Here is a 71,032-nt window from a genome sequence, read left to right as displayed (position 1 = left end):
ATGCCCTGAATCAGAGTGCATGAAAATGTACATTAGTCCCACTGATTCCCACCATGATCAGTGTAATGACAATATTTTCTATTACCAGTGTTTTTCTATTGTGCAGCAGTTAAATCTACTTTTACCAAGTTGGATATGCAGGGAAAAGAAATTAAAAGGCCATTATAAGAAGAACTAGTTAAGAAAATCAGTTAGCCTAATGCTGAGGTTCTCAATTCTAAAAGCAGCACTACATTCATCTAAAATGTGGATGCTTTCCACATTTTCTCACCACACTGTATTATTCCATCACTACCCACTGGTAACTTGTTTTGCACCTTCTTTGTAGCAGCTTGCACAGAGTATGGTCTCCAACACCAAATGGTAATGTTCTGGATTCATCTCTCTGTGTCATTAGGTGTATAATATGAATTTTTTCAGAAGTAAATCCTAGTGATGAAAAGGAGAGGAATCCTCTGCAGGTAACCATTAATTTCTCTAAGTACCCTTCTAATCTACAGGATTTGAGTTCCAGTTCTGCGCCCCTCAGCCTGTGCCTTCACCACACTATTGTCGTGGGGCTGTGCTGTCCCTTGCAGGCACATGCTGCAGCCCAGAATTCAGGCAGAGTGAATCACAGGAAGTGATATGTACACTATTAACTAGTACACATTAACTAGTATATCTTTATGTACACTATTAACTAGTCCTGGCCAGTACTGGGACTATTTATTGTTATTAGCATGCCCTACCTTTAGGATTTCTTGCCTTTGCTATGAAATGCATATACACACAGACTAGGTCCATAATCTGAGATTTGAGACCATAAAGCTGTGCTGATTTCCTCCTTCCTCTTGATTTTTGCAAGGTAAAATAATTGGTCTTGTCTCAACAGGGCCAGGATTTCAGGTGAAGACTGAGAGATCCAATACATGGTTTAGAGTAAGACCCAAAGGGATAACATCCTGGGAACTATCTGGATGCTTTTCTTTGCCCTTTCCTCTGACCAAGCACATCTCCGTGTCTCTGTTATCTCTCTGTTAAGACTGGATTATTCTTCTAAACCCCTTTAATACAGGGCTTTGGAAAAGGCTGGAGAAAACTCTTGAAATACTGATGGAAAAACCATGGTACTTCTCACTTTCTAGAAATGTCCTTATATAGCTAAATTTAGACAGTCTCCAAGTGGATTTATTTATTCTAGCAGATTGCATGTTCTGTGGCTTTCTCTAACTCTGCTCTCGAGGTTTAGATTCCCAGGGGCTGAATTCTGAAAAATCAGTTTTGAAGAACATGTTGTGACATATCTCAGCCAAAAAGAACAAGTCTCCCTGTCCTGGTTTGATGGCCTGTCTGTTGTCAGATCACCTAAAAGGAGCTGAGCCCATCAGCACTGTTTGGTTGCAGACTGGCAGCAAGATGAGACTCATAATGGGCTTTGTGCAATGTGCACACCACACATGCACAGGTGCATGTGTTGCTGGTGATATGTAGCCCTTTTTAGCACATTTCCCTCAGTATTTCTGTTGTTTAATGTATCTATTAATTTTCAGAGAAAAAGTGACAGCTGGAGAAATATTGTTCTTTGTGAGGAAATTGAAGCATGGCCTTATGTCACCTTTTCCCAGTCTCTTTGTAGCTTTGCTGGTAGAGCAGAGAGACAGTTTGGAACCCCTTGTTCCTGGCTGTTTGTACTCCTGCTGTCATCAGCAATGCTGTTAATCTGAGGAATACTGCAGCTGCCAGAGTGCTTTGGTGAGCAGGGCAATTCCCCAGAGGCTTAGCTGACAGGGGTGTGTGTGTAGTCCTCATGAAGGAGTGCCACAGATGTGCCATACTCAAAGTTTGTTACTTACCTGCCTCATGTTGGGGCTTGATGAACATCCCACCTCCTTGCCTCGGCTGCTTATGGTGGGGTGTCTGACAGCAGCCTGACTTTCTCCTGGTTCTGCCCCAGCACAAAAGCCCTGTGTGAATTTCTGCCCTCTGTAGAGAATTTTGATTCTCTTTGAATCAAATTGCCAAGTCGAGGATTGCCAAGTTCCCAGAAAAGGGCATTCTTCCCATGCTGACAGAGCAGGGCTTCAGCCCAGTACAGATCCCTTTGGGAGATGCTATCTTTCTTCTGGCAGCTGGCCAATGCCACTTCTGCTTGTGTCCCTGTCCCCATTTCCTCCCTGTGACTCTGGCTGTCAATACAACCTGCTCACCTGATGTGCAACTTGCTCACCTGCTCTCTGTAATGACCTGGGTGGTGTGTAGCTCTTTGGTTTTTTTTCACAAGATGCTGCTTTTCTTCTGGAGTGGGAAAACTCACTCATCAGCACCTGGATGAAGACAGCAGCAAGCTGATCCACTCTTGTGCCTCTCACTTGCAGAGTGACTGCTGGCTCTGGCAGCTTCCAGTTACCAAATGGATTTCTTAGTGACTCCAAGTCTTTGCAAATTGGCCAATCCTGCTCTGGGGCTGGGCAGGGACAAGCATAGGCTGGGCTGCTCCACAAACACCAGGGCTCTGCACAGGGTGGTGCAGCTCTGTCCTTCTGGCAGGACCAGCTCCTTCTCTCACTGTCAAATGAATGAACCTTGAGCAGCTCTGGCATCAGCACTCAGCCATTGCTGAGCAGAAAGGTCAGTGATGAGCTTAGTGCCACCCAGACACAGCCCACACCCAGTGGGCACCACTGCAGCCTCCCTGGGACCAGCTCTGGAGTATTGATCAGATCCAGGGGGATAATGTGTGGAGATGGGCTTTCTGGGGCTGCTTTCTCTCCCAGTGAGTGCATTGTTTCTCAATTTATCCCAATTGAAATAATAAATATGGATGATTGATCGAACCAAAAATATCATGAGTATTCTTTTAATCATAGAAATCAGCCTCAGTAGCAACATTTTGTAAACATATGTTTAAAATAGGCTTCAGTCACCATGTTTGTGTATCACCATGGCCTGGATTGCACTTGGCCTCCTTCCAGGAACCCACTTGATATCCATGAGAGATTCCAACAGGGATGGTATCCAGACTGTGCCGTGGCCACTGACACTGCTCATTTGACAAAAGGTATTTTTTTTCTTCCCTGTTCAAATGAGGGAGATATATTTCATATATAACCATATTCATATTATGGTTAGCAGGAGCTGAAGAACTGTTCCCCTGTTCAGCTGTTACATGTGAGTCTGAAGTATTCTTGCAAGAAGATGAAATTCAGCACCACTAAGCATTTGATTTTTAGGTGGTGTGACTCGACCTAAATACCACCTTATAAACCATAAATAACCTGCTTAATAACATTACAACTTTTGTGGTATCATGTTCCCATGGCTTGGCTTCAGAGTCATGCTATTTTTGTGGTCATGGTATTTTTGTGGTCATCTGACAGGATGAATAAATTCTTTGTCAAGATCAGGTTTGTAGGTGAGTCTTGTGTTTTCTGATGGTTCCCAAATGTTCCCAATAAACAGTAAAGGACAGAGAGAAATGAAACACAAAGTGGACAGAGGTGCCACCTACCATCTATCCCATCTTTCATGGCATGGTAGGAGCCAAATCCTACTGATATACAGATTTCTTCCTGCAGGATTCTCATGGACCTCCCAGGAAGTGACTGCACTTTACAAAGTCCATGAAGGACCAGGACCTCTGCATAACAACTTAATCTCACTTTTGGGGAGTGCATCTAGTAGTGGGAAGCAATTCAAGATGACTGATTAGGAGCACTTGTGTCTCAGCTCTCAGTTTGCTCCCCTCTACTGCATCTGAAGGTCATCTCAGAACACTGAAGAATTCCAAAAATGGAAACTGGGAATGATTTGTGCTTTGTATTGACTTTTAAAATATGGGAGTTTCACATTTTCAGGTGCAACTGCAGGTTTCCCTGCTACTTTGAAGAGGCTTGAAATAGACTCCTGTGGGAAAAAAACCACACTGTTTTCTTTCCCACCCACACCTGAACAGGGGAAATTCTGCTTAACCTGCTGAGTCCAAAGCATGAGCTAGATTGAGAGGTGAGAAAATTATGGAAAATGCCTGTGCTGATGAAAGTCTGGCAAAAGGAAACAGCCCTGTTCTACTCACAGAATGTGAAAGGTAAGAAAACAAGGCAGGTGAAGTGATTTCATGTTAAAGTTTTGTCAGGGAAATGAGTGGGACTTCATACCTCTCCTACTGAGGCATTTAAACTTCTAATCTCAGGGAACTTAATCTCTGTAAAACGTGGTGATAAGGACAGAAAGAAGGAAAACTCTCTCCGAAGTAAAATGCTGCTCTTTCAATAGAAAATTAATACAGTGGGATTCAATACTGATTCAACAAGGAAATCAATCCATTGTGAGACTTCACACCAATGAGTGAAATGGGTTTTTAAGAAAAGCTATTTGGTTTGGATTTTGGCTTGGTTTTTGTAGGTTGGATGTTTTTTGTTGTTTTGGGTTCTTTTAATGTCTGCATGGGTACTTTGTGTCCTTTAAATAGGCCACACCTTCAAATAGACTTGACCTGACGGTGAAAACAAGCCAGTGACTTTTCTTAGCTCAAGGTCTAAATGTTGCCAAGAGATGAACTATTTATAAGCTTAACACCTGACTAGGTGCTAAATAGCTCTGACTGATAGAGCTTTTGGTGCAAAATTATCACTCCAGATTAAGACTGGACTGGACACCCAAAGACCTGAAATGCTAGAATGGATTCAGGTAGGATTTAAGATGCATTTAAAAGGTGTATTTAATGTATCTTCTCAAAGGTTGTGTAATTCAGCAAGATTATGGAGTTTGATAATGACAGACAGGTCTTTTACCTGTATGTAAACAGCACAACAGGGAATTTATTTGAAAGAAAATCACCTAAGTGTTTAAATACAGCATTAAACCACAAATGGATTTATCTACACCCAACGAGCTTTCTGCAAGCTGGATCTGTGTTTAATAGACTCCACTGGATAATGGCCCCCTCATTCTAGCATAAATACTCCCCTGACCCCAGTATATTTGTTGTAAAAACAAGAGAAAAAAAAATTTCAAAGCTTGTTGGACTGATTTGCTTGCTTGGAGAAGCTGACAGAGCATAGTTGACCTTAGATGTGGTGGGGAGGGGGCCAGGGAGCAGGACTGTTTTCATTTTATAGTGTAATAAAAGTTCAAACATATCACAACCCTCTTGCATGGGATTACAGAGGTCACATCCAATTTACTGAAAAACACTGAGCAATAAAACAGTCTGGAGCCTCTTCTACTGTAGCTCTAATCCCCTAATAAAGAAGTGGAAATAATCAGACTGTGTCATTCACAAAAGGGCAGAAATAGAATTTCAGGGCTTTCTCCCATCCACGCTGCTCCCATGCAAGCATGTGCTGCAGAGCCATTTTAGGGCAAGATTCACAATCACCTGCAGCAAGGGAAACCAACCATAGTCAAAACCCAAGTCTGGGGCCTGAAGATATGGCTGTGTGATCTGAGAAAAGTGCTGAGCAAGGCCATATATAGGTTGCAATTTGTCCAGGAAGTTTTCTTCAGGTTGGCCTCACCTGAGTGTTGCATGGTTGTGTGGAGCCAAGAGAGAAACAGAACTAACAGCCAACAATGGAAATGGGAAACAAGGGGGTCAGGAGGCTCAGGATGCTTATAGTCACTTTGAGTCCAGTCTGTGCTTGCAGGGATAATGTGGTGCAGCCATCCAGGCACCACTGCCCACTTCTGCAGACATGCTGCCTGTGGAAAATGTTGGAGTTGCAGGTCTAAGAGCTCCCTGTGCAAGAGGCACGCTTTAGAGCCCACCTTCAAAAGCAAGCCCAGCAAGGCAGAAATGAACCACACACTTTGTGAATCCTTTTAGCAACTTCATGTCATCTTGGTCCAAACCAATTTCTGAGTGGACACCATCAATTAATTGTGGTGATGCTGCTGAGCTGCACTATGCAGTCCTTTCTTCCCAAGCACAGTTGTATTGGTAAGCTGAAGAATTCTGCCGCTTGTGCTGGTGTGAGCTGCAGGAGTTTGTGCTCCTAGTTCCCAGCCACGAGGCAATGCAGATCCCAGGGTCAAACTGGGCTGCTGCTGTCATTGCAGGGATTTGTCTCTCTCACCCCCTACCTGCCCCTGGCCGTGCTGCCCGGGCACAGAGGCTCAGCCATGGAGTGGGTCTGACTGGCTCCCCGCTGTTCCTGCCATCAGCTGCCAGGTGCACCCCAGCACAGCCCTGCGCAGCTGATTGCTGGTAACCAGACCCAGCTGAGGAGCAAACTGAGCACTGCCAGTTGCTGTTATTACAGTAAAGGAGACAGCAGGTGCCTTGGAGTAATTCTGCCAGGCAATTTGCCACTGTTTTTCAGCAGGAAATCCTTCATATACTTTGTATTTAGCAATTTTCCTCTCTAGCTGTTGCAGCCTGCAAAGAAAACGGAGAAACACACAAGACAATTCTAGAAGAGTTAGTTCAAACAGCAAGAATGAAAGGTGTTGTTAAAGGGACCTTTTCTGGTCAAAGGAGCTTTTAATCCTGTTATGCCTCATGAAGAGAATTTCTATGATGTTGAAGGAGTATATAAAACAACTATCCTTTGAGGGGGAAATCCAGCAGTTCTGACAGTTCAGTCTCCTGAAAAATAAAAAGAATTTTAATAACCATTATACTTACTAATAGCAAGCATTAATGTTCTGTGGTATTAGGCATTTATGAGATCTACTCCAAATACTGCATGCAGTGTGCCCAAAAGGCTGTCTCAGACACACAGGTGCACTAGGGAGATCTGAGCAGAGCAGGGGAGCAGAGAGCCCAGCTGGAACAAGGGGAACTTGGCTGCTGAGAAAATATCCCAGAGTGGATACCAGTGCTTTCTATAAATAAAGCAAGGGCATAACATCAGGGAGAATGGAGAGCCAGCTGAGCTAAAGGATAGAGTTGGCAGCAAAAGAAATAAAGGACCATGAGACAATTAAAAAGAACCTTGTAATCAGTGGAAACAGGTTTTGAACAATATATTACTGGGTGTAACAGGAGCTGGGGCTAGAGCCATGTTGGACACCATCCCTTTGCATCCTGTCCTTGCAAGTTACAACCTCTTGAAAGCCCTCCAATGCTGGGTGTACCTAAATCACTTAGCACTCTCCCACAGGCATCAGGAGCTTTGTTCATTGCTCATCCCTGAGCCCCATCAAAAGTGGCTGATCACCAGCTGATATCCTGGGGATTAAACCTGGCAGACTTCTCATCATGGTCAGGAGCCATTGTATTTAAATAATGACTAGAGGAGGGGGAGAGAGTGTTCCATCAGCCACGTTTTTTAGGCAGCTGCTTTGTTGATAAGCTAGATAACAGAGGTTAAGCCCTGCTGACTGCAGAAGGAACCTGAGCTCCCGAATTTCAAACCCCCTTTCAGTTTAAATCAGCATTTGTCTTGTCCAGCTCAGCTGTTCTTGAAGCCTCTTAATGTGTTTCACCAAATTTCCTTGCTCCTTTTTGATGGGTCTCATTATATTCTGAATGAGGATTGTGCATAATGTCTATTTACAGCAAGGGACAAGACCTAAAGATGCAATGAGTCCCTTTTAGAATCTTGCTCCTATTACCAATACTGTAGCATTGTGCTGATTTCTTTTACTGACAGAACAGATGAAACAACAGCCATGCAGGATATCAGCTGGTATCAGATGAGACTGTCAGAGGCAGCCCTGTGCTACAATATGATATTGCGGCAGAGTGAGCTTAGCCCTACCTGATTCTCAATTTTCAAGCTCTGATACCAGTTTATTTTTCTCTCCCTCTGTCATTTCATTCAATTCTGTTTCTGCTCAGTAATTTGTGCTGGCTCGTTTCCTTTTTCCACTGTTAGTCTTTAAAAAATTTACTAAAATAAAAGTTTGTTTCTGGCACCAGAGAAACTAAATGCTGCATTTAACAGGTGAATGAGGCACCATCTTTTCCTTCTATGATATTCCTAGTTACTCACTTTCTGTTGAGACATCGTTATTTAATTATTGGGCCAAGTGATAAGTTCAGTGATGCTAATGCAAATTAAAAGGGAATCAGTTGCATTTGTTGGTGTTATAATCAGGTTAGTTAGAAGAGAAGAGGGCAGGATGCATCTACTTCTCTAAAGTACATTTGTCCTGGGCATACTCAATGCAGTGATGGCTTGGAAAGTTTTTAAAACAATTTTGAATTGATAACAGGGAAGTTTAGTATTCTGATTTATATATAGATGGATTGGTTTCAGAAGCAATTACAGGACTTGGAAAATTTTATGAAGCAAGGTCATTTCAGTATTTTTTGTTATTTCAACATATCTTTTAGGTTCAATATTAAGTTTAATGGAAATGTAGCATGAAATCCGATTTATTTTATTAGATTTTGTTTTTAAATAAAGATTACACTGCATGTTTGGAAACAGATCAAGAATTTGCTTCTGGAATCAAACTTTGCATGAAAAATACCAGCTTGCAGTGGCAAGATTTTTTCCCTAATACAGATTAGCTCAGTTGGTCAGAATATGGTGCTAAATAATGTCAAAGTTTTGGATTCTATATAGGCCATTCAGTTATGAGTTGGACTTGATGACCCTTGTGGGTCTTTCCCAACTCAGAATATTCTGTGATTCTTGATTCTGTGATCCTCATAATAGCACTGGTATGTGGTGCATTGTCATGGCGTACAACCACACAGTTCTGCCTGGCACTGCGTGATAGCAAAGATGAGGAAGAGTTGTGTTGAGACAAGGCAAAGAGTCTCTTCTATTGCTCTGGCATCAGCAGTTTCAGTGCCAAAGGTGTTTTGGTCTGAGTGTTTACAGAGATGACTTGACTTTGAGATGTTCTGCATGTGAAATGAATGTATGTTTTTATAAAAATATATATCCATGTGGGCAGGGCTCCTTATGAGGACAAAGTGGACTAAATGGAGACTGAGGGAATATGAAATCCACCTGTCCAGCTTCCTGACAAATTGGTGCAAAGATTATACTTTAGGATTGCACACAGGGGCCAGGCAGTAAATACATGACATCATATTGCACAATGGAGAAAGGTGAGGTTTCCAACAGAAGGATTCAACACAGAAATTACCAACATGACAGCCTTTGTCTTCCACTTTGCTTTAACATCGCTGTTGAACTCCAAAGATTTGAAATTTTATAAATCTGTGAGTCCAGGTCCTGATAGGCAAGATTGACATGTATTTATTAGTATAATTCAATGTGATGGTCTTTGGAATGGATCTTTCAGTATGGATGGATGCTAAACAGCTCCTGAAGATTTTCTCCAAATGAAATGTTTGTTCTAACCACCTCTGCAGAGATTTATTCAATGGGCATGATGATTGTAATATCTGAGAAAGCACCTGGTCTCATAAGGCTTACAAAAAGGAAAATGAGACATGGGCCCAGCTATGGATTTTCCTCTGGGCACAGAATCTGTTCCAGGATTAGTGCAGTACAAAATGCTTTAGGTGATGTAATGTATTTCATGCTTTTCATAGTGACAAAGTTTGGGGATGAGTGTCTTAGAAGGGAAAACTGCAAGACAATGGTCTTGAAACGTGCAAAACTAATGGGCATGTCTGGTATGTTGCTGATTCTTTTGGAGAGATACTCTATTGGAAAAAAAACTGCTGCCAACACATGTGGGAAGCACTGTACCTCTTGAACCTTTTGCAGCATTTTGAGAAGGCTGATGGACAAGTAATCAGTGTAAGCAGTGAGAAGTAGGGTTGTGCAGCAATTTAGAGCAGATGAGTGCATGTTTGCCACAACTCTGTGCTGTGTAAACAGATACCACAGTGGTGGGCACTCTGTGGCTGAGGGATGGATTAGATGGACTCAATGCATGAGCAGCAGCTGCACATACTCAGTTTCCCAGGTCTGCCCTAAGCTGCTCTGGGGCTGAGTTAACCAGTTGTGCACATGTGTCCTATTATGCATGATGTTGCTCTCTCTTTTCATTTTTATTGACTCCATATTCTTTTCTATAAATTCTGATTTTGCAATGATGATCACCTCACTGTGTTCTACAATCTCACTTCCCCATGCTGTAAAACAGATTTAACTTCAGTCAGTGCCTACTGCCATCATTCCAGTTTGCTTTTCTGTTCTGGGATGCCACCCATAAATGTACAACGCTAGGTATGCAGATAGAGTGTACAGATAGAGGTATTTGTGTGTACAGGAAAGGTACTACTCAATCATTCTGCTGAGCAGAAAGGGGCTGCAGGGAGCCACATTCCTGGCCACAGCCACAGAGCTGTTCCCCCAGCAGCTTTAGCCATGGCCAGGCAGAGATGGTGGCCAGGGGATCACAAACCTCAAGGCCTACGCTGGCAAATATTTCTTCTGCATGCCACAATGCAGAGACCTGCCAAGTCATGATAACACCCTTATCTGGGAAAATGTCCCTTCCTTGCGGAGTGTGAGACCTTGGGAGAATTTTCAGCCTGAAAGCTTCTAAATCAACTGCAAAAAATGCAATATAACCCGAGGATATGCAATATAGTTCTGAGATAGCTTCAAAATACAAATGCTCCAAATAAAATTGGAGGGCTAGGATAAGATTTCTTTGATTTTTCAGAAGGTGTTTGGCTTTCTTGATGCTGTCCTTTTATCACACAGTTCCTAGTCCTCTCTTTGCATCTCTGGTGCAATTATGCATATTTACTGCAGCATGTGTGGAGGAACATGTATTTTATCTATTTTTTTAAAGTCTTGTTCCCAAGGGAAGTTGTCTCAGCAGTATTTTGTTTAATTTGCAGAGCAAAGTGTGTTTTTATCGTACGAAACAAGCAAGAGGCACAGAGCCCCATGCTTATATCTGGTGTATGCCATTTTAGTTATATGGAACAATAGCTTTATTTTGATGTGATTTCATTTGGTTCTCTGATAATATGCATACTGTGCTGCTAACCTTTCTGATGATCTTTTCCTAAAGAGGCTTAGCCAGTACAGAATTCTGATCTGTGCACTCAAGGTGGTAGAGAAACAGAAACATACACTCCCTACAATGAACTCTTTTTCCTGCTTACTGCAATTCAGCCTCACCACCTGCAGAATGCTCACCTGCTTTTTATATTGCATTGGTGCCTGGCTCAGAGAGAGTGGTAGTATTTGCAATTGTGGATGTCAATAATTTACCTGAACCACATGGGATCAGCGAAGACCTTTTTACTCATCTTGAAAGAGCTTGAAGTCTTCTGCCTGTTTTTTATCCAACATAGGATATTGATCTGGAGCTCAAAAAGGAAAAGTGTTAATGTGTCATGAGAAATTCACACTGCGAGTCAGTGTGCACCATTTGTGTGTTGTTATTTCACTGATCTGAGGCACAGTTTTGAAAATCTCTTGATGGAACATCTGCCTCTCCCTGAAGAGATTGTTGAGCTCCTGGGCCTGAGCACCAATTACTTTGGAACCAAGTAAGTACAGTTCCATTAAAATAATCAGGACAGTACTGATTTATAGTACCTAGGGATCTGCCTGTTCCTTACATAAATAAATGCAAAAATGTGTGTTCTCTGCCCTTGTTTGTCAGTTTTCCAGCAAGGACAGATGGAAATTGTCTGGAAGTAGAGTTTTAACTATATGAACAATTTCTTTATAGGAAGAAAGTTGGAGAAAACCCATATCTTCTGCATTATTTTCCCCAGCTATTCTCTTGCCACATCAATTTATACCTGTTAGGTATATCTCAGGTAAAAGACTTCAGTCTTTACCCAAGTACAGCAGATTTGTAGTAAAATATCTGTTCATATGCACATATACATAGGAAGAGAGAGAGTCCCTATTCATGTGTCTCCTGACAGAGGGTCAGCAGAGACAATAATAGTTTTTCATAAATAACAAAACATAATTATCCTAGGCAAAGAAAGTTTGGTGATGCCTGGTTGTTCTATTATTTCTTTACATATTTAAGTGTGTTATTTCTAGTGTATTATGAGACCTTCAGGGGTTTTGGCTGACAGCTCTGTCCTCACTTACTCCAATGTGACTCCATCAGCTTCCCTGGTACTGAACCAATTGTCCTGGGGTGACTTTATGATTTTATACCTGAGTATACCACTAAACAAATATTAGTTTCCATGCTTTGTTACACAGATGTAATGCAGAGCAGAAACAAACTGATCCTCAGGCCAAACATGTGGTATGGATTGCAATTACAAAGATCAGTAATGAGGACAACACCCTTCACTTACTCCAGTGATTTCTGGAAAATCCTCCTTTTTCCTCCTCTCTAAAAGATAAAAATACTATGAAATACTCCACTCCTCTTCATATCCTAAGAAGTGAACCAGTAACCATAGAAGTTTAATAGAACTGGTAAAAATTTACACTATCAATCACTTTTTCTTGAGATAGGAAGGAGTGTTTTGGTTCTTGCCAGACACAAATGTGTCTCAAGCTCTGCTGCTGCCATGTGCTGCCCCAGTGAGTCTGCCAGCATGTTCATTAAGAGCTGCTGCCTGAAAAGTGAAGCCTTGGTGCATGTATGAGGTTTTGGACTTTTTGTTTTTGCTTTGGCTATGTTTTAGAGCTAACCACAGTTTCCTGTGCAACCTGACCTCTGTGCTTCCAGCATAGCCCGGTGTCATTTCCGTGTGACTCAGATCTGGGCTGGTGTTTGCAGCCTGGCTTTCCCCTTGGGCCTGACCCACAGTGTGCATTCAGCATGCCCGCGAAATGAGGTCCCTGCTCCTGGTGGCCCAGCCACATGTAGGTCTTCACTGGTACACAGCAAGAGGTTGTCAGAGGTTTGACAACAATAGCACAGGAATGTGCAGTTTGAGGCTCTGGGACCTGTTGTTTCAGAATGTCACGGAGATAAATAATTTAGCAAAGTTTGTATTTGGGTTCGGTGTTATATGAAAACAAGAATATTGAGGAGTAAATAACCAAAAAAATATTTGGAAAGGTTGCAAAGTGCCAAGTTTTGAAGGTTTAAACCAGTCATCATGAACTGGCAGGATGTCTCCATGGGGAACTTTTTATCCTGACCAAATTTTCTTGCAAATGTTCCCAAACCACCACTGTTAGGGTCAGCCTATAGGGTCCACTTAAAGCTGACTGCTGGCCTGATTGATTTTTAGGTGCCAAGCTACAGAAAATAAGATTATGCCAGAGGTTAACCCATGACACATAATAGTGACGTAAACTGATGTGACAGACATGATGTACAATTGCAGCAGAGAAAGCAAAACCATTTCATGAAAAATAGAATGTGCCAACCAAGAAATGACTCAGTCTTTGCAGCATTTCAGAGAAAATATCTTTGACATCCTGCATGCCCCCATTTCACTCAAAAATACTGTGAATAGTTTAAGACACCTTATCTTGTCTCACAATCTCGCGTCAAAAGGAAATCACTCATTAAAGGAAAAAAACAATGAAATTATTTGAGCACTTTTGAAAGGCGCTATGCTGGCATGCCTGCGCTTTGATATCCAGAAAGCAAGCACAAAGTAGATGGATACATTGCCCTACACTGACATGGTGTTGTTCCTTGCTCTGGTCCCAAAGGACTGCCCACCTGACGGTGAGAATTTTGGCTGAGGAGACCAGACAGTACCACAGCAGCCCAGGATGTGATAGATCATCCTGTCCCCAGACTGAGCCTGCACAGGCTCCCATCAGCTCTGGGACAACTGCCAGGCAACAACCCCCACCTGTAGCCTCATGACCCAGGGAACTGTCTGTATCCCACTTGTAGGGCCTTGAAACAAAACTCTCTCCCTGCTCAGCTACCACAGGCACTCCCCAGTGCCTGCTCAGCCACGCTGCACGCTGCCCAGAGGCTGTCAGTGCACCCTGACACCCAGCTGATTGGCACAGCTGTCGGCCTCTGCATTTGAAGGTCAGCAGCATTCAGCATTCTGTCTCATCCTGGTGGCCTGCCCTCTGCCAGGCTGCAGCTCCAGGGTGGAGCTGGGGCCCTACAAGGATGTTTCCTCAGCAGGCAGCCATGGAGGCTGCCAGCTCCTGGAACTGGAGGAGAATTTGTCAGCACTGGGCATCACCCATGCCTGAGGCACCTGCAGCCCCACCAAACAAGGCCTGGTGAAAACACCCTAACCTGTCCTCAGCAGCAGGGTGGGTCTAGGTAAATGCCAAAGAACAGAAGTGCAGCTGCAGCTCAAGCACAGAAAATACATTCTGCTTATTGTTACAGCTCTCAGTGACATCAAAGCATCAGCTCTTTACTCCAGCCCTCATCTGTGCTTTCATGCTGTTCTCATCTTATCTATAAAAGTGTTAAACAGATTTTCCATCTGACTTTGTGGTTTTGACACTTGTAAAACAGGTGTGGTTTTTCCTGGACCTATGATCTCCAAACACAGCACAAGGAAGATAATGGTGCTTAGATGGAGCTCTGGGTCTACCTAAGTCAGCCACATTAATTGGTGTTGTGTAGCCCTGTGGTAGCTTGTATGTAGCAAGCTACTTTTTTACTGTGAAAGAATCTGTCCTCTTTTAAGCTTAAGGTAGGAGTTTTAACAGCTATTTAAGTCTGATCTTAAGGAATGAGTGATCTCTCAATTCAGTGGTGAAAAAGCTTTTCACAACTTCACTCTAATTTAGTCATTCATGTCAATTTTGAAGATTATCTGGACTTTCATACTTATATGACAACGAAACAGCACTTACTACTTGATTAAAAAAAAAGCTAAGCAATAACAGAAACAGAAAAATATTTTTTCTGTCTTTTTGGTTTTAGTAATATCTCTTTCCAGAATATATACTTGTGACTCTTACTATTGCACTGTCTGCTCACCAGCTCAGTAGACAGAGTACAGGAGTCTGCTGAGTTAGGTAAGTGTACAGTTATTTTTAACCCAGTTAAACATTACATGTTCATATGGCATGTTGTGCAACAGATATACACTGGTGTCATGACATTCTGTCCAGACACTTGTTCTAAATTTAGCTCTAAATTTAACCTGAGATGTAGGGCAAATAATTAAATGTCAGCCTTGTGAATCAAACCTGTTGCTTTGTGATTTGAACTTAAAGGAGGCATAAACCTCTGCTTTTCTCTGGTTGCATGCTCAGTCAGTGCAGGACAAGGAAGCTTTCTCCATGGCAATATAAAGGACAGTTCATTTGACCAGGGTTTCAGGGACTGTATTTATTACATACAAATTTGACAGCACACAAAACCAGCACCAGAGAGGCTGGGACAGTGTCCTTTAGCACAGCCTATTCTGGAGCCTCTGCTGCTCTTGTCTGCATACAACCACCCATGTCCCAGGCCTGGTCACCTCATCAGGGGAGTGGGCCAGCACAGCAGGATCAATGTGGTGTCCCCTTGCTTTCAGTCTCTGAGCTCCACAGCAGCAGAGTCCCTTCCAGCTGAGTTGGTCAGCAGCAACCTCCAGCATCCATCCCAAGCCAGGCTGGAGCCCAGCTCCTGCACCTCTCCCCTGGGGCTGTGCACAGGAGGGTCCTGCTCTGCCTTGCTGCTCTGCTAGCACCTGCCTCAGCTTCCCTCCAAGCATACAGGAACCTGCAACTCCTTGGACTTCATTGGGGTAAAAGTTATCGACATGACTGCAAGCTGCTGAATTTAGGCAGCAACATTTTTTCGTTTTTTGAGGTCTGTTTATCTGTAGCAAGAATAAAGCCAAGATAGATCCATATGCAGGAAGCCTCTCATGTTGTTGCAGGAAGGGAAGGAGATCAATGCAATAGGTCTTACTGCACACAGCAGGCACAGCAGTTAAAAACAAATTAGTCTGAAAGGCATTAGAGGGTACCACAGAAAAGCTTCAATAGAGACTTTGTTAATAAACTATCCTAAGAGACTAAAGAGAGAGGTAAACAGCCATTGCATATTTCCAAGTATTCATTTTTAAAACCTATGAAAAACTTGTTTTCCATAAAAATTGGTTTTCATCTTTCCATCAATTTGGAGACACTGTTTTTCCCAGTACCTTGGCTACTCACAGCAGCTTGTGTCTCAGGTTGCCATTTCCATCCTTCTGCTCCCCTGCAGGAGCCTCAGAGCCCTGGGATTGCAGCAATATCTCTGAATTTTGTGGATTTTGTAAAGGTCAAGGTAAAGGCAAGTCTTTCATTAGAATTCTTACTAACATACATTATAACATAAGATAAATGATATTTGCACAGCAAAGAGAACTAAATGATAATGTTTGTGATTTCACTCTTCCTCCAAGGAACATGCATTTGTTTATACAGTCTTTGGGTTGTGTTCACTTCATATTAGATTTTCATGTTCCCTCTGACTGATTCTTCTTTCAGGTTGAGTCAGTGGATGTGACCTTATGGTGACATTTGCAGAGTGACATTGACTGTAGTAGCTGTACACTCTTACAAAGCTCACCGGCAGGGCTGAGTCATCGGATACCTAAAAGTGGTCTTAGGACCTGGATACTGGGTGTTCCCCTTTGTGCTCATGTCACATTTCCAAAGGAGTGAGGACTTCATTTTGATTAAGTTTGAAAGGGAAAATTTTTTCTGTGAGCAGCTACTGTGCAGAGGTGGAAGTCATGCACTGAGGCAAAGTCTACCCTAATTCAGGATGTGTGTCAGCAACCACTGAAATTGAATAAATTCCTCCTGAAAGGGGAAATATAATCTTGGTGGAGTGATCTCAAAACAGCTACATCTTTCCATCAAAGTATTTAAGCAGCAAAGTTAGTAAGGAATAATGTATATCATATTCATTACTCCTGGGCATGCATGACATCCTGCACCTTTTCCCTTACAAGTTCCTCTGGCTCCTCTCCTCTCTCAGGGTATTGTAGCCAAAGCAATCATTAGTTCTTGCAAAGGAAATTGAAACCATTTTTTCTTGTGGGAGTTTCTATATTCTCATGGGTTTCTGGTTTTTGAACATGGGTTGTGTAGCAGGAGGCACAGGAGAGATGCTTGTGGTTCTGGTGTTGGCATTTCATGTTTGCAACTGTCTGATGGAAGCACAGCATGGCAATCCTGAGTGCAAAGCTCTGCTCACTGGATATGATGGTAAAGGATGTGTACTCTAGCTCTGTGCTCTCAGGGAAATGTGCCACTAAAAATGCCTTGCTCTATTTCTGCAGGAAAAACCTCAGACCAGATGTAAGTAACAAGACAACAGTTAGAGGTAATTGGTGCACAAAGACATATGCTGTCCTGAGGCAAGGTATTATGAGGATTTTCTGTGCAGGAACTGTTACTACCAGAACTAGTCAGTATTATTTTCCTTTCAGAAGAGCCACACATATGCCAAGTGTTTGGATGCAGCAAAGTTAGTAACAATTGGTGGACACAGGCCATGGACAACAGTTTGTGCTGGTGCCCATTCTCACCTTCATCGCGTGAAGGGCACATCTGTGGAGCTCTGCACACACAGTGAGTCATAACAAGCTCACTGGTCTCCTGGGATGCACAAACCAACTTTGTTTTTTCCTCCAGCCTCGGCTGCCAGATTCAGCTGTGTAGCTTAGCAGAGCTGAAGGGCTTAGTAGTGATGACAGGCTAATTAATTCAACTAATGGAAGTAGAGACAAAGAAAAGAAATTTTAAATGTGCTTTTCTAACCTGGCTTCTTCTGGCTATTTTGAGGAAATATGAAGGGGAAAAAATCTTTATTATTTTTCCATTTGTTTTCACAGGGTCATCCTTCTTTTCTCCTCCCAGATTCAAATCTCTTCTACTGTGCCTTGTTTGTGAGACCCTAGCTGACTCCCCCCCCCATCAGCATGAGTTGGCCATTTCCATCACTTCTATTTAAAGGAACAGATCTAATATGCAGTTTCTGAGTTTGAAATCTGTCCCAGAAAATAGTAGAAATTTACATATTTATTTTTGCAGGTGACATTTGTAATCTATTGAAATGTCTCAGAGTCAAGCTGAAAATGCAGATCTGTAACTTTGCATGCCCCAGGGGAAATATTAACCAATCTGATGCAATGCTAATAAATCATGATTGTTATTATTATGCTTTGGATGTGTTGTAATAAAGCCACAATATTGTTTTATTGGGAAAAAAAATCAACTCCCAAATGTATGATTTCATTTCTGTATAGTATTATTTCTGTAATTAAAATTCAAACTTATATGAGGTTTTCTCTGAGGATTTTACAGATAGTAATTAAATAAGGTCTTATTCAGCAGTCTCTATCCATATAAGCAGTCCCATTGGCTTCCCATCTGCAAGGAATTTTGGACTGTTCTCTGAAGTTAATGCATTTGATTATTTCCACTTCACTAATGTAGAAAATGATACACAGAGGAGTTAAATGATTTACTCAAGACAAAAGGGAGAGCTAATGGTATCTGAAAATAGATCTTCTGAAGCAGAGTCCCGTGCTTTTATTGGAAAATGGTGCAATAGCATTCATAGCAGCTTCAAATGAAGGGTGCAGAGTTTTGCAAGGAAGCCCAGAAACGTGGGAAGGAAGGGAATGCAGTGTGCCTGCTGTGAGTGGCATGGGAGCCTCCTGCAATGTTCATAGCCCATGGGACCTTGAGCCCCAATGTCTTTTCATAATCAAACAGGTCATCCTGGAAAACCCAGAAATCTTTGCCTTTGCGAAGCATGAACCTGCATCACAGTATCAGCAATTTTTCCTGAGTTCAGTGATCAAGGGTGAGATATTGCCAAAAAGCAAGAAGAAGGGTTAAATGTGGGAGATGCTCATGGTTTCAAGCCAAGGCTAGTTACAATCTTGAAATAGTATCGACGAAAAAAGCATTGAGTGTTGTTTAAAAGTCACCGAGGGTTGGCTGATACCTTGTCAAGGGTGTAAGAGTTTCTCACGCTCTTGGTGATGACATTCAGGGCTCCTTTTGTCTGTCACAGTAACTGCTGAATGACTTTAACTTTGGACAGAACAGTCCCAGCACTAGCTATGAGGGGCAGATCGTTTTTCAGACAGCAGGGAAGGAAGATGTGCCATGTACTCACCATGATATCATGCTGGAGCAAGATGGATTCAGGAGCAAGCATGGAGAGGGAATGATGCTGGTCCTGAAAGACTCTAAAAACAAAGCAGATGAGTCTAAAGGAATCATATATCAGTGGATTGTATGGTCTTGCTACGTTTTTTCCCTCTAAGATTGCTCTTGCTAAGCCTTAGATGGGGGTGTTCATGCATTGACAGGGTGCGTCCAGTGAACCTGAGCCTCCACAAGGTACTCAGAAAGGGCTCCAGACCCACTTCCATACAGGCTTTATTCTCGGTGTGTGCAAGATTTTGCCATGGAAATGAGCGAAAGAGGAGCTGAAGGAAAATGCATAGGCATAACTTTGATATCCTATTATTATGGTTTCCCTTCATTCATTGTACTAGCTGGACAAACACATGGAAACCTTCTCAAAGTGAGCACTATTATTCCCATGACCCAGACGATCCAAGTGTCAGTTCTCCTATATGTGCCTGACTCTTTTCTAACTCATCCCTGGATCAGTGCTGTCTCCTCCTTGGCCATCTTGCCTTCTTCAGGATGTGGGGAAGATGGGTACCACTTCACATTTATGGCCTTGAGGAGTCTGAGAGAGAGCTATTGTTCACATTCAGGTGGTATGAGAGCAGTCTTTTTCCACTAGTAAGCTCTTAAAAATACTGCTTGGAACAGGTTCACAAGTGCTGTTGTCATCTTTTGGAATCCTGAACTCTCCAGCTACCAGCCTTAAAAACGTATTAACAACTCCAAGACATCAGTAAATACCCAGTAATGTTTGGTTGTTTTGTTTAAAAAGCATCAGCTAAAACAAAAGTAAATGGAGGTCACTTCTCCCCAAGCAAAAAAAACTCTCCAGGACAGCATATTTTCCTTGAAAATTATATGGCAATTTTTTTTCTTCTTTAGGTTCCAGAAACATATCCATATATGGTCTACTTGTCAGGGACAATAAATAATGATGTAATAGAAAGGTCAGCTTTGTGTCATTTAGCTCCAAGATGTTGATGAAGTTCTTCAGATAATGCAACAAAGAAGAACTTCAGGATTGGTACAAGTTTCTGCTGTGCATCTTCAAACAGGAAATCTGAGATTGGGAACAACTTATATTTTGGCTTGTATTCGCTGATCATGGGGTGATCCAGAAATAAACTCCAGGCTTCAAAGGGAGCGTGTTTCAAAGCTGTCCTGCAGTTGATCGAAACATCCAGGCAAAGCAGGGAGACAAATACCAGCGAGGATTTTCTGAATTAAGACTTAACCAAGGAGATAGCCCATTTCAACACTATTATTATCCTTTTATTTCAGAACAAAAAGGTAATGCAAATATGCATGTTTTGAACTTATTTAGTACTTTCAATCTCTCAGTTCATTATGTCTATGTAAATATTTATTCCTACAGCAGTTTGTAACCTAACACCCTAACAGTCTTGGGAGCTTTGTGATTTGCTTTTGTTTGTTTTGGGCTTTGGTATTTTTTTCAAATATGCCATAAAACACTGTGTGTTAAACAGAACAGTAGCTCTGTCATTTCCTTATTTTCCTTTTACTCACAGATGGTGCCTGTGTCTTTGTCCCTAGAATATCTTGCTCAGAAATCAATGCTGTAGCTACAACATACTAAGGTGGAATGTAGCATGCAAGGCACAGTGTGAAAAAGGAAAGGTTACATCAGCAAAAAATTTCTTTAATTTTGAAATTTCTAGTTGGCTCGCCATGAAGCTAATATTGCACTAACTTCTGTGTGAATTAATATGTTCTGAGGAGAAATAAAAGCTTGCAGGTGTATGAATTCCAGTAAAGAATTTGCGCAGAATCATGATTTGGTGGCATCAGGGCATATGCCATGCTGATCGGTGACCTGTTTTGACAGCTGGGGCTGAACATGGGGATTTGTTTACTCAGAGGATTCCTTTGGGAAGCCTGGCTTTGCTCCTTCAGCACTGGGCTAGAACTTGAGTGGTTTGCATAAACTGTCACTACTAAGAATCCCTGCCTGTTGCTGCAGCAGGACAGCTGAGGTGTCATCCTTCTGATGTCTCAGCACTGGCAGATCTGACGGGCACTGAAATCTTTCTGTTTTTAAAAAAATAATTTTCTTCCTCATAACAGCTATCCAATATAATACCCTTGGAAAACTGCAAAGGTTTATCAGGAAACTGATCTAAAATGCAGCAAAAATGCGAGCACTTTAAGTGGTGCAAGTCAGTCTGGTTTCTGTTGCCCACGGAGGATCTGTGCTGAAAGGTGTCACAGTAAGGAGTGAAGTAAGGCTCAGTTTGCTGGGAAAACCTCCAGCCTCTTTGCCTTGCCCCATGTGTGCTCCTGCTGCTTTCAGAAGTAAGGACAAACACGTGGAAAGGCAAACACGGATCTGCAGAAGCAGGAGCTCAAATGTTCCTCGCAAAAGGCAAAATGTGAAGCTGCTCCTCTTCTCTCTGTTTTGCAGCCCCCAAAGACTTGGTTATGTTTTCACAAATGTGGTTTATTGCACCCTGAGCCATAAATAACAAGGTTCTGTATTCAGTTACAAGCTGGCAGGAATAAACTCAGCGCAAAGGCAGGCAAAGTCTGGCTCTGTTTCCTTAATGACCTTGTCACTTATCTACCATCCTTCTCTGACAGAAATAAGTAATTCTGCTAATTCTGCTGCCTGGGATCTATTGAGGGGGGGCTAAGCTTTTCTTTAAAGAAGGGCTATCAACGGGGACCAGTTGTTTCAAATGCTAATGGTATTGAATTGCACGGTTCTGCATGTTCAAAGCCAGCCGTAATCCTTGTTTATTTACGTTGCATCAGGGATCAGAGGCCCATTCTCCTAAGCAGTATGTTGACAGAGCTTGTAGTCCGGACATAATAGCAACCTAATTGTGTTTGTCTCTGGCTTTTGCCATCACGTAGGTGATTACTAGTAGTCCCCCTTGTGAGTAGTACCTTTGGTTTCAGAGATCTGCCAGGTACAGCTGCTCATCAACACAGGTTAGAAGGTCACAGCATGGTCCTTGCACAAGTATTTTATTTCCAACCTTACCTTCTGGTCACTGGATGCATCTCAGTTGCCTCTGTATGGCACAGGCCTGATTACACATCTGAATTAACAAACTCTCACATAAATCGGGATGGCAAAATTAAAATCAAGATCAGACTCTATGTGGAAATGGTGGTAAGTTTAGATTCCAGAAGATATTGTCAGACTGACTTACTAAATGGCAGCACAGACAGCAGAATCCCAAAACATGTCTCTGCTGAGAGAGCACTAGTGAAGACACCAGACCTGAAAGGAAAGCACTCTCTAAGAAATAATATGGGCCCTATACCCAGAGCTTTAAAAATCAGGTTCTGCAGTCGCAGTAGAAGCTATGCACTACCTGCATGTGAGGATGGGCTCTTGGGCTGCCAGAGAAATGCAGAGTATAGCCAAATGTTAAAACATTCCCCCAAGATCTGAAGTTAGGATGAAGAATAAACACAGCATTTAACTTTTAAATGTAATTCCAATATTTTAAACCTACAGTAAGCTGGTTTAGAGCAAGGAAATAGATTCAAGATTAATCTATTTAGAAAGACCACTTTTAGAAAGACCACTTTGGCCAGATTTTACTAATCCAGACTTGTTCAAATATTTCTAGCAACAAATATTGAATTTTTTTCACACCTTCATTACAGAAGGTGGAAAATATTTAGCTTATAGCACATTAGCCTAGTGAACTTTTATAAGTCTGTCGTTGGCAGTTCACTGATGGCCTCAGATGGGGTAAACTTAGCCCTGCTGTGTCAGCTGAGCCAGGCCACTGCCAGGTGATGCCACTGAGTTTGGCCTCAGGGAAAGAAGGGTAAACAGAATTAGGCTGTTGTGCATTAGCCTCCAGCCAAAGGCATGTGCTCAGCCTGTTATTGCAGCTCAGCTGTCTCACTGCAGCTTCTTACAAACATAACTCAGAGCAGTGCCCCTGCCCTGTAGTCCTGCAGCTTCAAACAGAAGCATCCTCAGGTGGAAGGGGAGGGTGGTGGCTCTGCTGTGCTCTGCTCTGCAGGGAGCTGTAGGGAAGAGGGCATGTGCCCTGCCTCCTGCCAAGCTCAGCCACAGCACACAGGCAAACTGCACACACACACTTGTCTGAGCAAGTGGAGGCAGCAGGGGGATGAGGGACAGCTTCAAGCCCAGCTAGAGAGAACACTCTCTGCAGGGGCTCAGGGCAGCCAAGGCTCTCCCTGGCTCTCAGTGAGGACCCAAAAACTCCTGCAGCCCAAGATGTGACCCCCCACACCCTCATTGTGTCTGTGCAGTGCCATGGGCAGAACTGAAAGCTTTGTCTATTTTGAGCCCTATGAAGTTTCTCCCTGCAGGATGAGTCAGTGATGGGAGCTGCAGCCAACACTGTTGTTTCTGCACTCTATGGAACTCCTGTCAAAATATTTAGATTAGCGAGGCTCACCAACACGCAGGAGAGGTTCTCCCTTTTGTCTTGAGAGCAGGTTGGACCCAGTTAACCCCTACAAAGGATAAGAGAATGAAATAGGAGTGATCCCCACAAATCTAAAACCTTCCCTTTTGCTCCCTTTGCCTTAAGAACGTGTGAAACAAAAGGAGGGAGGGGAAGAAGGTCCAGAATGGGCCTTTATACCTAGATCCATTTGGGATGGGGTGAACAGCTAGATCAGTTAGCTCCTCTGTGCCAGGCTGTGGAGCCGTGTTGGCAGAGGTGTTCTGTACACTACCTAAAGCCCAGGCTCCCACAGAAGGCACTGCAACACCCAGCTCAGATCACAGCAGCGATGGATTCACTGCCATGAGAATGATGGCAATGAGACTGGGGGAATACAGAGGAGGGATCTGCGTCCCAGCCTGCACTGGTTCACATTGCCCTCAGAGGGGAGCAGTTTCATCTCCATTCTTGCCTTCTCCAAGGATTCATTGTGCATCACCTCCATTAGCAGCTTAAGATCAGATCCTGCCCTCCCTGCTGACGGCTTTGTTTAGGTTTCTGAGTCACACTGGGGCCAGGTCCCTACATTCAGGCACTGTAGTGCCGGATGCTGCAGACGACTGCTGGATGTTCCTGCCAGCTCCAGCCGGTGGTTCCACACATCTGCAGCTCACCAGGCACCACGTGAGTTCCTAGGCTGAGACTGTGGGAGTACTGCCCAGCATGCCAGGGGCTCAGCAAGCCCAACAGCAGCAGAACTTCTGGACAAGCAAAGCTGTGCCATGGTTCCTAGCCAGCTGCTGGCTGGAGAGCAGCCAAAGGCAGGTGCTGGAGCAGTGGGGGCACAGGGAGGCTCTCAGCAGGGTGATGCCTAGGCTTGGATCTTTGGGACAGCAAGGGTCATAGCAGAACTGAGGCACCAACTGGAAAAAGGAAGCAACAGCAGTCATGACAGATCTGGCTGAAAATAAAGGGGAAAAAACCCCAATAAACAAAAAAAAAAAAAAAAAAACCAAAAAAAAAAAAAAAAAAACAAAAAACAACAAAAAAAAAAACCAAACCACCAAAACTGGGTTGCATTGTTTACAGCAATTGAAGGTTTTATTTTGGCATTTTTCATGGCTGTAAAATACATCCTCTGTTGTTAAAAGTCATACTGTCAATCTGAAATCTGCTGGGCTTCCCTTTAGCCTGAAGTCTTCCCACTTTTTCTGGAGTGGGCTTAGAGCTTGAAGTGGCACAAGTGATATTTCCCACTGTTGATGTGGGAAATATCACCATGTCTGAAGAGAAAAGCCTAAATCCAAGATTTTAAGTTACTTGATTGATTCAAGCTCTTGCAATTTCTTCAAACTGTATTTGGGGAGCTGCCATTTCCCCCAGGTCAGGACTTGGCTGTGCAGACAGCAGCAGGGGCTGCTGCAACAGGGCACTTTCCTGCTGGTGTGAGCCTTGTGGCCTGCTGGACCACTCTGGTTCCAGTGTGAGTGCCCAGGAAACCAGGCTGAGCTGGGTACTGGGTGGGGAGAGCAGCTGTGCAGGGCAAGGGAGCTGACAGCTCCCCCGAGCAGTGGGGAGCTGGGTGGTTCTGCTGTCCCCACGCTCATGGCTCTGCTGGCTGGCCCAGATCAGCAGGAGCTGATCCTGGGCAGAGCAGGGCTGTGAGGAGCTGAGAGCCAACCCTGCTGTGGCACTGATGGGACAGGGACTGGCAGCCACAGGGTGGGGACAGGCAGCTTTCCTGGCAGCTGCACTGGTACACTCAGCAGCCCCTCACCTCTCTGCCCCTGGGGAACATGTCCCCCACAGTCCTCTCCTGCTGGGTCCCTGTCCTCCCCGTCATGTCCTCGTCCTCCTGAGCAGCTTGTTCCCATCTCCCCTCACCCCAGTGCCCCCTGTTATTTTACACAGTTCTTGCTCAGTGCTTATAAAATCAAACCTATTCTGCACTGGCTGTTATCTTCTTAAAGAGGCAAGCTTTTCCACCTCCTCCCATAAAACAAACCCTTGGCCCTTGAACACTGATGGCCAGAGTGGTCTCTGGCATCCAAATGAGATCCTGCTAGAGCATTGTACCATTCATGCTATCAATATTTCCCTATCACTGCTGGAAATTCTGCAATATTTTGAATTGTCTTTGCCTTTTAGAGTCCTGCAGTGGTGGTTCACAGTCATTCTGTGATTGCTGAGTGTGCCAGTGTTTCCCACTTCTCTCATTCCCATCTCATTCATGACCTTGAACTTTGTTCTGTGAAAAAGCAAAAAATCAGAAGTGAAACAGACCAGTGTGGTGTTGCTCTCCTTGCTGAGTGAAACAAAGTCACTTCAAAGCATAGCTTTGTATGTTGCTTGAAGATCTCCAGATAAGGTGGAAAAAATTGCAAAGCCTCTTTGCAATTCATGGTGGAGAACCTGTCCTTACGGAAAACCAGCAAAGAGAAAACCTCGTCCCTTAATTTCCTTCAATTACAGCAAGAAATAAATCAAACAAAAAGAGATATCCATTGGTCTTCTCCTAAATAAAATTCAAAAATTTGTCTCTTTAATCGTAAGGGAATTTCCTTTACCTATTTTTCTCTTGAGATGTGGTAACTAGAATAAGCAGATAAAAACTTGCCTTGCTTGCAACAACTCCCCCTTTTTTAAACACCAGCTAAACCAGTTATTTCTGTGTAATTGAAAGAGGATAGTTCGCAAAGTTTACATGCAGATTTTAGCTGATAATATGAAGGATTTCTGGTGAAGGATTTCTGAAGGGTTTTCTGGTCAGTCCAATTAAGTGGCAGACTCAAATGACAGTACAAGACAATTGAGTTTTTTTCATTTTCCAGATTTTGATGATCACAATTTTCCTTTTACAGGAAAGCAGAGAATTATAAAAATGGCCACGACGGCAGCAAATAGTCAAAGACAAACGATAGGCTGCGAGGAGTACAGTCTGTACAGCAGCCTGAGCGAAGATGAGCTGATAAAGATGGCCATCCAGCAGAGCTTGGAGGAGGACACAGGAGGTCAGACAGTGGCCCAGAGCCCCCAGAAGTCGCTGGTGGCCCGTGCGGGTGAAGTGGCCGCCCCAAGCCATGCCAGCCCGCACAACCCTCCCTACCGCATTTACCCCTGGCAAAGGTGAGCGAGTGCCGGCAGAGCTCTGCCCGGAGAGCCCCGCCCGGCAGGGGAAAGCAGAATCCCTGTGTCTGCCCTGTGAGGAAAGCAGGATCCCTGACCCTGCCCTGTGAGGAAAGCAGGATCCCTGCGTCTGCCCTGTGAGGAAAGCAGGATCCCTGCGTCTGCCCTGTGAGGAAAGCAGGATCCCTGACCCTGCCCTGTGGGGAAAGCAGGATCCCTGTGTCTGCCCTGTGAGGAAAGCAGGATCCCTGTGTCTGCCCTGTGGGGAAAGCAGGATCCCTGTGTCTGCCCTGTGGGGAAAGCAGCTCCTTGTCCGTGCCCTGCGGGGAAAGCAGGCTCCCTGTCCCTGCCCGGCAGGGCAAAGCAGGCTCCATGTCCCTGCCCAGGAGGGGAAAGCAGGCTCCCTGTCGCTGCCCATGAGGGCAAAGCAGGCTCCCTGTCCCTGTCTGGGAGGGCAAAGCAGGCTCCCCGGCCGTGCCTAGCAGGGGAAAGCAGGATCCCTTCCCTATCCCTGCCCTGCAGGGCAAAGCAGGCTCCCTGGCCATGCCCAGGAGGGCAAAGCAGGCTCCCTGGCCCTGCCCTGTGGGGAAAGCAGGCTCCCTGGCCATGCCCAGGAGGGCAAAGCAGGCTCCCTGGCCCTGCCCTGTGGGGAAAGCAGGCTCCCTGGCCATGCCCAGGAGGGCAAAGCAGGCTCCCTGGCCGTGCCCAGGAGGGCAAAGCAGGCTCCCTGGCCATGCCCAGGAGGGCAAAGCAGGCTCCCTGGCCCTGCCCTGTGGGGAAAGCAGGCTCCCTGGCCGTGCCCGGCAGAGGAAAGCAGGCTCCCTGGCCGGCAGGGCAAAGCAGGCTCCTGGGCCGTACCCGTGCTCTCTAATTAGCTCTGCCAGGCGGCTCCTCTGCGAGTCTGTCATTAGTGTCAAAGCCAGAGCCTGCTATAAATCCAATGAGGTCAACAATCTACGTGCTCACAGCGAGAGGACGATTTGCTTGATGTTGTCTGTCTCAAGCAATAAAATAGAGGCACAGTCACAAGCTTTCATGAACAGAAGCCCTCCCAAAGCCAGCTGCTCCTTTCTCCCACTGTGTGCCAAGCTTAGGTTTTGGCAGAGAGGGAGCAAAGCATTTGTTACGAGAAAACATAAAAGAGGCACAAAAACCAGGTATATAAAATAGTGAGACCGGACTACCTGTTAAATACTTCAGTTTTTAAAGGATGTGATTATTTCAGATCAGTCTGACTTCAAGCACACCACTCTTAACCAAGAACAACTCCAGACACCAACTCATGGCAGCATCCCCCTCCCCTGCAATGCTGAGCTGTGGTCACAGAGACCTGCTGACAGTTTCAAACCCAGACATTGTTCCCCTTTCATTTTATAAAAGGCAGATTTCTCAAGGGGGGATGGAAATAGATTCCAAAGTCACCTCCAAAGCAAAGAAAAATATCCTTTTAATCTTTTAAGTTACTTTAGTTTTCCCCTTCTTAATAAACTGAGAGTTACTGAAGTTCTGTTCCTCCTCCCTTTTCGTAACTCCACCACCCTCTGATGCCTTGCTCATTACCTCCTGTGGTTGTTTGGTTTCCAAGGCTGGGAAACCGGGGATAATTTGATGAGCAAAAAGCATGTGCATAGGTGTGGAATCAGGATGCTGTGTGGCCAGCAGTCCTGCTGCCACCAAAGGCTGTGGTTTCTCAGTGTGATTACTGTGCCCCTCTATACCAGCTCTCCTGTAGAGACCTGATGCAGGGGAGAATAAGGGCTTCCCTGGCCATTTGGTCCTGTCCTTGTTGAAGGTCCTTTGACACCTGCTATTTTGGCAAAAAGCAGCATTAGCAGTTCTGTCATTGTCTGTCCTGTCTCAGCCCAGCAGTATCCGACCTCTCACCAGAGGGAAAACCTTTGGAGCTTGAAGCACCAAATCTGTAGCATTGCTGAGCTCTTCTGCCACCTGGGAGAGCAGAGATGGGAACGGAGCTGACATCCAGCAGCTCTGGATCCTCCTCTGCCCCCACCTCTGACTTGTCTGCGTGGCACTTTGGAGGTGATGAATGTCACCTCACCTCGCTTTGTGCCTGCTTCCTGTGTGGTGGTGGTAGGGTTAACCACACTGTTGTCTTATATGGTCATTTGAATCCCCTGACGCTTCCTCAGAGGGCCAAAAATAAACTCGAGCCGAGTGAGCAGCTGAATCCAGCGCAGAGCAAGCCGTGGCCATCTGCTTTTATTCAAAGCCTGACCGGCAGGCTCGCTCTGTCTCCGTGCATGTGTGTCTCTGCCTCTGCCTCAGCATGACCTGTTTCTCCTACTCAGAGTATTTCTCCTTGTTTCATTCATGTCATCGCCACTCCAGATTGGCCCAGCAGACAGGCCGTGCTCAGCCGTCCGGCTCGGGGGCAGCCTGGGGGGTCAGGCGAAGGTGCGACAGCAGCCAGCTCAGCACATCCCAGGCCGTGTAAGTGTCTCCCTCTCCTGCTTTTCCCTGCAGCCACAACAAGCCTTGCTACCCACTCTCTCCCTGAGACATGTCTTCTGGGTGGTGATGGTGCCTGGTGGGGGGAAATGTGGTGTTCGTCTGGAGGAGGTCTCAGTGACACCTGCACCTCACCCTCGCTGCACTCCTGTTCTTCCTTCCAACCTCCCCGCTGCCCCAGGCCGTGCCTGTGCTCTTGCAAGTGACCCACTTCAAATATCCCTTGTTCTCTTCTCCCTCTTCATCTCCTCATCCCCCCAGTGCTCATGTCCTGGGGACTCTGGGTCAGTCAGAAGGTCTGCAATGACAAGGACAACAGGGAACGGATGACTGCGCTGTGGTTAATTTACATAGGCTGGCTCAGTTATCATCAAGATAGATGAGGCAGGCAGGTGCTGATAGTAACTGCACTGGTATTAAGTTCAGGGCTCAGCAATGGGCAAAAGTATTTTATAAATGCTCCCAAGATGCCATACCTGTTCCCAGCCATACCTGTGCTGTCCAGCCATACAGAGGAGGGCTTACTTGTCCAAGGAGGAAACTGCCTTGGCTGACTGATCCTCCTGGCCATGTTTTGCTGTTGGCAGACGCTGCAAATAAGCTTAGTTGAACACAGTCATGGATGAGAAAAGCAGACATTGGCCCAAGCTCTGTCCCAGTGCCTGTGTGTAGTAGAAATGTGTGGACCATGACAGGTTTATTACAGCTCTCTGCAGTGCAGAACAGATACATGCCCTTAGATATCAGGTGACAAGGGCAATGTGTTACAGGCAGCACTTCCCTGTGTCCTGCAGAAAAGCAACTCCCCACCTTTTCTATCTATCCAATAAAAAATTTGTTTAATCCATCTTACAAGTCCCTCCCTGGATGCAGGGACTACCCTTCCACCACTCTTCTGCCTTTCAACTCTCACCCAGCTCTACAATCTCCCCCACCTTCCCCTGCATCCTGGCTGATTCAGACTGATCCTGGCCCTTCACTGGCATTGCACTCCCTGACCTTGTGAAAACATCTTCCTGCTACAACATGAAGCCTGCCTTATCCCTGTCACCTGCCAGCCTCCCTTGGCCATACTGAAATCACATCCTCTCACTAGGTGCTCTGCATTCCTTGCATGCCTTTTTTATGCAGTAGAAGACTTGAGGGCAGGCTGTTCTTCTCCACCAGGTAGCTGCACAGAGTTCAATGTACAAGAAGGTTGATAAACTAGCCCTCCTCTGCTGCCAGGTAGAGCAAAAATATAGCTGGGAAGTCCTAGGAGAGCATGATGGCATGACTGGCATTTTTGTAGCCTTAGTCTCAGATCTAGGCAGGGATTCTATTTGGGTTCACCTGTGGAAGTGGTGTTCCTTCATCCTGCCTGCATCTCTCCAGGCTGTCAGGAAAAGAAGGAGCTTCTTGAGCCTTTCCATGCTCCACTGAACCTCTTCTTCAACACTCAGTATTGACCTCACCACGCATCTCATCTGCAGGGGTATTTATTATCTCACCTACTGGTCTTTGAAATGCAGTAATTCTTTTGAGTTGCCTGTAAGGTTAAGATTTGCTCGTATCTTCAAACTTCCTCCATAGTTTTAATCCTTGTATTTTTTATAGCTGATGAAATCCAGGCAGCAGAATGTGGTGGGTTTTTTTAACAGCCAACTATAAGTCAGGCAGAAAACAAGGATTTCACATGGAGATTCATTAAACCTTCTGTTCTGATCTGGAATTTTCTTGGCTAAAGCATCCGTAGCCTGGTCCAGCAAACCCCCTCATCTTACTCAGGAATCATTTAAGGTCAAGGAACCCGACAGAAGTTTGCTTCATTCAACATCTGAGGGCTTAAGCAGAATAGTAACTGATTCTTCACACATTTTTAGCCCCAGCACAGATCCAAGGTACCTCCTGCTTTCCCTGAGGTCTCAGATAATGTGATTTACCTTGCATTTGCTGCGAGCCGGCCCATGTGCAGACCCCTGCCATGGCCCACCTGGCATGCAGTAATTCATTAAGCACCAGTAATTATATCATGTGCCCAAATCCTGAGGTCACAGCCCTATATGTGTAACTTGAGCATTTGTACAGAACAACAGATGGTTTCAGCAGCCTTGTGCCAGAGGTGTTGAAAGATGAAGATCCCCCACCTCCGCCTCCTCTCCCAGCCAAAAATGCCAATAGTTGCTGTCAGCAGACTTCAACGAAATGCTCAAACACCTGTATAAAATTCCATTGTGTGTACACAATTACGGTTTAGTCCCCAGGGTACCCTAAGCAGTATGGAGATACAGCCATGTCCCTGGGACATCCAGCCAGCAGATCTCAGAAGGTCAGATGATTCCTCCCAGGAGGGCTGTGACCAGGACAGCAGCTGCCTGTTCTAGCTGTTATCTTCTCAGGCAAAATGCCTGGCCTTGTGTCCCATATCTCTCCTCATTCCAGTGTTGCTATTTTTGTGACCCTACTGTCTTGAAATCACTGCTTCCAGCTATAGAGAAGGAGCAAGTGGCACCAAGTACTATTTCACCTGGGAAATGGTGTCTTTTCCCATTCTCTGGCACAAGTGTTGAGATCACCTGTTCCACTCCTGGCCCTGAATTTACCCTCAGAATACCAGCTTGGTGACTTCTTTCAATGCTAATATCAGTGTTTATAGCATAGATTGTGTGCCTTTGGGAAAACTGAAATTAGTGAGGCCTGTGTGAGTTTCAAACTGTTGGTCTGTCCAGCCCCTCCAAGGCAATGGAGTTCAGTGCTGGTCCTGTAACTCCAACAAGGTGCAAAGGTTGCACCAGTATACTGCTTTGTGAGGACTCCTGTGCTGACCTGCCCATATTTTCTGGCTCAGATCTCACTCTGTTGTGGTATTTTAGACTTTCCTCTTGTCATAACTGGAGTTTCTGGTTGTTCCCATCATCACTAGCCTGCGTGACCTCCACCACATGCTGTATTCCTGCCCTGGTAGTGGTAATAGACTGAGACATGCACCTCTCTCCTGCATCACTCTGTCTTCAGGACTGCAAGATTTTCTCTGTAGAGCTAGTTCAAACCACAAATGCTTCAGTGCTTTCTGCAACTTCTTGTTTTCTGTCTCTGAAACTACAGCCCACGTTCATCTTTTGCAAGGCCCCATTAGAACTGGTAAAATGCTTCCTTCCTTCGTGCTGAATCTTAGTCATTTAGTACCTCACAATAACAAAGCTGTGGCTGCATTGTTCCAGCACAGCTCAGCTGGAGCCCAACACTGAAAGGCACAGCCCACCAGCATGCACAGAGCTGCTGCCCACCACGGGCAAGGGTCCTGCTGCCTTGGCTGCAGGGTACAGCCCCCAGCTCCCTCCCTCTGCCATACCAGCAGCCTCAGAAGGGTGGAAGGAGGGTGGCAGGTCCTGTTCAGGTGCTGCTGACTTGGGGAAAAGTGGCTGTCAGGCAGTGTTGGGGCTCCTGCTGTGTGGGGAGACTCACAGGAGCTGTCACTGTTGCTCTGCAGTAGGATTGGTGTGCCCAGGTCAGTCCTGCTCTGCAAACCCTCAGAGAGCTCAGAGAAATGGGTTGCTGCCTGGAGTGTGTGGAATGCATGCTTGGCAGAGAGAGCTGGGTAGGTGGAATTTTTTCAATTTTTCAATCCTCCCTGGATGGAGAAAGGAGAGCCAAGACCAACACCCCAGTGTTCACATGCTCTAACCAAAGCTCTCCCTACTCCATAAGTGGACTGGCTAAATTCTGAAAACAGGACTGTGTGAAGAAATAAGAAGTATCTTAAAAATACAAGAGTAAGATTTATTGATAATTTCTGTTAAAGCCACCCACAAATCAAATCTAAATATTTCTTCAAGGATGAGCAGAGGTAATTCTCCTCAAAGCTGATCTTATTTGAAAGATCTCATATGGAAGCACCATGCCACATGGGACAGTGTGGTGATGCAATTATCACAGTCATGGACACTCCACAGTGTATAGAGCAATGTCAGAGCCAGTCTTCCTCAACTTCTGACACCTAAAGTATAAGTATTTGTGTCAGACATTTGTTACAGCTACTTAGTTCCCTTACATTCTGAGGAGAGTGATCAGCACCTCCAGACAGTGATTCTTCTGATCTGCTGACAGTAACAAAATTAGAGAAGACAAATTTTACCTTTACAGGCCCTATGGTGTCTCACTGTATAAATACATGCTTTATAGACTGCAGGGGTTCACGCTTTTGGGCAAATAAAACAGTGATGTTTCTGCAGAAAGCTTCTCAGTAATGAAGGAAGGAATAACCAAGTTTTAATCTTGTTTTAAAGAGAAATTGACCCTGTAGTGGCAGCAATCAGGGATGGAGATGAAAAAGCAGTATTCAACATGATGAAATCAGGAAAAAACCTTTCTGTACCTAACAAGGATGGCTGGATACCCCTCCATGAAGCTGCATACTATGGCCAAGTGGGCTGCCTGAGCCTGTTGCAAAAAGGTCAGTGAAGTTAAAACTAACTAATTACAAAAGAGAGAAGAAGAACATGAATAAACTAAAAGGCCAAATTAGCAGTATTTCAGTCCTATCCTGGGGCTGTATATGAAGATTCTTTCCAATCTCCCTGCCTGTATACTAATTTAATCTTCTCTTGGAAAGTAGGTTTCCAGACTGAAGCCTCTAAAAGTTAGATATTTGGGAGAAAGTGATGTGACATAGATTCTGCCAAGCCCTGCATTTCTCATGCAGCCTTGAAGCTGAGCTCTCTCCTGTTATGAGCTGCTTGGCTGCTGCAAGCTGGCAGAAATAACCCCCTTTTCCCCTGGGGGGAGATCCAACCCAGCATCTCTTTGCTGGTGCTTGAAATTAATTGCTGTAGTTTGTTTTCGAACTTCAGGTGAAGAACAGTTGCTCAACAACTTTCTGCATCACTAGTGGCCAAAGCTGGACATTTTAATTTAAACTGAAGACATGTTTCGATACTCAACCTGAGTTATAGTAACAGTATATTAATGTACATTATATATATATATATTAGTATATATATATGTATAATGTATATATTGTACTATATACATTAGTATATTCCTATATATTAGGAATATATATATTATATATATTAGGATTTATATATATTATATATATTAGGATTTTTTAACATATATATATATATAAGGAATATATATATATTATATTCTTATATATTCCTAATATTAGTATAACACACTGCTTATGGAAATGAATAAACAGTAAAAACTGAAACTCTCAAGGATTTGGAAGGGTGGTGGTGCTGCAGATCCTCTGCCCTACATGCCACAGTGACTCTGGGCTCCCCATTCCTCCCCAGCGTACCCAGGCACCATCGACCAGCGCACCCTCAATGAGGAGACAGCTCTGTACCTGGCCACCAGCCGGGGCAACCTGGACTGCCTGCTCACCCTGCTGCAGGCTGGGGCTGAGCCCGACATCTCCAACAAGGCCAGAGAAACGCCGCTCTACAAAGGTGAGGAGCTGCTCTCACAGGGGTGCCGAGCTCTGCTGGCACCACCAAGGCACAGCTGCAGGATCTCTTGTGATGAGGTGCTGAAAGTCAGGGATGAGCTCTTGTTTTCTGCTTCCCTGTGGTAGTCCTCTATCTACTGTGCCTGACCTGCCATGCCATGGCCTTTTATCTCATCTTGTCATGTAGACAGAAATAGCAGCTGTCCTGCAGGCTGTGATGGGGTGTTGAGAGTGAGGGACATTCTCAGTGGGGCCCTAAGCACAGCAATCTCCCAAACTTACAGCAAGCTAGCCAGTGAAGGGCTATGTATGCTGTGCTGAACAGTAGGACCTAAATAGCTGTTAGATGTACAAGAGATGGGCCACGTGGGGAGGATTCCACACACAGTAACTGTAGACATGCCGTGATTCATATACTGTGGAGGTCAGGCCAGGCTGTGTGCTATAGGAGACTCATAAAATTATAAACAATTCAGTGAGGCAGATACTGACTCACACAACTGTTGGTTTGAACTTTTTATATTTTCTTGTCTACATAGAGCTTTATCTGCAGTCCATGGCAGTAAGATAGAGTCAGTTTGCACAGAATTTGGAAAGAAAGTGTTCAGGTCATGTGATTTCTCTAACATATTTGTTCTTCATAAATCACTTCTAGCACCTTATCACCTCACTGTGTCACTGTGGTTTCTTGTTGGTACAAAGGTGCTGGGCCAGATTCCCCCAGTACCAGACTTGACACAAGCCCTGCACAGGACCCTTAGCCAGGTCCAGCTGAAGACTGGCTTCAGTGTCACATACTTTCTGAGCCTCAGACAATGCCACTTGGCAGCAGCCTTTGCTTTCATGCAGACCTAAATGGATCTTTAGTCTTACTACGGCCTACTTGTATGATCATGCCTGGGGCTGCATGAAACAGACACACAACACCCAGAATATTTTCAAAAGCCTGTTCTAGTGTCTTCCCTTTTGTCTAAACCAGCTTGTGAGCGCAAGAATGCAGAGGCTGCAAGACTGCTGGTGCAGTACAATGCAGATACCAACCATCGCTGCAATCGGGGATGGACCGCGCTCCATGAGGCCGTCTCCCGAAACGACCTGGAGATCATGGACATCCTTGTGAAAGGGGGTGCCAAGATTGAGTCAGCAAATGCCTATGGGATCACTTCCTTATTTGTGGCAGCTGAGAGTGGGCAGTTGGAAGCTTTGAGATACCTTGCAAGATGTGGTGAGTACAGCTTACACACATCTATTCATTTAATTCTTAATAATTCAGAGTTTCCCAGTAATTCTCCCTGGCTCAGTTTTTCTGTCTCTGGAGGCCAGGCCTAGCCTGCAGAGGGCCTAAGAGCCTTCTGCTCCTGATGGTGGAACTGGGTAGGGTCTTCACAGAGCGTGGTCTAGACACATGTGCTTTTTCAGCATTCATTCACGGTCACCTACTTTGAGAAGTCATATGGTGCTGTCTGACTGCATTTCCTAAAAGCCTTCTAAACCCATACTGCTGCACACATGTAGCCCAAAATCCAGTCAGTCATAAAAGGCAGCTGTAGGTGGTAATAGATGGCAGACGTTGAACTTCAGCCAACCCCATCTCCTCACGAACATGTGCAGTGATGGGCAAGGTTAGCTGTCCTCATAATGTATACTCTGAAAATTGATAAAGTACTGCTGTAGAGTTTATGGGTTTATATCAAATAGAAGGAGACTCACTCTCCCCATGTGTAAATGTTCAAATATATAAACAGAGTGAATTTGAATCTAATTTACACTAAATCTTTTACTGCTCCAGTCGTGTGAAACAGCTTTACAATAAGCACAATACACTTCACTACTATTCTGAGGCATATTTTCTTCAATGTAGGTAAAACTTGGGTCCCACACTTGCAAAACAAGAGTTTACCAGTAATGTAGATAAGAAAATGTTTTGAAAAAATTAGTATGATTAAGAAGGATATGAGAGTTGGGAAACCAAAAATGTGTTCTGCTGCCCAGCTAGTCTTGTCAGAGAGTTTTGTATGACCAGTTAGTCAATCATGATGCCTATGACTTAAGAAACTAAGCCAGAATGTGATTTGTGTTTCAAATTAGATAGATATTAAGATTTCCTTAAAGTTCAATTTTGAGAAAAATACTCAAGAAAAAATCCCATGAAACTTTTTTTCAAGCTCTTCAAGCCCTGAAAATCTCTTCTGAGCATCCCAGGAATGATATCATTCATTGTTTATGATGAACAATTTTCATCATAAAAAGGGTTTATTTCTCATTAGGAACGAAGTCCTGTGTTATGTTTTGTTACTGTCATTCTCCTGTTGTTTCCAGCTACAACATCTTCAAAGGGCCAAACACAACACAGATGCTTCAGCTTAGGGTGAGAGCCCAGGGAAATGTTGTCATTGGCAGGGAGTTTTCATGATCAAACAGAAGACTGATCAGTTTCCTTTTTGGAGTTTAGAAGCAAAACTCCAGTGAACTGTCATTCCCATTTAGGATTCACATAGAGCAGCCTTCCTGAAAACACCATGGTACAGTATATGACAGGCAAAATCCAGGCCTAAGGGCCTTAAATATCTACAGCAGAAAAAGCAAAATTCCATATTGTTTATGGCAAAAAAGTATTGTCTTGGTTTATACTTGCATGTTATTTATTAAGCAAAGTACACATCAGAGCTCAAGAAAGAAATTACCAAATAGTCTAGTAGTTTGTTGGTAATATTTCTCTTTTTTTGTACTAAAACTTACCATTTGAAGCCCTCATGAGGTGAAGAGATATGGCCTAGGTGCTGAGTTTTGAAATACAATATTCATTGATTAAGGCACTCCCAAATAAAATCTTAGAATTGTTGATCAGCACCGTGCAGATGTTATTTTATAGAGTATTATTTTAGCCTGGATACATAATAAAATTAAAAAGAAGTATAAATACCATAAATCTGTGTAATACTTACAGTGTGACTATATAGAGTATAAATGATAAATATAAATAAATATGCAGCATAAATAGATATCCATAGAATTTTGGAGAGCACCTATTGAGATAATCTAATCCAAACTCCTGCTCAGGAATAGTATATATACATAGTGTAAACATATGAATATTAATGGAATTGCTGTGTTTGAAGAAAAGGCCATGCCATATAAAGAACAGCCCAATTTATTTTTTTTTTTAATCTTTGAGCTGAATGGAGCCTGGATTTATGACTGGGACCTAATAGTTGCCATCCATGATAAACTGTTCCTCATAAAATTCCCCTCATATTACAAACCAATGTAAATCTATGATAAAAAGGTATATAACTGATATGACTGTGCCACCTGTGATATGATCGTGTTCACATCCCCATCCAGCTCATTTCATAGCTCCAGTGTTATGGAAATAGAAGTGTTCATTCAAAGTATGTTCCTCCCATCTCACTTTAACCTTTTGGTGCTAAAAGGGTTTCTTCTTTCCTAGGTGCTGATATAAACACACAAGCCAGTGATAACGCCTCTGCTCTTTATGAAGCCTGCAAAAATGGACATGTGCCCATTGTGGAGTTTCTTTTGTCCCAAGGAGCAGATGCCAACAAAGCCAATAAGGATGGCCTGTTACCTCTTCACATAGCAGCCAAAAAAGGGATTTGCGAGTAAGTTTTAGTTCATTTCGTGGTTTCATCTTTTAGACAGGAATCCAAAGTCCTTATAACAAGGAGAATGGAATGTCCCAGAACCAATTCTGAGCAATGTGAGCAAGGCAGGTACCAGCTGAGAAGTGGGCTTTCTGCTTGCAGAGCCCAGGCTGGAGAGTGTGTTTGGAGGTTGAGATGGGATGGGGTGAATGTGGGGTGAAAGACTCCTTTAATTTTACTCAGACATCATCTAGTACAGCTAAATAATATCATGTATCTTGGAAGTGGATTATACTGAAGTCCTCAAAATATTCCTAAAATATAATAGAAAAAATATTGGTGGGGAGTGTTAGTCCTTAATAGCATTTGCAGCATGGTTTGCAATAATTTTCCTACATAGGCCCATTGTGATTCTTCTGCAGAAGCAGAAGATGCTGGATTCTTCTCTGGTGTGTTCAGGTTTTAATAACAATAATTCAGTTGCTGACAGCAGGAAGTGGTTAAGTGAATCTCTAGGGCATTAGTGAGATTGTCACTAGAATATGGTGTCCAGTTCAGATATCCTTCCTTTCAGAAACCTTTCAGGAAATTGTAAAGGCTTCAGAAAAGAAGGACAAGAATTTCTCTTGGTCTGGAAAATATATTTTATTAGTGAATGATCAAATAACTCTTATTTGTAACAGACAAATTCATAAAAAGACCCACTGCTTTCTTTCTGAAATTAAATGTGTTTGGGACAGAGCTGAGCATATTTTTTAAACAGGGAGACAAGTAACTGGTGGAAAAAATAGCAGAAATCAGGTAGAACTACCAGTCCTCTGAAACAGAGATTTTTCTAGGAAAGCAATAAGCTATATCCTATGATAAAGAATATCAATTAACTTGGGACATTGTAGCCTGCTTCTGAGCCTGAACTCCAAAGCATTTACTTCTGATCCTAGAGCAAGTTTTAGTTCCTGCTTTTAATCCCTCATTGCTGGAAGAGTAAGTGACCCACAGCTAAGTTTTTACTGCAGTAACAGATCCCTTTGGTGACTGTAGAGGATCTTCTGACTATCACAGTTTCTACCAAAATATTTCTACAACACTACACCTTCCCAAAATGCTTTTCAATCTAGAATTTAGATTTGTTTTGCAATGCCAATTAAGCTTCTCAAACCACTTTGATAGACCTGAGGATATTAATATTGGTTGGAGTAGGCCTGGTTCCTTGTGCAAGCTGTGTATTCTAGAGGGCAGCTCAGTGTCAACTTATGTAACAGGTTAATACACTTACATCCATGTACATGAATACACTGCACTGACTAACACATGCATGATTTAAAATTTTCTCCAGGGTTTGACTTATAGTCATTTTCATGTGTGAGAGTCAGAACTCAGCTTCAGTTTTTCACTTTCTAAAAAGTTTATCTGAAAGTACAGTAAGTTGATCTGAATTATATAGAGTATGGGCCAGCTCTCTTTCCCTCCCCTCAGCAGTCTCACACTCTGACCTGAAAAATTTACATGGAAACTCCACAACTTGAGTTCACCCTGGGTTATGGAAGGAAGGGCCTGATTCAGGGCTCATATCAATTATTCCCAACAACCAGCAGCATAAATTAATTTAGTTCAAACCAGAATTTAGTTCAAACTCTGCAGTCGTTCACTTGTAAAAGACTGAGCACAAATTTTGTGCATAACTGTTGCAAACTAAGTAGAAAAGAAAGACAAAAGAAAAATATATTCTCTTATAAATATTTATCTAAATGACAAAACTTTAGCCTGTTTGGCTGATCATTCTTAATTCCTCTGGTATTCAGTAAAATAACACCCTTCATGGTGACCTCTGTATTCCTGCAGATTTAGTACGTAATTCTGCAGGAATTCCACACTTCAACTTTTTGCCAGAGCACGAAGGCTCCCTACCATCAAAAAGCCAAGAATGTGGTCCCAGGGCTCAACTGTCAACTCTTGTTGCTTGGTGTTTGTTTATTTTAAATGACACCTTGTCAATATTGACCTGAAATTCATAAGGGTCATCTCATAAGCTGCAAGCAGTCATTTAACTCTTTCCCCCTTAGAACTGAGGAGTTGAAAAGGGAAGACTTCATGAAGCGTGGGCAGATTTATTAAGTAAATACAAGTCAGTAAACTCTTGGCATGGTCTCACTAAGGATGCTCTGCCTCCTCCTCCATATAACCTCTAACAAATAGAAAACACAGAAGCAGGTGTCAGGGATTAGGGAAATCTTGGCACTATTTCAAAACTGTACATGAAGCTCATCCCTGTGACAGACATGGATGTGGTCTGACTTCTCTGGCCTTGGCTGCCTTCACTTGAGTTGCATTGTCCCTCTAGAGAAACAGGAAATGTTCCAGAGGCACCATATTACTGAACTGACCCACTTGGGAGGGTGAGAAAGAGACGCAGGTTCAAGCTATACAATTAAACTGGCAACAATTTGATGCTTCCTGCTTGTCACACCAAAATAAATGTGGGCTGCAGGGACTGTACTGAGCTCTAGGACACTGCAGCATTTGGATGCAGAGCCTCAGTGTGGCACCCGTGCAGTGAGGTTCCCCTTGCAGACAGAAATGATCCAGTGCCTCTTTAACTCAGATGTGAAGAGCTGGCTGAAGCACATATGCTGGAGGGAAAGAACAAAACAGACCCTTAAATCTTCAAAACATTTGATCATGGGATGAGTAATGCTGGTACTTGGCGTAGTGTCCTCACAGTGCTCTGTGCCCTTTTTGTTATTAGGCTCTTGCAGAACATTTGCTGAGGGTGGGAAGTTGCCAGCTCACCAGCACCCAAACCTCCAGCTCCCTGGCAAGTGTCACAGTGCTGGAAAATTAGTGTGACTGCTTGCAGAAAAAAAATAAGTGCTTAATTTCCCAAGATATTTACATAATTTAAAAGCCTTTTTGTTTAAAAATGAGATGTAGAAGTAACTTGGAGACATCAACAGTACATCACGTAAATAGGAACATAATCCTGTAAAATTACATCTTCAACCCTTATTTCAGCTCCTGGGAGCATTGGAGGCTCAGTGTTTCACAGGATCACAAGATCATCACAGACAAAGGTTTTACTGGCTTAGCTCATTATGTAAATATATGTTTGAGGGCCCAGTGTTGGGACCAGCTATTGCAGTCAAGCTGAAGATATTCAGCATTTTAAAGGAGACACACTACATGCTAGGAAAGTGAGCTTTGCATGTTTGTCTGTCACCAGCACTGATGACTGCTAGGTAGAGTAGTCTGCATGGGAGGAAAGGAGGTGGAGAAGGTGAGCTTGGCTTCCCAGCTCACACAAGTTCCTATTTAAGATATCCCCCTCTACACAGGTATTACAAAGGGAGTGTGGGCAACTCCTGACACAGCAGGCAGACTCAGGTTGGATGATCCCTAGGGTCTTTCTAAAAGTAAGTTTCCTTGAGGCAACTTGTCTATTTCTACAGAATCAGCCTAGGACCTTGGCTATATTACCCAGCTTTATAAGCAGGAAATGAAGGTTTAATCCATAGGGTTGGTCATGCAGCTCCATTGACACCTGTGCAGACATAAAAATGATCATGGGTTTGTGACTGCAGGGCTCCTGTGCATCATATATTTGAAATTCGTATTAAATATTAGAGCAGCTTGATTTATGTTGGTGTGTTTAGGGCCACATCACACTTTCCAACAGCAATCCCTCATTACTGGGGTTTAGGACTTGGCTACACATGTTTTCTCCCTCAGCTGAAACATGGAAACCAGACTGGAAAATATTTTTACTTCTTTTTCTCCCTTTTACTAATTGTCTTTTTGGCTCCCTGTGGTCTGGGATGGACATTGATAGCCCCATGAACTTGCCATAGCCAAAAGCTGCACTGTGAAGGCCTAAAGGATAAGTACCAATGCAGGGTAATAACTGAACTGTAAAATCTAATAGGGAAGGCCTGGGAACCAAATCTGTAGTTTATCCTAGCTCAGTCCTCCAGACATGGGGTTTCACCTCCTGTCTGGTGTCAAGCCTGTCTGGTTACTGTGGCTGTGATCCACAAGACCTGCCAGCACTTTGTGTTGGCACCCTTCTCTGCTGAGCAGTAAAGAAAAACCTGAGAAGGGGAGATGCATTCTCTCTGCTGGCACCTCAGGCTGGAGATTGTGCACCTTTTCCTCCAGTGCTACCCACAGCATGGTGATGAAGGTGCAGAATATCTGGTAGCTCCTGGCTGGTTGTCTGCCATTTGGGCTGTGGAACCTAAGAGAAGTTACAACAGGGTGGGTGAGTGCCAGCATGTCATCTCTTCCATTGTAACTGCCCCTGTAGCTGCCATTACATCACAGAAACTGGGTGATAATCTCAAAAAAATGTGTTCCTCCATGAAAGGGGAAGGTCAAACAACTCATATTTTTGGCAAGGTTGGTGCACAGGGAGTTGCTGACAGGTTTGAGGTTTGCAGTCTGGCTTCTATGAGTTGTTCCTGTGCCTGAGTTAGCAGGCTCTGCCCTGGGGGTACAATCATGAAGCTATGAATAAAGCTTGCTGCAGGCTTGTAGATGCCCTGGAGCTCACTGCTGCTCACTGAGTCTCCTCCTGGCAGGATTGTGTCCATGCTGATCCCTGTGACCAGCCGCACCCGTGTCAAGCGCAGCGGCATCAGCCCCCTGCACTTGGCGGCCGAGCGCAACAACGACGACATCCTGGAGGAGCTGATTGAAGCTGGCTACGAGGTCAACACCGCCCTCTCTGATGAACGCTCCTGCCTCTACGAGGACAGACGCACCACCCCGCTCTATTTTGCTGTTTTTAACAACAACATCTACGCCACAGAGCTGCTGCTGCAAGCTGGAGCCAACCCCAATGTTGACCTCATTAACCCATTACTCATCTCCATCCGCCACGGCTGCCTGAAGACCATGAAACTGCTTCTCGACCATGGGGCGAACATTGATGCCTATATATCAAGTCATCCCACCACCTTTCCAGCTACCATCATGTTTTCAATGAAGTACCTTTCTGTGCTGAAGTACCTCCTGGATCTGGGCTGTGATGCAGGTTCCTGTTTTGAGTGTCAGTACGGAAATGGCCCACACCCTGCATTAAATTACAGAAGGGAAAGACTGAATGATCCTCAGGTGACCAGGGAGCCAGCTGTAGTACAGGTAAGCACTGCCCAGTCTACCTGCAGGACTTCTAAGGACATCTCCTACCAGTGGGTTCTGACAACATTAGTGTATTTTTTCTTCCAAACTTTTTGTGAGAGAAAATGCCACAATACCTACTTTATTTACAGAAAGAAAGGCTCAATATGAGCCAGCAAACATTCCAAGTTTGTGTCCAGTGACTGCAGGAAGATAGGGAACAGCCACTGTGGCCATAGCTTGAATTTACGGTGAATTGTAGCCATCCTGACAGTCTTACCGACAGTTCTACAATGCTCTTTTCCTCTGGACCTGAGGTGCCAAAAGTGAGGCATATTTTCTTCACAAACATATGGATGATAGCATATGGGAGGTAGAAACCTTCTTTTTTAACTTGCCCTGTAGGATTTGTTTTGTCTGATACAGAATGTTAGCTACTGGTTACATGAAAACAGTCTAGTGCTTCACTCTGTGAGGGTAAACCAGTGAATGTGAACAACTGCAATTTCTGAGTCTACTGGAAAAGCAGTCACAGAGAGAGAGCATAAATTATTACATTAGCTATGTGACTGAGTTATATTTGAAGATTTCACAAGAGATTAAGAGATTTAGGTCCATGATTTCATCTTTTCAAAGCCACTTCTTCTAAAGCCACAGGCTTTAGATATCTACATTTTGTACATGTATCTTTGCAGTCCTTTCTAAAATGCAGCTGGACTTATCTTCCATTGGTCTGGAATGGGACTCTCAATCCCTTAAGGGGCTTTGCAGAATTTAATATTATACTTTTTTTCTGATTTCCATATCTCCTTTCCTTCCAATGTATCTCAAAACCTAATACTACACTCAAAATTTCCTGTCTTTCAACATGCTACACAAAAATGCAATCTCAACATAGCAACTTTTCTATTTTGCACAAAATTGAGGATGAAATCAATCAGCTTCTATCTAGTGTAAGTGCAGCTTTGAGGGATTCAGCAGAATCCCAAAGGTATTGTTACCAATGTATGTTCTTTTATGGTGGAAAGAATAAAGGAAAACATTAAATGGTCCTAGAAAATCTTGACCTTTTTATCAGTCCCGTCTTCCAAAAGACTTTACTCTCAGATAACATGTCTGGGAGAAAAAAACAACAAAAAGAAAATCTTATAGAGAGAATTAGGAGTCCATCACAATATTCGCTTCTCCTAAAGAGGGCTTTACCCTCAAGAGTCTTTTGTCACAACAAAATTCCTCTAGTATACGATATTTTTTGTCAAAGAAAATTTATAAAATACATCATCTCTAGTTCTTTATCTGTGATATTGTAGCACACTGAGTGAACCGAGAGATGGAATTCCAAGACAAGTAGACAGAGTTTGTCTACTTGTAGCCCTCTATGGTACCCTAGCCACTCAAAACCAGTTCCTTCTGGATCTCACCTGAAATTATTGCCTAAGAAAATATTAGGTCACTCACAAAGAGTCATTGCCTCAAAGGTCACATCATATGAGGCAGAGATAGAAAAAATTGTATAAAAATTTATGTGTCTAGAGAGAAAGCAGTGAGGAGATATGTACACAGAAAAAAAAAGTAATCCCTTCCCTCTAATATTGTTTTTTATTTGCTTTTACTGCTAGGATTTTGGCTAATAAAAGTGAGGCTTCTGTGGTAGCTTCATGATATGTAGTTATGATATGATTTATATTCTGAAATGTGGAGGATCTTATGAAACTACAGCTTTCTCCATACAAAGGATGTTCTTCTATTTTCTTGTGTAAGATTATGTAAGGATAGTAAATCTTAATTATTAGTCTTTATAAAGGCCATGAAGTACTGTAACTGGGTTTGGAAAATGCACAAATATAAATCATAAGTGACGCTACTAAATGAACGTGTCCTGGGGAAAGTGAGCACAGAAGAATGAATGGTCGCTGATCCCGGGAAGGAGGGCACGGCGGCAGTATCGCACAGCCACGAGAGGGCATTCGGGTGTCTGCCGAGAGCGCAGCCCCAGAGCCGCCTGCTCCGAGCAATCCCGCTGCCTGGTGCTGCAGTTTTGCATTATTTGTCTTTATTTTGCCACGCTCATTTTCCTGCAGTGTGTTTTGAAACGTGCTCATTCCACAAGATGTTTTTGTAAGCCGAGCTTGCGAACAGAGAAAAAGGCAGGCAGGGTGTCTGGTGGAGACAAGAAGAGAGCAAGTAAGATCCAGTGTTTTATGGCCCTACATGTATCTTCATTTCCACTCTCCTAAAGCAGTCACTGCAAGGAGGTGTTGTGCAGGTGCCCGGTCTGTGTCTCACACGGTAACTGCATGGCAGTGACACAAACACTGCAGTGACAGCCAGACATACAAAACTGCACTCCCTATAAGCAGCCCAGGTTGGGAACTGTGGGCTGTCCACTGCCATCCTTCTGACACTACTGTCTCTAGTTGTCCTGGGAAACTTTACATGGTGATGTTTGGTGAAAAATAAGAGTCAGAAGAGTAGTGAACACCTCTGTGAATGCTCTCACCTTGAACAAAATAACCTTATTTTCTGCAGCTCTATTTTACTAGGTGAGCTAATAGATATTTACTTCTGAATAATAGTATCCACACAAGAGTTTAATGGCTTTGAGTTAGGACTTATGCATGAAAAACCAAATTTCATCTAGTTAAAGGAATTTAAACTGAGAGAGCTTTAAGCCGGTGCATTTTCTTTCCTGTTTGGTGTGGGCTTTGAAGGTGTTTGCAGACAGGCTGAGTGACTAAGTTGATGGATGGTGCTTCAGCCACCAGCATTCAATAGGGTTCAGCCCTGTGCCTGAGTTCTTATGCACACAGCATGATTTAATTCATGTTAAACTTCCTGACTGCTTGCATGCAGATTATGTCCACAGATATCTTCACCATATGCAGAGCCTTAAGAGAGACAGATGAAACTGACTGGTATAATATACATATTTAGATTAAAGTGGGCAGATTTTTTTAAAATGAGATTGCTTAAAGTCAGGCTCTTAAATCCATTCTCCAGTATTTCCTTAAGAAACTCTCCATGCAATGAATTTCAGTACTCTTCACCTTACACTGGAGACAATAGAAAATTGGCATGATCCAGGACTGAGTAAGGAAGGCACCGTCTATTAGGCATGTCACTGGCCCTGTGGTGTGAACTACCCCAGGATAGTTCTCACATGAATGAGTAAAATGGCCAGGGATTCATCTGTGCAGAGATTTCTCCACATTTGTTTCTCATAAGATGTTTGGTCCCCCAAAGCTGCAGATACTAGCAGGTTCACAGGAAGCAGGAGGTGCTGCATTCCTCTGAATCTCCCTCTTTCCCCAGGATTCCATTTTACCCCCCAGAGCCCCGCCCAAGAGGGGAAAGGACCCAGCATGCTATGTCACAGGGCCCTAGATTGCATGGACCTTCCAGCAGCCCCTGACTAGCTAGGGGCAAAGTTCCTCTGCCCTTGCATTTCTGTGGAAGTAGGATCTTAGGACTTGCATACAATTCAGTATTATTGCATGCTCCAGAGCTAGGACTTTGCCAGGGATTTGTGTCATCCTGTGTTTGCAAAGACAGGGTTCTGCCCTCAGGTGGAAAAGAACAGGCTTTAGCTGAAGTTTTCTGAAGGGAAACTGGTGATTGCCCTCACAGCTGGTAGGAGGAGGGTACCATCAAAGCTATCAGGGCTATTGCAATTGCTGTTTCCACAAATGCATTTATGTCCCACTGATGGCAGTCCATCTGTTTTTCCTTGAAGTTTTGTGAAATGGTGTCTACTCCAGAGATAAGTCGCTGGGCTGGGCCGATCATCGATGTTCTTCTGGATTATGTGGGAAATGTGCAGCTCTGTTCCCGGCTCAAGGAACATATTGACAGCTATGAGGACTGGGCTGTCATTAAAGAAAAAGCAGGTATGGTCTCCCAGAAGAGAATCCAGCACAAATAGTCCCACTGTTGGATTCAAAACCTCGGTCACCATCTCCTCTTAGTATTCATCCCATAAACTTGAAATCTTTGAAAGGATTTCCCTTCTGTGACTGACCAGGTATGAGTGTCAGAAATTTCTGGCGTGTCACTGGCCCTGTGGTGTGAAATGCACACCAGCCATCGATCTGACCCACTGGGAATGAGCACAGCAGTGCAGAAAGGCCCATCTGGATGTAGCTGGGGTCCAGTCAGATCAGGACAGGTGGGCAGCACAGCCATCTCCACAGCAGCCTAGCAGGCACCAATGGCCTTTAAAGACTTTATTAATATTCCACTCTCCTAATATCCTTTCCCTCAGGAAAAAGTCTTTCATAGGTATTTTCAGAATCAGTTTTTTGGCACCAAGCAAAATTTGGTACCTATTGCATTTATTTTCATTGGGAAGGCTATACACTTTGAAGTAGCTTTTTTAAATCCTCCTAGAAAGCCCATTGCTATGGCTGAGATGGGTACAGCACCCCATCCTCCAGGCCCACACTCTTCCCCATGTCATGCCTCAGTACACATGTTCTGCCACCAGACATATTATCCCTTCATTACAGAAAAAACCCTTTTTTCATTCTTCCTTCTCCCATTTTCCTCCTGACACGCCCCTGCCCAAGCTGAGCTCAAGTCCCTCAAGTTAAAACCTGTTCTGCTCACGTTTCTGACCCGCTGTCTTTCAGAACCCCCACGACCTCTTTCCCACCTTTGCCGTATCAAGGTCCGGAGCCTGGTTGGAAGAAGCCGCATTAAACTCCTGGACACGCTGCCCCTCCCAGACAGACTGATCCGCTATCTACAGCACGACTACTCGCAGTGACCCCAGCACACTGCAGGTGCAGCAGCTTCCCAGCATGGCACCCAGCCTCACCACTGTGGCACAGGTGCACAGCAGGGAGGAATTGCTGCTGGCTTGGTCGAGCACCCTCCTGTGACTAATCTAAGAGAAATGCGCTTTTGAAGCAGGAGTGAGAAGAAAACGAGGAGACAGCTAACATAGGAGACTGCTGTTAGGTTTTTCAAGAGAAAACACATACAATTCACCTCAGACCTTAGTCTGCAAAGAAGAAGGAATGAAAGCCAATACTGACAAATGAGTAGTGCTGAAGCAAGTATCAATGAGGAACTCAAAAGTGTCCTGAAGCTGTGGTGAAGTTTAGCATCCTTGCCGTTGTCACAATTCAGAACTTGTCAAGAATCAACGTGTTTGGGAAAGCAATCACATTGCCTTCACTGACTGAGATTTTTATTGTAGTTTCTATTCTATTGTTTGGATTTTTGCTAAGTGTGTTGGTTGCTAATTCTCTGATATTTTGACACCACCTTGCTAACACCTTTACTTCTTTTTTTTTACCTTTCTTATTAAGTACTTGATTTATGAACCTTCAAATCTCAGAACTCTTTAATAGACTAAAATCCAGAAATGCTGAATCCTTTAAAAGTCAAGGAAAGGTTTATTTAAGGAGGATGGAAGAATTATATTTGCACATAGTGAACACAGTTCATTCTGTATTATATTTGCAATAGGAAGTAAGTGAAATTTTGCTTGAGAGAATTTCCTAGACTAGGGATTTGAAAGCAACCCTTAGCTCTTTCAGGTTTTTTTGGTGTAAATTAGAAGTAGCTGCACTGTAAACAGTAGGTTTATGCTTTCATGAAGCCAGTGTCAGAACAGAACAAAGCCCTAGAGGAACAGGAACAGAGAGTGATGAGAAGGAGAGACGCAACACTGCTGAACCAACTTATTCTCTTCCTCCCCCAGATCTTATCTCTGTAAAACCCAGGTCTCCAACCTCCTTGGACTTCTGTGGCTGTAACAATACCATGACTGAAAGTAAGAGAAATTATTTGAAAATTATGGAATTCAAACTGCAAAATTTATGAAATGAATACCCAGAATTAGCTTTCCAAATCCTTGTTCAGATGCCTAAACAATGGCAAGTTGCTTGCACCAGGTGTTGTCCACTTAAGCCAGGGGAATCATATACATATCAAATATTACTGAGGCAGAATAAAAAATCTCAGAATTTAGCCCTGAATTTTCTGACTTTGGAAGTTTGAAGGATCTTTTAGCTTCCTTTGACACTGATGAAAGTTATTATCTCGGCTTCTTTGAAAATTAGGTCACCTATTTACAGCTCAGATCCACAACTGATTTATGGCAGCTTAACAAGTCACCATCTATCTGCTGAACCACTATAATTGTCCGTGAAATTCTTTTATTGAAGTTTTTAACAAGTCACATTCCCTCACAGCTGGGGAGGCCAAGGAGCCCATGAACAGTTACTGGCAGAGACTACAGATCCCTTGACAGGTGTGACTTGGTGAACTGCTTTGATGAGTGCTTTATTCTTCACTAGGCACCTAAGAAAGAATGGAAGAAACTAAATTTGGAACTACATCTTTGCAGATCTTATGCTAAAAGCACACTCCTTACCTTAGGTGACAGAGGAGCTGTGCACCATGGCCTGCTTGGAGTCCCCACCAGAGACCTTACAGATCTGGTTTTGTTTGTGGGTCTGCATACCGTCCACGGGATATGACAGAACTCTAAGTAGGGAAAATACATTGCACTGAGTTTTATTTGTGTGGAGTTTTATACCTTAACACAGGACTAAAGTGTGTTGCACAAATACAAGTAATACAATCTGTCTGGGCACACAGACTGCGATGACTTTGCATGACATGTCATCACTTGTGGGACAGGATGTGAGCAGTAGAAGCATTGGTTACAGGATTGCTTACTCTGTCCATTGCTGTCCCCTCTACAAATGCAAAAATTGAAAAACCAAGAGAGTTTCAATTCACATTGAACACTGCTCTTATAAAGCTTTGGAAAGTTAGGTGAGATTCCTCCACTGGTGAAATTTCATCCAGTAATTTCCTTTACTGCCAGTTTAAGATCTACTCCCTTGTCTCCTGCAGGGTGAACAGGGAATTGGTTAGAAATACATTGGGTAGAGAGAAAAGGAACTAGAAATTGCTGTATCAGTTCTGCCAGTGAAGGCCCTGTATTGGTAAGCAGTACCTGGAGAAATAGGAAATCACTGTGGAGTTCATGCATCTCTCACTTTCTGGGTCTGTGCAACAAAGGTCTGGGTCTTACATCGATATAAATCAGAAGTCGTTGAAATAGTGTAAGTATAAAAAAGCAGAGTTGTAGAGGGTGATGGATACAGACAGAGCTTGGTGGAAACCACTTCAGAGTTTGGTGAGCAGTGACAGCCCTGAAGACCCTGGCAGGTAGAAGGGCTCACAATCACCAAGTACTTGTATAACTCCAGAAGTGGGATTTCATAAGTATCCCAAACTGGGAATTTTCCCCATAGCCAACATTTTTGTATCCACAAAAGTCTGGCAAGTAGCAATTTCTTTTTATGTCCTTGGAGAAGCTGAAACTGGGTTTGAACGGGATAGATATGGAAAGCCCATTTCTTCTTTCAACCAAGAGACCTTAGTTTCTATTGGGAGACCCATGTCCTGATTGCTGTCAAAGATCTGTCCTGAGCAGGAGTCACTGAGCCAGAGAGCACTGGTCTGATGGGAACATAACACCTGTGGGAAGGATAAGTGCATGCTGTGCACAGAAACTGAGGTGAGAAGAGTCTATCAGTTAGAGGGGGAGTCTGGTAATTACAATGTTATTAAGTCCTTTCCGCTTTATCTTTAAAGCAAGCCTTCACACACTCAGTTTACATTTATTTGCACTGAAATGGAGCCTGCTACCTCTCCAGTCCAGTCACTGACATACTATTTTGTGCACAGTACTGAATCTGCACAAATTCAATGTGCCTTTAATGCATCTATTTACATTTACTGTGAAAAGAAAAATACTCCAAAACCCAGGCAAGCCAGGCTTTGTAGGCAGATCAGTAATTCTAGTGCAAGGTAAAGTGGCTTGTTTCACTGAGTGTGATAGTTAGACTCCTTCAGAGATGATGACTTTATGTGAAATGTTCTAGGAATATTTCATGACCAGGTTACTGTACTTTTTTTTTACTGCAACATGTGCAATTCACTTGATGTTCTTGTGCACTTTTTTTATTTTTTAGTTTTATTTTGTATGAAAGTTTTTTCATTTACTTTCTCCTTCCCATTATTTATAAAAGCTATTTTGTTTTTAAAAGTTTAAATCCGCACTGTTCTAGTAAATAGCAGCTCTCAAATGTTATGTTTCCATCTTTCAAACAATGTATGAATAAACAAGTAGATTCTTAAGGACTATCAGCTGTCCTGAATAGCAACATCAACCATCGACCAGCCAAACACAAAAATACCCAGAAAAATTCTGAATCAATCCAAGCTTGAATAATTAATAATTCCATTGTTAATCTCAGGGATGAGAGAACAGTAAGTATTGCTAGAGAGGAGAACAGAGTTGCTATTATTTGCAAACCTTTTGGAAAGTCTCACACATCCCCATTCAGGGATTTTGAATATACTTAACAATTGTCTTCTGTTCATTTGTGTTTTACTTCACTGCTGCTCCAGTTCAAAGCCCCAGCAAGGGCCACTGCCTGCTTTGGGCTGGGGGGGAGGTTCCATATCACAAAGGATTTTGAAAAAGTAACATTAGCTCAAATCTAAGTGTAGGAGCATAAATATTTGAGTCAGAGGTCATTTAGAATGGTCTGTTTCAATCCTTCATCATAACTTTAAAACACACTTTTCTACTGCATGGAGAATGTGGAGCAATATACATTCAAATAAAAAGGAGTTTAAAAAATTTTTAAAAAAAGAAAACTAGGAATTCAATATTCAAAATATAGGAACTTGGTTTTAACTCTCTTCTTCCTCTGGATTTCTTCAGAAATAAAATTTATACAGAGGCTATCCACTTTGCCAAGTATTTTAATTTTTACTAAACTCCCTATTCTGGTGTGATCCACAGCACTTCCCTAATGAGCTCAAGGAGGAACACTTAAGCACAGCAACTACTGCAATACCAGTAGTTCATTCCATGACCTGGTCTGGCCACCCAGATGGAAATCCAGACCAATGCCAAGGAGGCTGCTCTGTATTGATAGTACTGAAACAGAGTTCAGCATCTGGCTGCATCTGGATTATGGCAGCAACACAGAGCTACTGATGTGAGAAAAGCCCCCCATTTCCATGTAGCAAAATCCCTTACCTACAGGACTGTAAATGAAAAGCTGTTGTTCTCCCTCCTTTAACTTAAATGGCTCTGGCATCTGTTACACTCCTTTTGGAGAGGGACAGAGTTTCCTCATGGATTTTTTCCCAAAAAGGGAAAGGCACCTAAGTATGTTCCAATCTTTACTTCTGGATCAAGAGCTAACCTGAAGTCTTTGACCCCTAGACTGGCTCTTAAGCTCCTCACACGTTGCATTTAGTTGCAGGTATGTGCTACCAAAGACATTTCCTGCTCTCTCTCCCGCAGTCCATACTGGCTTGATACATAAATGAAGTGCCATAGTGGGGAGAAAGCAATGAAAGCCATCTCTATTTCTACTGTTTTCCTGCACCACAAACACATTACAGACATTGTTTCAATAAAAGTGAACATTGGTGAGATAGGTGAGGTTTAAGGAAAGAGTAAACCACTTTTAGCCTGGGAGTAGAATCATAGAATATTTTAAGTTGGAAGGGACCCACAAGGATCATCAAGTGCAACTCTTAAGTGAATGGCTCATCGAGGGATCAAATCTACAACCTTGGCATTATTAATACCAGGCTCTAACCAACTGAGCTAATCCCAGTGGTAGTTCATATCCTAATAAAAGTTGCAACCTAATTATATAATACCAAGGCCATTAGAAGATACAAAATGATACTCTACAATTGCTTCAGATTATAATTTTTTTGATTACTGCAATGCAGTCAAATGAAGCATTTTCTGGTTTTCCCCTTGTAGAGATGTCAGGAGTCATGGAGAGGTATGCTAGTCACAGACCAAACCAAACAAGGCCACTTTTTATTGAGTCCTGGGAGAAGTTCCCATTAGCTTCAGCAACAGCAGATTCAGGCCCTGGGAGATCATGGGTGTCAATTCTTTGGTCTTTTTTTTGTCCCAAAATAAACTTTTCTTGACTTCAGTGATTTACTCCAGTATAACCAAATAGACACATACACCTGCAGTGTTAAACCTCTCATATCTCATTTCTGTGTTTTAGTACCACTTTCTCCATGGGTTTAAGAGAAACTTAACTTAAAAACACTTCCTAATAAATTCTCCAATGCCAATTTGTTTAAAAAAATAGGAAAATGCTAGGCAAAACATTTACAGCCAGGTCTTGTGAAAATATCTTAAAATCAGGGGGAAAAAAAGATATCTCTCAGCCAGAAATTAAGGCAGTCTATTCTTTACTTTTTTCTTCCATCACACCTAATGGTTTTGTGTTAAACTAATAAGATTCCTCATTTATTCTGTTGATGCAGAGCAATTCCTGATGGGGAAATTCATCCCGCTTTCATTTCACCAGCTTAGCACTAGCTAATTACTTAGTAATTAGCTAAGATTTACTTATGAGGAAATTACTTCTGATTTGTATAAATCTGAACAGGCAGAGATTTCAGCCCTCGTATCTCCCCACCAGTTGCAAGTCAAAGCAAGACTGCATTTGCAGAATAACCAAACTAAAATTACCTTCTTTCTTCCCTTATTTTTATCTTTTAATTCTGTCAGTATTTACATACAACAAGAGCTTGAATCAATCACAAGTGGTTTTTATATCAAATACCACCCTTCCAGTCTCTTGCATGCAAAGCGAAATGACCTGAATATCTTGACTTCTCTGGAATTACTTGAAAAGACAAAAACTCTTTGAATGCATTTAATTCATTCCATTTCACTGCTGCTGCCGCAGGGCAGCTCCAGAAAGATGTTCCCACGTGGAGGAGGTCTCCTAGGTGTTACAAGCACGGCTAGGAATGGCCCCCAGCCCCGCTCGCCGCGGCTCAGACAATGCCCATCCATTAAAGAGACCTGGTCATGCTCCGTGCTACCGGCTTGGCAAGGTTTATTCCCGATTCACCCCCGTGTACGGAGAGGAGAGTGCAGCCCAAGCACCTTCCCAGCAGTTCCTAATTCCCTGCGGCCCGCCTACGAGGCACAGGGTGCGATGGCCGGCCTCCTTCCCCTGCGGCTCGGCGCTGCCAGCAGCTCATGCCCGGAGGCTGGCCGTGCGTTCCGAACCCCCCTCGGGAGCTGTCGTGTTCGGCATGACTCCGACTCCCGCCCCGCTAAAGGTAGCCAAAAACATTGAAGATGGGAGGGGGGATGGCGGGCTTGGTGGGGATGGGTTTCAGAACCATGGGCCTGTAGAGTTTCTGCCTCGGGCCATCGGCCTCCTTGCAGAAGGGCGGCACCTCTGCCGGCAGCGTGGCCGAGCTCTTCCTCCACAGCCCCAGCCCCGGGAAGGGCGACGGGGGCAGCGCGCCCGGGGGCTGGTACACGCCTGGCCCGGGGCAGGGGAAGGGGCAGCAGGTCCAAGCACCCACTCGGCCCGAGAGGGCCCCGGCGGGGTCCTTGTCCCCGGCATGTGGCGCAGTGTCAGGGGGGCTCTCCGGGCCAGCAGCGTCTGGGCTCCGTTTGATTTTCTTCCCCTCATAGGGAGGAGGGTCTCTGGGGGCTTGCAGCCCCTCAGGGCTGGCAGCAAAGGCTCTGGCCGTCAGGCTCTGGGCCGGCCGTGGCTCTTCCCAGAAGGAGGCGGGGAGCTGTCGCTTCCTCATGGGCACCTGGTCGGGTCGGGCAGCCTCGGGTTTTTGTTCCTGCAAAACCCGTTCCTCGGTGATGCTCTCCTCTGCCTCGGCTGTCTGCATCACCTTGTCGGCGGCAGCCCCGCCGTGCGGGCTGGGCTCAGGTGCCTCGGGCAGGGGGCCGCGGGCCCGGTCCTCTGCCCCCCTGCGCCAGCCGCACTCAGGGGCTTTGCTGGGGTGACACCGTGGGATCCGTGAGTACTTCTGAGAAAACCGCTTGAGCTGCTTCTGCAAATACTTTCTGTGGTCAACTGATCGGCGACAAGGAGCCGATTTATCCAGAGCCGCTTTGATGTCGCTCGAAGCCAGGTTAACGAAGTTCAGTAAAGTTTTTACCTCGCTGTCCGATGCCATCTCACTGAATGCACCGCGCAGAGTTTCCCATGAAAAGTTTATAATCCTTCTTCAGACAAACCACGGCAAACCTGCAAAGCATGACAGGCAGACTTTTGAGCAACAAGCTTTGGTTCAAACAGCACTGAGCAAACGGACGGAGGACATGTCAAACTTCTCAGCCTGACAAACAAGTTGTCGGTCAGTGCGCTGCCATGCAGGGGAGCTGCCGTGGGAGCGGACGCGTGCCCGCAGCCCATGGCCCCGCACGGCTGCCCTGCACACACCGCACGGGAAGCGGCCCATAAGGACAGCACGGCTGCCCTGCACACACCGCACGGGAAGCGGCCCATAAGGACAGCACGGCTGCCCTGCACACACCGCATGGGGAGCGGCCCATAGGGACAGCACGGCTGCCCTGCACACACCGCATGGGGAGCGGCCCATAGGGACAGCACGGCTGCCCTGCACACACCGTACGGGAAGCGGCCCATAGGGACAGCACGGCTGCCCTGCACACACCGCATGGGGAGCGGCTCACACGGACAGCGCTGCTGCCCCGGCACACCCCGCACGGGGAGCGGCTCTCAGGGACAGCACACCCCGCACAGGGAGCGGCTCACACGGACAGCACGGCTGCCCCGGCACACCCCGCACGGGGAGCGGCCCATAGGGACAGCACGGCTGCCCTGCACACACCGCACGGGGAGCGGCTCTCAGGGACAGCACGGCTGCCCCGGCACACCCCGCACGGGGAGCGGCTCACAAGGACAGCGGCTCAGCACCTAATCTCGTTAGGGAGCGTTGAGCTGAACAGAGCCGCGGTGGCCGCCCTGTAAGCGAGCACGGACACTCACCCGGCGAGCGACAGATGCTTTTCTCACCGGTGCTGGCGGCAGCGTCGCTGCGGAGGAGAGAGAGGGAGAGAGAGAGAGAGAGCCCCTTCCCCGCTAATCTCGTTAGGCAGGTTACACACCGCCAACCTCGGTGGAGGCAGCCGGTGCCCGCCAGTGTTTGGATGTAGTTTAGCAAGCACTTGAGCAAGCTGAATGAATATCGACTCCAGCGAGTTCGGGGCTCTCCCAGGCCAATCAGAAGCCACTTTGCCAAATACAAAGCATCCCAATCAGGCATCAGCCTCCCCTCCTTGCATTCTTTGCCATCACAAATTGTCTCCATGGGGACAGCCACAGAAAGACAGCTAATAAATACAATCATTTGCCCATGATTTCTACCATTCTCCCTATCCCCTTCACCCCGATGAAAACCTTTCATTTTAAAATTACACAATCCAAAGCAAAAACGCTGAAGATCAGTTAGGAAAGTTTAGACACCCTTTTCTCTGCATTCTCGAAAGCTGTCTGTGGGCTGATACTAAACATGCTTCATTGGCACAGGACAATATAATACGGGGGACTGGACTAGCCTACTTTTAACTGTTCCCCATCGGAGCATTTTTTTTTTTAAGGGGAGGATGATGTCAGAAAAAGGTAGGAAAGGAGCAAATCTCTAAAGAGATGTGCAGATATCCATGGAAAGGGAGCTTGAGCGCTCAAGAATCTTGTCTTTATGTTTGCCCCCTCAATTGAGTTACACAAAAGCTGAATTACCCATTCAAACTACCCGAACAAAAGGATGGAGTTGGATAGTACTCTTGCATCTGTAGTCAAACAGTTAGAGACTTAAATCGAGTCGTCATGATGGAGAAAGAGTTAGACAAAGCCCATAGAATTGCCATCAGCAAACATTTTCCTGTGTCATATTAGTGGGTCTCCATGACTCCCCCTGGCCTGGGGACAATAGCACAAGTTTGCACACTCGACTACTGTCACCCTGCCAACGCTGGCAAGGAGCAGAAACAGGACAATCCTTTAAGGGGAAAGCATGCCCGCTGCAGGGAAGGTAAGAAGAGAGGGAAGAAAAGGCGTGTGAAATGCTAATTGAACTGCTTCCTTTACTGATCCAGAGTTATGCGAGCCCTCTGCCTTCTCGAAGGCTTGTCCCTAAGGGGTGACAATTACTTAAAAGCACAGTAAAACCTAGAGCTGGAGGAAAAGGAGAGCAGAAGAGATGCCCTTGGTGTGCACTGATGACACAGAGCTGGCAGCAGCCTGTATGCCAGCCAGCACCCGCTGCCTCCCACAGCTGAAGAAGCTTTGCTCCTGCTCTCCAGTCCCCAGTACCCCAGAGATGGGAAGATGGATAGGGGCACAGCACCTGTGCACCCATCATCAGGGAGATACTGCCAGCTCTGAACCAAACACAGATGTGTGCTGAGGAAAGCAGGGACTGAAGTCCAAGACATTTTGCAAGTAAAATCTGTTTTACTGTTATGAAGCATCAAAGGCCTGAGCACTGAGGGATGAAAACAGCCGCATTTTACATTCATTTTACTGACTGTTATTTTATTTCTATTTATCCAATTTTCATCACAGGAAGGCATGATCCAGACTATGCCATTATATGAAAGTCTGAGCAGAGGCCTCAGGGATGACTCTTCATGATCCCTGTGTTGGTGCACTCATCCCACTCACACCTTTTCTCTCAGTCTGGCCTGAGCCATATGTGGTGGTGCCCAGGCTGAGGTGTTTCTGGTCTAGTGAGACCCTGGGTCAGCGACAGAATGTGCTGCAGAGCTGTTGGCACCATGGCTGTAGCACAGTGGCTGATTTGCTACTTGCAGGTGTGCCTCTCTCCTCCTAGTGTCTGTGTGGCCTGCACAGACATTTCTGTGCAGTTGAGGCTGCAGGGAGAGGTTTTGTTCAGCTCATTCAAAGAGATGCATACCAAGGGGTCGTGTCTCTCTTTGCAGGAATAAACTGACTCCTGTGCTTGAGGTTTCAAACTCAGCCTGGGACACCACATTTCATGGTGCAGTCTCCCACTAGAGATACTTGGTTTCCCAAGGGAAAAAGGGAGAGAGATAGATAAGTGACAGGTGCCTGGGAGACAAAGATTATGTCAGGATATTAATGAACTATGTCCTTAGAGGCCTGGGAAACTTGTGCCATCCAATCATGGGGGCTCCAGAACCCAGGCTGTGCTCTGGGCCTGAGGGCTAGTGGGTTGGTTGGACTGAGGAGGGTGGATGTGACTTGCCTGCTTACTGGGGGATAACAGACCTGCACACCTCCAGCACACTCACTGCAGGAGCCCTTTCTGAGCTCCTGTGCTACAGCCATGCCCATCTTCTCCCAGGAGGATGCTCGTGCAGGATGTGGCTCCTTGGGCAGCACATGGCAGGGGTGGAGGAGCTCCCCACGCCTAGCTATGCTCTCTGCTTTGCCATCCCATTCCCCTGCAGCTGGTAACAGTGGGGTGCCAGAGGGGAATGAACCAGCAAGCAGGATTTGAAAACCAGAGCAACCCACCCTTTCAAGGTCAGACTCAGGTTGAGCTGCACAGGGTTTTCTCTAAGAGGCCACCGGAGCCCTTTTGTTCCTCGCTGCTCTCGCCATGTTCATCCCAATGTACATGTGAAAGGAACAATTAACAATAGGGCACTCCTCTATGAGGATCCAATGCACTTTGAAGTGTCCACCAAGCAAAGGCTCAAGAATGATACATCATTTTCCACTGTGAACATGTCAAACTAGTACAGCAATTGAAAAAATATCTCCACATGCCTTCCCAGCATGCAGACAGGGACCAGCTTGAGAGCTACTTCATATCCGACATGTCACCTCCTGACAGCTGTCTTCTTGGGAATTTTTGGTATGTATAGTTTTCTAACTCCTTTTTTTAAGTAAAGCACAAGAATAAATTCATTCACTTGAAAATTGCAGCCAGGCCTTTTCTAAAATGAAGCATTTCCTTTGAGACTAAATGAAGAAAAGTGGAAAGAAGATTTTCTTGCACAAATATATCCACAAACTTTTTTTTTTAATTGGGTCACTAATTGTAAGCGTTGTCAACTTTTAGTCACTGCTACGCCAAAATCTCACAAAGTTTTTTTTCCAGGCTGAGGGGCCCATTTAGCAAAGGTATTCCAGCATCAGTTTATCCTGAGCCATGTGAGCACACCCACTAACCAAAATGCACACCATTAGCTGGGGCAGAGATCCCTCCCCATCAGTGCCACAAGCATTTCAAATAGCAGGAACACCTACATCATGCTGGGAAAGCAAAAGGCAGCTCAGTGAACGACTGAGCAGTACAGAGGGGATACAGAGGAAGAGAGAAGAAAAATAAATTCCCATTGTTTTATAAATTTTTTAAACTATTTTTCCCCAATTGGGTGACAGTACTGTTACTCCTTGTTGAGCCTAATGGATGTGGACTTTGAAGCAAAGAAAAATGGGGCTCCAACTGTTTTGAAATGTTAGAAAGTTAGCTGGAACATCTCAGATGTGCCACATGTGAATTGTTCCTTTTCTTTGTCCAGTCAACTATGGGCAGTTAAAAGCAAAGATAATTTAGTTGCATGATCTGTTTTCACTCGCCTGCTGCCTCCTAAGTCTCTGCTTTGTCTTCACACTTGAAAAGGAGAGCCAAGAACCTGAGGGGAGGTGGTGATGATTCATGGTGAAACCAGAAGTACTGGCCTGGAGAGGAGTAATATTGGGATGGAGGAAGACCACTAAACCTCTTCCTTTGGAATCCTGATTTTAGATTGCATGGTGACAGTGACTGAAGTGGAAAGACATTAATGATGCACTGATGGCATAAAAATGGAAGATGTTATTTAACATCACACTGCAATAATTGGGTGACCTTAAAGGTGAATGCAATGGGAGAGGAAAGGATTGCAGTAACTCTGAGCCACCCAGCTCAGGAACTGTTAGCAGGAATTTCTGTCATGAGGAAAAATGTCATTGTCTGTAAATGAGAAGGGAAATCAGGTCATAGGATAAAAATGAATTTTCCTTCATCTAGTCTGACCTTCAAAGTGTGTGGAGGGGAGAGGGATGAGGGAGAAAGGTGGTGTGCTGATGGCAGTCAGGATCTCAGACTGGCTAAGAGCCTGGCCTCAGCCTGGGATGGAAGCTTGTCCATTCCAGGACCTGCAGGCTCATTTGAAAGTGATGTCTGACAGTGTGTGACTGCAGAGGGCTGCAGCCAAAGGCCTTACCATTCCTTCCTGCACCCAGCACACAGGCGCTGCAGACAGCAGCAGGGACATCTCTCCCTGGCACTGACACACAGCCTGGTGCTGCCCCAGAGCTGAGTCCTCTAAGCTCAGGGAAAAAGAATATGGGATTTCTTCCCATTCTTGTGCTATCCACTTGTTCCCTTTCCTCACCCTCCACACCTTCTTGTTGAAACTAACACCTCTGCTCCCGAGAGAACAGCAGCCTGGCACTCCAGCAGATGAAGCTTTGACTCTTTCCCCACCCTCCTTTTTTTTTCCCCTCTTGACAGTCTGCTTTGACCTGAGTGACATCCTCTCTTTGCTTTCAGTCCCTGATTTTCTGCACTTGGGGACAGACTTTGAGCAGGCAGTAAGTGTTGAGGCCGTGCAGACAGCACGGGGGGGCTGCTCTGCCCCAGAGCCTGCCATTCAGGCAGATGGTGGAGGGGGCTGATGTGAATAGCTCCTGTCAGTCTCACAGAGAGAACTTTACAATCGTGCTACGTGTTGGACTGCACGTGACTAATGCCATTCTTCTGCAGGCTGCAGGCAGGACACAGCTGTTTCTTTAAGGAGAATTTTGTTTTTCTGGGCAGAAAAAAAAAGCACCCATGACAATATTGTAACCATGTATCCAATATTATGCTCCATAATTGGGTATGATCAAAGCCCATGCTGCCTTTCTCTGTCTCTCTTTCTGGTAAATAAGATAATGCTTTTTTAAAAAGCGTGGCCTTGGTTTGGTCCTTCTGAAGGTTTAAATTGTATCTCCCCACATGGCAGGTATGCACTGAAAAAAAGCAACAGGGCCAAATATAGGTTTCTTTACATAATTCTGGAATAAATAAGTATTTCAAGAGCAGGATGAACTCTGTGACAAATGGTACAGGGTGTGTCTGTTGAGGAGAAACAATACTGCAAAAATAATTTTAAAAATACAGACACTAATATGAACATATGAAAGGGTGGTGACTTTCTCTTAAAAGCTGCAAAATGAGAAACGCACAATGGCTCTGGACAGGGAAAGAGAGTGCATGGTACAGAAGAGCCATGCCAGACCAGAAGGGTAGTGTGTTCCTCCTGCCCACATTTTGGCCAGGCTCACAGCCCTGCTCCCTGCTCCCCTCTCTTTGGCAAGGCTTCTCCCCATGGGTGTTTCTGCACTGAAATCCGTGCTGGGCTCCTCAACCCAGCAGCACACTCCTGACACTCCTGCACCTCCATTCTCTTACCACAGGGCATGGCCCTGTACCACAGCCCAGCTGGGGCTGTACTTGCACTTGAACAAGGTGCAGGCAGCCCCAGGCAGTGCTGCCCTGAGCTGGCCCCCATGCCAGGGTGACCATGAGGTTTCAGGCAGGCAGTGATCTATCTAGCAAGGCACAGTGTGTGGTTCTGCCCCTAACAATTCCTTCTGGCTGCCTCCCTTGTTGTATTTCCAGACACAGTGTCTGCCCCCAGCGCTGGTGAATCAGCCCTTGGAGTGTGGAGCAGGCAAGAGCCTTGGTTTGGCTGGTGTGTGAGCATCACCCACAGATGTGTGCAGGAACTGGCTCAGCACAGGGGGAGTTCAGAGGATGAGCTTTGCTTAAAGCACTTGGACCATGCCCTCTAAAGGGTGAGCCAGGAGGTGTCTGAGCAAAAGGGTGTCTTTGATTTCTTTCTTCTCCGTCCATTAAAGAGCCACTGAGGCTGTAACAAGCTGCATTTCTGTGGCATAGCAGTCCCAGCTCAAACATTGTGCAGCACAGATTGACCTTGGACCCACACTTGTTTGAGGTATTTCATACATAGGATTGATAGAGACAATAAAAGCTAAAACTAGCTACTATTTTAGTTTCTCTTTGTTGAGAAACAGTTAGAAATAACTGGTCATTATTGTCAAACCAAAAAAAATTCCTTCCATACCTATAATGACAGAAATAGCTGATGACCAACAACCCTCTTATTGGACCAGATCTTCAAATTCTCTTGGTGGTTTGCAGTACAAAAGCTATGAGGGAGCTCTTGCAGTCCCAAGTGTCCTACTGGAGGGATGCTAAGATAAACACTCTGTATCCACCCTAGCTGGGCTGAACTATCCATGCAGAAGGCTTAGACAAAACTCTACAGATTTCTGAATCTTCTCTACACTCCCTGTTGTCTTGATTGGTAACTTTAGGACTATTCATGGTTTGGGGAATTCAAATTTGCAGTAGGCAGCTGTTGCACAAGGAAGTAGAACCAGCATGTGCCCTGTTCAGTGTCATCCCTCCATCCCAGTTTTGGAAGTGTCCTCTAAAACTGACCTTATGCTTCAAAGGAATATGTGAAGGTGACAAGGGCTGCAGCTGTTACTGAGGGTCCCTGTGGGAGCCCCTAGAATGGTCCACAGGAGGTGAGTGCCAGCAAATGAGAAGTGCCAAGTGCACACTGCACCTGATGAGCAACCTGGGCACAAGGAGCTTTTCAGGGCCTGCTGTTCTGCAGGTTGGGTAGATGGAGAAACTTCCACAGAAAAGGCAATAATCATCATAGAGACTGAAGGACCAGACACTTCTCTGCAGTGCCAGCTGCTGCCACGCTCACTGCCCTCATGGTCTCCAAGTGCACACCCTTGAGCTGAGCACCGAGGCTAACTGGGTATGTCAGGTCTGCCTCTCAGAGTGGTGCATTTGATTCCTAGGCTCTGTTGACCCAGGTAGGTGGCCATCGCCTGTGGGAAACGCCGGGAGCAGCCAGGCCGCCCATGCGCCCTTCCCGGGGATGGCTGGGAGAGCCCGAGGGGGCCGTGCGGCGGCGGGGCCGCGAGGGGGCGCTGCGGGAGCCCGGCTGGGCCCGGCCGCGCTGCCACGAGCGAGGGCGGCGCTCCCGCTGCGCGCCCGCGGCCTGCGCTCCTGCAGCCTGCCTCCTGCCCTGCCTGCCTCCTGCAGCCTTCCGTCCTGCCTCCTTCCCCGCCTGCCTCCTGCCCTGCCTGCCTCCTGCAGCCTTCCGTCCTGCCTCCTTCCCCGCCTGCCTCCTGCCCTGCCTGCCTCCTGCAGCCTGCCGTCCTGCCTCCTTCCCCGCCTGCCTCCTGCCCTGCCTGCCGTCCTGCCTCGGGCCCTGCCAGCCGGCCTCCTGCCCTGCCTGCCTCCTTCCCTGCCTCCGTGCCTGCTGGCCGGCCTGCCTGCCTCCGTGCCTGCCTGCCTCCTGCCCTGCCTGTCTCCTTCACTTCCTGCCTCCTTCCCTGCCTACCTCCGTGCCTGTCTCCTTCCCTGCCTGCCTGCCTCCGGGCCGTGCTGCTCTCTGGCCGGGCAGCCACAGCCTTTACTCTGGCCAGAAAAGCCAGCATCAGGCGTTAATTGTTATTTATAACAAACCCCCTCCCCTCTTCTCCTCCTTCATTCGGCGATGCGGAGTGCGGTCGGGAGGTGCTCTCCTCTCCCCGCTCGTGTAAAATGCACCAGGGGAGTAGGAGAAACCATCGCGGGCGAACAAACGAGCTTTTGTGTCCACGGGTCCCTTGCTGGGCAGAAGGTTCAAAGACTCCTGAGCAATCCAGCCTCAGAGCTCCCTCAGTTCTAAGATGCCTGAGCAATCCAGCCTCAGAGCTCCCTCAGTTCTAAGGTGCCTGAGCAATCCAGCCTCAGAGCTCCCTCAGTTCAGTGATGCCTGAGCAATCCAGCCTCAGAGCTCCCTCAGTTCAATGGTGCCTGAGCACACTCAGCACTGCCCAGGTGCTTGAGTCCAGTTCTTCGGGACCAATCCTGCATAAAGCATCAGGAACATTGACAGGAAAATGGGGTCTGCAGAACATACTGCACTGAAGAAACTGAGCAAATCACAAAGCCAATATTAAAGTATTGATGATCAGAATCAGTCTCTGGTGGAGTCAGTATTTGCTCTAGGTGTTCTGGGCTCATTACTGAAGCCAAATTTTAAATGAGCATGGATTTTTAGTTACCAAATTAGGTTCCATCATGAGTTTTCATTAAAAACACAAGAGCTGAGCTGGGTACTTGGAGCAGATTAGCACTCTGCTTTCCAGGGATATAAGAGTGTTTATATCCACTGGGATCCTATAGTGGGTGTTGATGGGAGGCAGCAAGGGTTGGTATGTGATTCTGCAGAATGTAAAGGACTTAGAACTCTAATATTAGTGCATTAAAAAAACTAAAACCACCAAAAAAAAAAAAAAAAAGAATCATGTTTATTTGCCTTAACACAGTCTTTTCAACTATCTTTTGCAGGGAGAATTCAAATTAAAAAAAACTCAATTTTTTATGACAAATAACAAGAATACATTGTCTAAAACCTAATTTTCAAGTCTGATGTTAGGTCTGGTATTTTTCTTTCTGCCCTCAATGAACCTGGTACATCTGTCACTGTTGCACAAGCTAGATCTGTGCGTGGAACTGCCAGGCATGAGCAGAGCTTCATATGAGAGACAGTGATACCGGGAGTCTTGTCTGATCCATCATGAAAACCAGGGATATGAATCCAGGTGGATGGTGCTTTTAAGCAGTGCTTCACTCACAAAATTCTATAATAAGTAGCTCATGGTGAATGAGAAGATTTGTAGCTATTTCTGAGAGTAGCTGAAATGTCTATTACTTGCAGTGTGATTTGCACCTTGGCAATGTAGTGTAACAGACTTTGTATCTGATGAGACTTTTATATCTGAGGAGGCTTTTATACTTACAATACTTACCAGAATTTGTATTGTTTTCTTCATGAAAGCATATTGTGAAGCTCACTCAAGGACAGCAGAGAGTGATACAAGCAGCACTTTGGCACAACTTTGGCAGTCCTCAGCCTAGTGACTGCTGTTTGTTCTAGCACAGAGGGATGACACAAAGTAAACTTGAAGAGACTCACCAGTTTGCCAGCCTGACTGAAGCCAAGCTCTGCACCTGCCTGTTAGAGAAAGACTTGTAGACTATAGAGCTGCCTGTGCTGAGAATGAATGGGGAAAAAAAGGATGAAAATGCAACTTGCTGTCCTGCTAGAAGTCTCCTCACTTACAAGAAGAGGTATAAGCATATTATGTGCGTTGCTCCAGATCCCACTTCAGGGGAACACATGAGCACAGATTTTGTGCACTGCACAGATCTCAGCACAGACTTACTCACATGGACTCTAATAAATGAACTTATGAACTTCTGATTAGCAGCAGTCAGTTCTCCCTAACCCACTTCTTTGGTACAATACAAAAGGCTACTCCACTGCACTCCCATGCTCAACAGAATGCTCATTCTTGGATACTGAAGGAGTCCTCATACCTGAGCTGGTAGAGAAAACACCCTCAGTCGAAGAGCTCAGTCTAGGTGTACAGGACCCTTAGGATTAATTTTGTTGGAAAATGCAAAAGGTTGACATTTCTGATAAACAGGTAATTATACCTTCATTGTTGCCAGAGCTGAAGCTTTGATGGTGAGGTGGAACAACTGTGGGCAAAGAGAATCACAGACAATCTCTGTAAAGCAAACCCTTGTGTATAAATGGACCCAAGCCAAACAATGAGGACAAAATACCATCCAACTAAGTGTGCTAAAAGAGCTCAAATATGAAATTGCTGAGCTACCAAAGCAGAGCTTAAACCAACCACCATCTCAAGGAGCAAAAGTGAGTAATGTGATAGGTAGTTGTAGGAGTGACAGAATAAATAAAGCAACATTTTCTCTGGACTGGTGGTAAATTTACAAAAGGCGTTTCCAAGGACTTATGTTGGGCTTGGTGCTGTTCACCACCTCTGTATGTGGCATGTCAAAACGTGTGAATACTGGCAAAGTTTGCAGATGATACAAAATTATTCACAATAATCAAAGCTAAAGCTAACTGTTGCAGAAGGAGCTTGTAATACCAACTGACAGTGAAGTGCCAGATGAAATTCAATATTGACAAGTAAAAAGTAAGGCACTTAGGGAAAAAATAACTCTACTTATACATGTGCAGTGACAGTCTCTAGATAGAAACACTTAAGAAAGATCTTAGGTAACTAAAATTAAGGTATGAGGCTTTTGAAAACATCACTTACTGCCCTGCAACAGTCAAAAGGCAAATTGGATAGTAGGAGTTGCTGAATGAGGGAACACAGTAAAGTAGAACAGAAAATAATATTACAACCCTGATCTGATAAGTTTCAAAAAAATATAGAACAGATAGCAAGGATGGTCAGAGTTTTGTAACAGTGTATTTTTCAGGAAAGACTAAATTAGAGCTTTTCAGCTTGGCAAGAAGACTACCTGAGGAGATTGATATAAGTGTATAAAATAACTAATGGAAAAGGTAAACAGGACAAGGTTTATTTGTGTTTCTCCAGTGCAAGAATTAGGGGTAACAAATTGAATTATCCTGCAGTAGATCTAAACCACAAGGAAGGAATTTTCCACATTATGCATTAAACGACGGAACTTGTTGCCAAAACAGCAACTTGTTCTTGCACAAATATGTTCAAAAAACTTAGACAAAATCATGTCATATAGGACCAGTATTAAGATGAAATATCCACCTTTAACCTGTAGCTCAGAGGCTCCTGAAATTATCAATCATCAAAAGCACAGACCACTGTGTGCTGACTGGCCCTGTCCTTGTACACATCTTTAAATATCCACACGGGCTGACATCTGAGGTCAAGTCCTGGACTGTAGAGACCTTTAATCACAATCAGTAGAACATTTTCTTTTGCAGGAATGGGAAAATGCATCCTGGATATATTATAAAGTAATATATATTACTTTATAATATATCCAGGCAAGGCAAGGGGCATACTGGAACCATACGAAAACAAGGTCCAGTTCTCTCTACCTACTATTTAAAAGTTTGTTTGGGACAATTCTGCATTGATAGCAATTTTGTTTTGATCCTCATAAAAAGACATCTGCAACTCAGAAAGGTTTAGTTATGATTTATTTAGAAGATTAAGCTGTTCTAAGGGGAGCTAACATAATTCAAAGTGTCATCCATCATGAAAAAAATATTTTTTGAGAAGATTTTGTTGTTGCTGTTGCGTTATGGTCTCAGTCACAGCATCTTTCCTTACACCAGAATATCCAGTACTAAGCCCATCAAAACAAAACTCCCAGTCCAGTTCTTAAGGCAGCAACATCCTGCTTACCTCTGAAGCTTCTCTCCAGCATGGTCAAAGTCAGGGTGGCCATTCATTTCCATACACTTGAGAGTGTGTGTGTGTGTGTGTGTGTGTGTGTGTGTGTGTGTGTGTTTGCAGATTTGTGGCACAGGAGAAAATCCAGGCAGAGAGAGAGAAAATTACATTCTTATTTGTTTGTTTGCAGGCCCTGTCAGGGGTTCAGATGCAGTAGCTCAGTAGCACAGTATCTGCATCCAGACAGAATATGGGGTCTAAGACAAAAAGTAGGCAATTGTTGAGGGCACCACACAGTTGCCAGCAGCCAGATGTGGGCTTTACAGCAGGAGCAGACAAGCTCCTGGGGCAGCACAAACTCAATTTTGTTCAACTTGCTGAGTCTCACGTTGCAGTGCCTGGTCTGCAAACACAGGAGGCACATTCCCAATGGAGATAAAACCACTGAGATGGAGCTGTTCCTGCTGTCCCACTTTAACACACAGATTTCATGATCATATTTGAAGACATATTTGACACCTAGACAAAAGCCAAAGACTTTAAGATTTCCTAGAATGAGACAAATACCCATCCTCAGCCCCACGAGCTTTCAGATACTGCAATGAAGTATTTGGTAGAAAAACTGGTTGCTTTCTGTTCCAAACAGCTCAGCTTTGATAAATGCAGCAGGATTGATCTGTGCTGTGCATCCCTTAACTGAGTTACATGTATAATCCTCCCTGGAACAGAACATTTACATTTCACTGACCTAGTTGAAAAAATGCATTAATTTTAATTTATGCAAAATTCTCCCAATAGAAGAGTGAGAGGAGAGAGGCTATGTCTTATTTGCAGTCCTTGCCTGCTTGGAGCTAGAAGTGAAGCCAACTTTTTAATCAGGATTTTTTGAAAATACTGAAGCATTTCAATGGGTGTCTTGTTCTTATAAATCCAGACAGAGCTCTTTTGCCTCCCATGTATCTCACACGGTCACAAATACAAAATGTGCCATTAACCTGTCTCCTCTCCACTGAATGGTGCCTCTCTGCCTCTGGAGACCCTGGGGCAGTGGGGCACCAGGGACAGTTTAACACAGACTTCAGCCAGACACCTCATTTCAGCTCCCCCTGTTGCACACCTTTCTGGAGGCTGATCCCATATGGAGATGATAGAAAACTTTATTGTTGAAGAAGGAATTTAATGGTGCATGTTCCTATGTCATCTGACCTGAAAAGCCCCAAGAACATAGTTAGCCCACAGCCCAGCCCCAGTGCTGCAGCTCTCTCAAAGGATAAATGGCCAGCAGTGTTTGTGAGAACTGGTTGTGTAGCTCAGAATTTGACTGTAGGGTCACTTCATCTCTCTCAGTAAGTCAAACACAGCAGGTGCATGTGCAAAAGGGACTCAGTGGAGGGCAGCTTAATATTGCCTCAGCATGGAAAATCAGAGGGATAGATGTCCTCATGGTAGAATTCCCTTTACTAAGGATTACTTTGGGGTCTTGACTCAAAAATGCTGCTGCTACTGCAGCCAGCCAGCCCTGTTTCCACATGGGAGGTTGTCAGAGCAAGGAATAGCTAGGAACCATCATTTTTTGCTCAGCAGGCTTTTTGGCAGCTACCAGCATTGCTGTAGTCAGTGTGAAGTAAACCAATTAAGTAGCTTTTCATGCCAAAGTGGCCCAGGAAAAGGAGAGCACCACAATAGCTAAGTCATCTTATTTCCTCCTGCTTAAAGGGTAGATTTGGGGCAGGTGAGCACAAAGTCCTTTCTCTATCCCTGAAGGCTCAGACCCAGCCTGCCTTATTCATGCTGACAGCCCAGCTGTGGCTGAGGGGGCTCTTCTCTCTGTGCCCGAAGCAGGAGCTGTGCGAGCCTGAACAATGCCACAGCTATCCACAGGAGCCTGTGTGTGACCCAGGGGAGCAGCTCAGAAAGCCACTGATCTGGGGAGATGTTCAGATCCAGACTCTGCCATGAGCCCCCCCAGAAACATCAAAGGCAGCCTGTGCTCATGCAGTTTTGCATGTGGGCTCATGTAGTCCTTGACAGCTACCGTGTACACACAGGAACCACAACATGAGCAAGGGAGAGGAAAAAAAGTAAACATAGAGGTATCTGCAACTGTGTGATTCTTACATCTCCTTATGTAGTACCCCTGCTGTTTGTAGTCTTGCATCTTTCTTTGTTTCAAATTCACATTTGTTGTAACTCTTAGAATGGAGAAAAACGTCCCTTGTAGGTGCAAGTAAGCATCTGTGTTTATTGGAGTATCACAGGGATGAATTTTATTACTAATGTGTAAGGGCAAGAGCCACCATGCTTTCAGGAGATTGCTGCCCACCTGACATGGTATTTTTTCGTGGTTGGTGGTATCTTTAGCTTACAGTAAAGATCATTTCAGATGGAAAGTACTGTAGATGCTTTGCTCATTACCAGTGGAAATGCGATGGTGTGTTCTCAGTAAGGCTCTGAATGTGCTTATCTCCAGCTGTTTAACACAGGTATTGCTGAAGGGCAATCCCTGCACTAGACTGCAGCTGCTCTGAGAGATACAGTATCATAAAATGCAGACAGTGATTTATGGCAATAGAGAATTTTTTCTTCTTTTCCCCAGCAAAAAAGCTGTCATTTTGCACTCTATCTTATGCAGAATGAAAAAGCTTTTATGAAAGGTAACTTTTCCTATTTTCTAGTAAATGAATACTGATAACATTAGGGGTACAGTATCAGGCAGGTATACAGAAAGAAAGGCAAGGAAAGCAGGAGGAATAGTGCCCAAAGAAAGTACCCCATCAGCTCCCAGAACATTTCCAAATATTTATTTGGTAATTAAACCAGCAATATTAATTTCAGATATTAGAACCCAGTTGTCAGCTTCTCAAGCCTAGATAACTCACAAGCTGTCAGATGTCCTTCCAAATACACATCCTCTCTCACAAACTTACATTTTCTGCATCTAGACCTTGGAGCAGTCTTAGAACAACTGCTTCAAGACAGAAATATGGCTCTGCAATGATACAACTTTTGCTAAAAAGAAAGTAAATAGAAATAAGTAATATCATCTCTCTGTACAATTTAAAATTTGGAGAACTCTGTCAGGACAAAGAGAATTTTATTAACCATTATTCCAGGCAGGGAAGTGTTGAGAAGAGACCAGAATGGTTCACTAGCATGACTAGCTATAGGTTGGTAAAAGCAGCCTGCAGGTGGAAATATTCTTTCAGAAGAATCTTTATTTTCCATGGAATTGCTCATGATCTTCAGGAATTTGATTAACTTCTAGTTTATATGGATTTGCTGTTATTAATCTGGTTTAAGAATCAACATGTTATTCTGTAATGTCACTCTAGAGGCAAAGCTGACCAAAGACTTGCTTGAGAGAGAAGATTGTTCCAAGATTTTGAACACACCTGGTGCATCTCATTCAGACACTAGCTGAGAAAGCTGCAAGAATCATGGGCGTTCTCTGTCACCAGGTAGGATTGCTTCAAATAGGTGTAGTCCCCTGTGCCATAGCCTGGACCAGACCCTGTTCTCTGCACAGTCTCTACCCATACAAGCACTTGGCAGACCAAACTGGAGGTGCTGGTAAATGTGTTTAGAGGGAAGAAGTGATCTATCAAGAGACTGGCAAGGTTTTTTACATGAACTGAACTGACCCAATGTGATCTCTCAACATCTAGGCAAATTATCCCTAAATGTGTGTTTTGTTTGACTTTTGTTTACCTAGGACAGGCTTGGTTGAATACTGCAAGGGTTTCTGGCATGGTAGCCTCATTGACTTGATGCAGATGCATTAGTTCCTTTCTTCTCTGCTTGCTATTACTTCAGTTCATATTTATGTGAGCATGCTGGTCAGAAACTCCTTCAGACTAAAATAAAGCTTTTTTTT

The 71,032-nt window shown here is 44.6% G+C and overlaps 2 protein-coding genes across 3 annotated transcripts; one reads left to right on the top strand and one right to left on the bottom strand.

The window, feature by feature from the left end:
• Positions 1–20,057: 20,057 nt before the first annotated feature.
• Positions 20,058–51,194, top strand: ASB2 (ankyrin repeat and SOCS box containing 2). Of its 2 annotated transcripts, XM_059474380.1 has the most exons (10): positions 20,058–20,168; positions 26,140–26,404; positions 28,754–28,855; positions 33,139–33,305; positions 34,153–34,308; positions 35,287–35,532; positions 37,759–37,930; positions 42,487–43,048; positions 46,761–46,914; positions 47,656–51,194. In XM_059474380.1, the coding sequence occupies exons 2-10, from the start codon at positions 26,160–26,162 to the stop codon at positions 47,790–47,792; spliced, it is 1,941 nt and encodes a 646-aa protein (XP_059330363.1). In that variant the 5' UTR covers positions 20,058–20,168; positions 26,140–26,159; the 3' UTR covers positions 47,793–51,194. The 2 variants fall into 2 exon arrangements, with proteins under 2 accessions (XP_059330363.1, XP_059330364.1); XM_059474381.1 differs by lacking the exons at positions 20,058–20,168; positions 28,754–28,855 and having other exon boundaries at positions 25,410–26,404.
• Positions 51,195–54,175: 2,981 nt separating this feature from the next.
• Positions 54,176–55,045, bottom strand: FAM181A (family with sequence similarity 181 member A). Its single transcript, XM_059475269.1, has one exon. The coding sequence runs from the start codon at positions 55,043–55,045 to the stop codon at positions 54,176–54,178; it is 870 nt and encodes a 289-aa protein (XP_059331252.1).
• Between the last annotated feature and the right edge of the window lie 15,987 nt (positions 55,046–71,032).

This window comes from Ammospiza nelsoni, chromosome 6 (genome assembly GCF_027579445.1).
Source record: "Ammospiza nelsoni isolate bAmmNel1 chromosome 6, bAmmNel1.pri, whole genome shotgun sequence".
Classification (NCBI taxonomy): Eukaryota; Metazoa; Chordata; class Aves; order Passeriformes; family Passerellidae; genus Ammospiza; species Ammospiza nelsoni.
This window is presented reverse-complemented; position numbering and strand designations above follow the sequence as displayed.

What these genes read in the sequence shown, in the direction of transcription:
- FAM181A (XM_059475269.1), bottom strand. Translation starts at nt 55,045, where the DNA reads ATGGCATCGGACAGCGAGGTAAAAACTTTACTGAACTTCGTTAACCTG.
- ASB2 (XM_059474380.1), top strand. Translation starts at nt 26,160, where the DNA reads ATGGCCACGACGGCAGCAAATAGTCAAAGACAAACGATAGGCTGCGAG. An exon ending in GCCAAAAAAGGGATTTGCGA is followed by an intron (nt 37,931 to 42,486) that starts GTAAGTTTTAGT and finishes TCCTCCTGGCAG; the next exon opens with GATTGTGTCCATGCTGATCC. An exon ending in TGTCATTAAAGAAAAAGCAG is followed by an intron (nt 46,915 to 47,655) that starts GTATGGTCTCCC and finishes GCTGTCTTTCAG; the next exon opens with AACCCCCACGACCTCTTTCC.